The sequence below is a fragment of the Quercus suber genome, unplaced genomic scaffold (assembly GCF_002906115.3).
Source record: "Quercus suber isolate HL8 unplaced genomic scaffold, Cork oak 2.0 scaffold_38, whole genome shotgun sequence".
NCBI lineage: Eukaryota > Viridiplantae > Streptophyta > Magnoliopsida > Fagales > Fagaceae > Quercus > Quercus suber.
In genome coordinates, this window is record NW_027069503.1 from 837,255 (window position 1) to 909,343 (window position 72,089).

Sequence of the window (72,089 nt, forward strand, 5' to 3'; positions counted from 1 at the left end):
GGCAAATACACCAAAGTTGCTAACCTTGCTGTGAAAAAGATGAAAAAGGTTGAAGAAGAGCATAAATGTATACTTGTGCAACTTAAGGAATCAAAGTGTGAAGAAGAAAGGCTCAAGGGAGAGTTGGTTGAAGTTTACTCTAAGATCAAGTATCTTAAACTTGAAATTATTCAAGCAAATGTCAAGGTTGAGCGCATCTCCACCAAGAAACTTGACAATGTGCTGTCTTTTCAAAAATCATCACATGATAAGATCGAACAGCGAACCCAAGAAGGAAGTGAAGTTCGTTTTAGCCAAGAATGTTGAGAAACTTAAAGAAGTGAAGCCTGAGATTGAGACCCCTACTGTAAAAAGAATCGTTGGTGTAAAACCAAAGGAAAAAGGGAAGTCATTACCCAAAAATCAAAGGGGGCCTCAAGTGAAGCATGTGTGTCATCACTGTGGCATACAAGGGCATACAAGGCAGAATTGTTTCAAGCTTTATGCATTCAAGAAGGCTGATTCTCTGCATGGCCAAGAAAGTTCAAAGAGAAGACCAAAGGAAGCACAAGATAAGGGAGATAGTGAAGGACATCTCATTGGAGACGTTATGGAGATGCTGAAGAACATATCACTGTGCCTTGCTAGCTTCACTCTGAGGTTTGAAAGTTATGTTAGTCGTACCCCTCCATCTAAGGCTCTCACCCAAAACACTCGTAAAGTGTGAGTGCAGAAGGGTACTTATGCGTGATCACCTCCTATGTCCATGCATTAATACTTCCAATGTTTAGGGTCATAGGTTCATGCATCATGACATGCATAATTCAATTTGTGTCAACTGCTTCCAGTTTATGGCATGTTTCTTTTACAAGTTTTGTTTTGTACTTGTTTTTTGTTGATCTTACTTTACTTGTTCTGTTTTTTAGTGTGTTTAAAAATTCAAAAATCCATAAAAATTGAAAAATCTTCAAAAAGTTTGATCGCTTGTGTTATGTATATCACATGTGAGTTTGGCCTATAACTTTCGTATTAATGGCGTAGTGTATTTTCGAGCTTAGCTTGTTATGTATGCACATATATCTGTGTGGGAAAAATCTTGAAAACTATGTGTGATTGTTGTAAATCGATTTTCAAGCTTGTCATGAATGATTGGTCAATAGTCTTGATGGTCATGATACTTGCATAGACTTGTGCCTATATCTCTTCCCACCTTTATTTTTATGTTTTTGCTTAAAGAGCTCAACAAATGTAAATCTCAAAATGAAAAGAAATAATGAGCTGCAAAAGCGGTTGCACATACTAGTATTTTACTAGGAAAAAGGGAAAGCGACATTTTAAATTGAAATGTATGGTGCTCAAAAAGCCAAAGGCTAACTCTCAATGTTGAAATATAAAAAATTTCAAGCACCTATCTCAAAATGAGATGTATTGTTCAAAAATATCAAATGTTATGATTTGTGTAGAAGCCAAATGAAAAGCTTCTAAGATTTGTAATAATTTTCTTGTGGGAGCTCATATATGCTCATTTCTATAATTGTGATTGTTTACTTAACTTAGTACCAGTTGTGTATGACTTAATTGAATTAATCATTGAAACTTCACTTTGATCTAAGGACTTTTTCACATTTGATACTCACCCACAACACACAAGTTTTAGTTCAATTAATGCTTATTTCATTTGTGTGATTGTACATGTTCAAATGTGATGTGTATGCTCAATTGCTTGCCGATCAAACCCAAAAAGATTTTTGAGTTTTTTTTATTTTTTTGAAAGTGATTTTATACTTTCGTGTTTTTAGTTTTTTGTTCAAAATGCAAATTTTGTGTTGTTTTACAAAAACATGTTCAGAGGCATTTTTGCGAGAAGCTCGCGACTAAGAGCTTCCCGCGAAAAGTGGTTTAGGGAAATCTGAAAAACACAAGTTTTATACAGAGGCTATTGCGACTGTCTCGCGACTACTTCGCGACTAAAAGTTTCTCGCGAAAGCTTCTATACTTCAGTGGTGTTTACGACTGCCTAACCCGCGAAAAACGCATGTTTTCAGTTTTATAAGGCTGATGTGACAGTTTTTTCAAACACTCTCATTTCCCTCGCACTGCCTCTCTCCAACCACTCTCAACCCAAAACTAATTTTCTTTCAAAACCCTATCATTTTCAAGCTTGTTTTCTGTATTTTCAACTTCAAGGTATGTTTTCTTAAACATTCTTTTTCATTTGTGTCTTAGATTTTGTAGAAATTAACTTAGGTTTTTAAATTTTGGGAATTTTCGAAACAAGGGTTGGGTTCTTGATTTTAACCAAAATTTTTTCAAAATTTTGATTGGGCTGAGTCCCATTTGGTTTGTGTGTATCTGTGTTGGCTCTTGTGGCATTTTACACTTGTATTTAGGCAAATTTCTTTGTGTTCATGCATTGTCCATTCATGTAGTACAGTGTTGCATGCTAAGTGTTTGACAAAATGTACAAGTGACATTTTTGTGTTGTATTGGACTTAAATGAGCTCCAATGTTTGGGTTTACCCTTGATTGAACATGCTTGACATGTTTTGATCATTGGGTGTGTGTTTTACACATTTTGCCCAATTTGTGCCTCAATGCCACGCCATGCATCACCTAGGCATCTAATAGGCACACTCCTTGCATCACCTCATGCACACACATGCATAGTAGATGCACACATATGCTCAGTTCATATATGCTTGCATTTTGCTATTGTTTACATATCTTAGCATTTATAGCATGTTGTTTTAAGTTTGTTATGTTCTGGTTTAAGTATTTTTTTTTAGACTGACTTGAATCTAATCAAGTTTTGTGGTCTGTTTTGAGTTATTGCACTTGTTTTCCTCTTGCTTGGTAATTATGTGTGCAAATGTCTCCATTCAAGACCTCAGCCGTGTAAGGAGGCAGCAACAAAGGAAAAGTGCCTATAATTGATGTTGATGATCTTTCACCAAAGCCAAAAAGGACTCGATCATCAATAGGAGTTTTTGAACCTGACAAGTTCAGATCCTATGCTGCATTTCAGAATTATGCAACCTATTTTCAAGAGGCTCCATTGTTGGTTGAAAGGGCCGTTAATCAGCCATCTCTCCTTGACACCAATATTCCCAAATGGTTTGCCACCAAGGATTGGAACTTTCTCCTCTCCAATCTTGATGATGTATACGAGAACTTGGTGAAAGAGTTCTATGCCAATGCCATTGTTGAAGGAGAGGAGCTGAAATGTTGGGTTAGAGGAAAAAGTTTCTCAGTGACACCGGTTTATTTGGCAGAGATCCTACATATTAACCAGCCAATATTCTTTACACCACTGGTATATGATGAGCTGAATCCGGATGAGGAGGTTCTTCGAGAAGCTTTAGGAGATAATTTGGAGTTCGCATCCAATGGGAAGTCAATAAGTGTGGCATCTCTATCTCCCGAATTGAGGCTACTCACGATGATCATGTTTAGCAATCTCTATCCCTTATCAAGCACCGGGTACATGAATCTCAGTCGAGCATTATTCTTGCATGATTTAATTACTGACGAGGAGATTGATGTGTGTCCTCATATTTTTCACTTCTTGGCAAAAACGGCTGAACGGACTGCTTTAAGGAACTGTCTTCCTTTCTGCCGCCTTATCTTAAAGATTTTGAAGCTCAAAGGCGTGCATCCAGCGGAAGATGAGCATCCATATCCTCGACCAAGTCCTATTAACATCCGCACACTCCATGCTAGTATGAGTCACACCAAAAAGAGTACCAAGCAAGAAAGTCATGTTGCTCCAAGAAGTTCAAGCTCTACCTCCCATGCCTATGATGAACAGCTAGACAACATCATGGCTGCACTTCATGAGATTAATACCAAAATATCCAGATTAGCTACCATTATGCACTCCTAGCACATTCACTTCAACACAAAGTTCACATCTCTCCAGACTCAATTGGACCAAATTCAAAGGAAGCTAGAAGAACATGGACAATAGCTAGTCCATGACAAAAAAGGGGAGATGGTGTCATTGATAGGGGGAGTCTAGTGATAGGGGGAGGAGTAGCTAGTAGCTGCTATTTGTTTACAGTGTTTTTATTGCTTTCTTTTAAAGTTTAAGTACTATGTTTTATATTTCAGTTTAATATTCAGTACTTGTGTTTATCGCATTGCTTTTGTAGAAATTTTTTTTGTACTTTTAGATGTTGCAAAACTATCTTAAGTACCTCACACTTGTAACCTAGTAGGATCTTGTATCCTAGATGCAAATACTTAGTGTATTTTGCATTGGTTGTGTGTTGGACATGCAATTGATCCTAGTGATTGATCTTAGTTGCATTGCGTGTTTGGATGAGCATTTACTAGTTAAATGTTCATTGTAGTCATTCTTTAATGACTGACCTTGTTTGATCAAGATATGCTTACATGTTTTTTAGTGTTTACAAACTTGATCACACTTTACTTGCTCATGTACGTACCATGTATTCAACTTGTCATAAGCTTAATGAAAATTTTGTTTGTGTACAAGTGTTTTAGGTTACAGGTATATATGTGCAAGTGCTTCACAGCTTCTAGATTAGGTGTGAGTGAGTTTTGCCACTGTTCCCAAACTCACGTCTATGTCTAGAGTCTGTTTTTGGGGTTTTGTCACGGAATAGCTAAATGGGGAGATTGTAAAGTTGTAATTTACAACAATGTGTTTTGTTAGTTTTTATTTCATGTCAAATTTGATTGTAATTATGTTCAATCTTTTATACCCTATATTATTTGTAGGATTTCTTTATAAGGGTTGTGTGAGAGAGAAAGAGTGTGAAGACTCAAGGCAAATTGAAGACTGAAGTATTTTCACAGGCAGCTCGTGACTAAGCATCCTGCAAAGTGATGCATGTGCCGTACACATAACTAGAATGCAAAGAGTCATGACAAGATGGAGACAACTATGTTTCGTGAGTATCTCGCGGGCAAGACCTTCCCGCAAGATACTCGCGAAACATTCTGTTTTGCCAAATTGTCATATCTGATACACACTTTCTGTACCTATACTATATACATCCACATTACCCACAAATGTTGAGGAGTGCTTCTGAGAGAAAACCCTAGCCACAAACCTTGAAAGTAAGAGATTGTTATACCCATATTTCTCTACACAATTGCTTGTGGATTTTCCTCTACTCCTACCTTTCCATTTCCATACCATTGAGAGGTTGATAGCCCAAACACTTATCACACCTTTTTAGAGTGTTAAGTGAGGTTTTGGTGCTGCTGGGAAGTATTGGAAGAAGCCAGGCTTTGGCGGATGCAATTAGGCGTATTGCGGGATCCGGAGAGCTAGATAAGACACGGTTCTGAAAAGTCTTATTAGAGTAGAAGCTTGGAGGGCTTAGATGCATCGGGTAGATTAGGCTTGGAGGGTCTCTTGCTAAACCATGTATCCCAACTGATTGTCTAGTGGATCAATTATAGCTTGGAGGGCGACAGAGAGGTTTTTCACCGAGTTCTTCGATAACACATCAGCGTATTATCTTGTGTTTGCATTCTTCTTCCCTACTCTTTTACCTTTCATTTTACTGCTGTGTTATAATGATTATGAGTTAGAGTAGCTTGTTTGTCTATCTGCTCTTATTTACTCTATTCTGCACTTAGTATAAAGTTAGAATAAAATCAATTGAGCCATAAATTTAATTTGGGGGTCTAAATTGCTCTTGTATTTTCAGACTTTTTCGAGCTTTCAATGTAGAATCTTAAAATTTTAAAAATAAAAAAAATAAAAAAATAAAAACCACATTTTCTCCACAATTTCTCCCCCTTTTTGTCATGATTGACAAAGGGTATAAAAAGCTAGAAAGCTTCACCCGAGAAACATAAAGATGATCAAGGATGATCTGGGGGTACAAAGAATTCATATAAATGCATGAATGTAATGAAACAAGAAGCAATGGATGACAAGATAACAGAAAGATGCAAAACATGTGAAAAACAATGCATGCAAGAGGATCTCGACAAATTAAGAAGCTGTCGAACAGCTATCATCAAGCAGAAGCCAACCTCGATGGATCGAACAGCTATCAAGCATTTATCGAGAAGACAGAAGGTTTCTTGATGGATCGAGAATCTGTCGAGAAGCTATTGAGAATGCGATAAAAAGAAGATCAAAGGGCTCGATAGATAGACCAACTATTGAGAGGTATCGAGAAGCTGTCAAGGTTGCTTAAAACCAATTTTTCAAAGAAGAGAAAAACACAGATATGAATGCAATCAAACATGCAACTCAACTAAGGATCCAAACAACATTTTAAACTCTCAAAATCATCTCTCAACAAAAAAGTTAAGCACATAGATCCCAAAACACACACACACATACACTAAATTAGTCTAACTAATTTTATATTTCAAAAACAAGTCAAGACAGTTTAGTGAGCATACATTAACACATGTAAACTTTGTGATGGCCAAATCACATTGTACTTGCATATGTATCAAAAGTAGCAAAAAATATTACGTGTTATGTGTGAAAACATCGTAATATTGCATAATTGTATACATGTTATGACGATTTGAGATATGAGAAAATCACTTTAACTCACACACAAACATAACTGTTTGATGGGGGACTATCACCTTTGAGGTACATCATATAGCCCCCACATTTCCTAGAAGACACGCTTGTAATCATATATAAAGCATTTTATTCTTTTTGCTTTTTATTTTTCTTTGCATATTTTTCTTTTATTAAGTATATCATGCATAGGCATATAAGAGAGAGAAAAGAAATACTCAGTTATGTTAAGCTGAACATTACAATTTTGCTATGCCTAAGCATACAGATGTTATTCATGATTGACGGATAACAGTGGTGAGATGGTTATTTATGCCTTTCTCTTAGGATTTTCTAGTCCTTTCCGTCAAAAAGAGTGATGCGAGTGTTAAGTATAAGAGATTACTTAATCTTACTCATCACAAACAAGAGCCACAAAGCTCACTTACTTAGTTATGCATAAAGATGCTCATCTAAGTTACAAGAGATACAAAGTTTTCTTTGTTTCAATGGCCATCCAAGGTACACAAGTACCAATGTACACAAACACACTGTTTTTGTATTTTTTTTTAATTTTTCCTTTTTATTTTTATTTTGAAAAAAAAATAAAAATAAAAAAAATAAACAACCAAACAAAAATAGACAAACAACATGAAGGTGTGAAAGAAAAATGCATATGCATGAAGGCATGAAAGAGGGGTGTAGATGCATGAAAGCATGATTCCAAAAGCAGATAAGAAATCAAGCAAAGAAAGTCCTATTTTAGATAGAAAGAATTAAAATAGAGGACAAACAGAAAAGACAATTTAGTCTTAGGCTACTTTCTCACCCATACAGCACGAGTCTTTAGCTGTGAAGATGAAAAGGCACGTGTCCTAGTATATCTACTAAAGGATATAGAAGAATTATAATTCTCTTGAAATTGAATTAAAAAGCTCAAGACTTTTAATAACTCTCCAAACAAAGGTGTAGATCCTTGAGAAGAAACTTGTGACCGTTTAGACATATGCTTTTGAGGATACAACTTAAAGCAATTAGGACAACTGTGTCCATAAACACCACAATGATGACGAACATTAGGTCTAACAAAGGATTTAGAATTAGCCAAATTAGTTTTGGATTTCATACCTTTATCACCTTTCTCAGATTGGGGCACAAAGACAGTCCTTGATCTAGAAGCCGTGGAAGATAAGGGGTCGGAGGAAATAGCATATCCTAGACAAATCTTATCAGAACTAGGCTTTTGATCACTCAATACCTCATTAAGCTTTGCACTAGACATCCTCTTTATTTGAGTTCTAGCTTGACCAAGCTCTACCTCAAGATTCTTGACTTTCTCTTCTAATGAAGCGTTCTCCACAATAAGAGTCTCAACTAACCTTGTAGTCTCATCTAGTTTGACTAACAAATCAGTTTTTTTAGTTTTTACCTTATTAAGCTCTTTTCTGCAAAGATGAGAAGTCTTTTTAGATTTTATAAATTCAGTGCATAGCTTATCATAAGCTTCTTAAAGGGTCATCTTGTTGGATACTTCATCATTAGAAGAATCCTCATTGCCATTAGCACTCTCCACAATCACCTTATTGGTTGAGGCAACAAAGGCCATAACGTGACTACATTCATCCACATACTCATCAGAAGAGTTGTTCTCAGTATCACTTCAAGTAGCAACCAATCCTTTATCTTTTGACTCCTTAGTCTTTTCCTTCATAAGATAGTTTGGGCACTCTATCCTCATATAACCAAAACCTTTGCATTCATGGCATTAAATGAAGGGTTTCTCATTCTTGCATTTCCTCGAGAATTTAGATTTCCTAGTAGGTTTGCCCTTATCCTTTTTCCTAAATTGAAGAAGCTTGATAATCTCATCAATTATGAGGGTTAGATCCTTATCTTTATCATCATCTTCATCTTCATCTTCAGAGTCCTCAATCTCTTCTTCTGTACCCTTAAGAGCCAAGTTTTTACTCTTTCCACCTTTTCCCATTAAGCCTAATCCCATCTCATAAGTTTGAAGGTTCCCTACAAGCTCAGTCAAAGGAATTTGATCAATGTCCTTCACTTCTTCAATGGCAGTGATCTTCGTATGGAATCTTTCAAGTAAGGACCTAAGGATTTTTCTAACAATTTTAGATTTTGCAATACATTCTCTAGGCTTGAAGGCGGAATTCACAATATCCTTGAGTTTGGCATAGAACTCATCAAATGTCTTATCCTCCTCCATCCTTATTTCTTTAAAACTACTAGTGAGTCTTTGAAACTTCATAGTCTTTACTACCTTGGTACCTTCATAGGTGGTTTTAAGAATGGTCCATGCTTCTTTGACAACTTCTATGAATGATATTTTTTTGAATTCCTCATTGGTACCCCACAAAACAAAGCATTCAAGGCCCTACTGTTGAAATTTTCCGCAATGATTGTTGCACCATCCTAATCCACCGGTGCTTCCTTTGGCTTAATTCAGGCAACTTCAACAGCTTGCCATACTTGTTCACTTAGAGCCTGCAAAAAAACTTTCATACGAATTTTCCAGTACGCATAATTAGTGCCATTAAATAGAGGAGGAATCAAAAGAGATTGTCCACGATCTATGACAACAGGGGTCAAGGATCACACTCAAGAAATTAATCCAATCAGAGTGTACCCACTCTGATACCACTTGTTAGGAAATTTAGACCCAGGTTGAAAGAATTAACAAGTTTAAATCCAAGTTTTTAATTAGATTTATTATGAATAAAAAATTTAAAAACAAACAAACATCAATATCATGTCAAAATCATGTAGCGAAAAAATAAATAAGACAAGATATGATGACCTAAAAAAACCAATGAAACAAACTAGTTTCACAGTAAAAAACCTAAGGAGAAATATTCTTGAAAAACAATTCATTATAGTAAAGAGAAGTTTCAGATCTAGTACAAAACTATTGTCCCTAGATTCTACAATCCCCGTAGATGAACTTATAACAGAGACTTTCTACCGCTTCAAAACCTCTAAACTCTTCAATATATGAATGTCACCCTTTTGCATAAATCCCAGTACGTGACTAATCAATAATACACGACTCCTAGTACGTGACTATCATACCAACTTGAAGAAGATGTTCGCTGTAAAGTTCTTCACTTCATCAATAATGAAGATCAAAAAGCACTTAGTTATAAAACCCTAAGGCGCAAAGACATAATAGCTTCTCTCAGAGAGAATAAGGTATCAATCACTTTTTGCATGTGTTCTCCTTGTATTATCTTATGTGACGGCATCTAAAATAAGCCTTATATATGTCTAGGGTTGTGAGAAAAGAAACTTTACACAAATACATAAGCATAGGCCGAAAATCAGATTTGAAAACTAATTTTCGTAATTCTTGATAGATACCTTGATAGATAGTATCTGTTGAGCCTCATTAAACCTCAATAGATAGCTATTTGTTGAGCAGCTGTCGAATTATCTGTCCGCAGCTGTCGAGCTATCTGTCCAGCTTTAGTGAACAACTTTTCTTCACTTGTTTCTTGGTCCAATCTTCATGGGTTTAATACTAAACTTGAACAACATGTTTCTTGAAGTATTAAACACATCCTAAATCTACCCAATTACAAGTAAAGTGCATTTTGTCCAAAGATTAGCCAATTACATAAAATAGTGACATATGCTCCTAACAAATGAATCACATATGTCCTAACACATTGATCTCCAAGCTCGAGGAAACTCCATTGGTGTCTCACCACATAAGAAATCTTGGAAACTTAGAATTGTTCATGTGTAAAGAGAAGTTTCCAGCAGCAGGGCCATTCCATGTCTTTTCCTTAAATTACAATAAGTCTGTAGCATTAAATTAACTAACAAACGAAGTATTTTCCATAGAATTGTTGATGTGAAAAGGGAAGTTTTGAGGGCTTATCCATGTCTTTTGCTTCTGATTCTTCTTTCCATTTGTCAAGTAGGGCCACCATTTTATTACTTAACTTTTTTTTCCCCCTCAAATGAAAGACTCATTCAGAAACATCATGGAAACTATGGTGAAGTATGACACATTCAAAGCCATTTGGCCTCACTGTATTTTTGTCTCTGTTCACTTCTCCCACTCAGAGAATCACTTGCAAAAAGAAGATGGACTTCCTTGTATGTCTCAAGTAGAGCAACAGTCGTAGAAAAGCATGAATTTTGGGTTGGATGTATTTCAGATGTTAGATATGAAATAAATATGAGTCGGGATCATGTACTGACAGATATGAATGAGTTCTAATAATAGCCTATATTCTACTCCCAATCTGAAATTTGATTTTTTTTTTGTTCTACGTTGTGTACCCACGGTGTCCAAACTCTGAAGCCAGTTCTGCCATATTTGTACTAAAATACTATTACTGGTTTTTTTTTTTTTTTTTTTTAATTCAATAATTACAATGGAAGATGGAAACTTAGACTTTAGATGTTTTTATTTAAAATACCAAAAAATTCTAGTTGAGTGACAAGACTCTTGACACTTCTATTAATTATACAAAACTCTCTTATATTTGTCTATATAAAAAGTAATCAGTTGTACAGTGTTCAACACATCAGTATATAGAGAATTCATTCTAAACCTTAACAATAGTAATCAAATCTATATGAAATTTCCAAAACATTAATCTCAAACATCCCTAATTAATCCTCAACCCGTCATATGCCTTTCGACTTTTTTTGGACTCCAGATATTCTGCTGGCGGGCATGCCAGAGGCATGTCAATAAACATTGATCAAGATCCACCAAAACCAACTCTGGATTCAATGAAGATTTAAATTATAAGACAGACCATGAATTACGTTAAGCTCCAAAATGTTCAGCATACAAATCGCATATATATAATCTTATTTTTAAAATAATACTTACTTTTTTTTAGAATCTTAAAATAATACTTACAATTATCTTATTTCAAAACTTTAAAATATTGGGGAATAAACAGAATATGGGTTCAAAACCATTCAACTTTATTTTATTTTATTTTTTGTTTACAGGGAGATTTGAAACCAAGATTTCTATACGAGTCACGCCTTAGAAGCTACCTAATGTGGGGCCCCCGGTTAGGTAAAGTGATTGGTGGAAAGATATGTGAGACTTCATTCAACAATATGACTCTACCTCAATTCATGGTTTGTCAAGCCAGGATCAAAACGAAAAGAAGGGGATAAAAGAGTGCTACAACGAGTCTTGATGAAAACAACAGGTCCATTATAATATTCAAAAGATGATACAAAATTTTGTATCTTCCCAAGGTTCCCTTATACCATTTTATAGTAAAAGGCCACCTACTACTACAGTAGACTTGGAGAAAACAATATAATAACAATGATTTATGTTAAATAAAACTCTATAATATAACAACAATGATATTCGAATAATGTGTCTTCCTTATAAAATGTCCCTACATCATGTAGGCTTAATCTCATTGTTTTAGATGGTGTAATTTTTCTCATTTATAACGTCCATTCAAGTTTGGATGGAAGAACCCCCATCTAAGCTGATTCATCGAATTAATTTTTTCTTAAAAAATTAATAATAAAATACATAATAATAATAATAATACCAAATTTCAAGTTTCTCACTAATTCATTGGTACCCTTTTAAAAACTTAATAATAAAAAAGTAAAAAAGATTGGGTTCGGTATGTTACTTTGTTTCGTAGATAGTTACTTCTTAGCAGAAAATTATTTCAGTCAAAGGCTTCTTACTTTCTTACTTTTTCTTTTGAGAAAAATGAATTATTTTGATTGTGCGCGCATTCACTCAATAGCTTTTTATTTCTTTTTTTAAAAGCTATCGTCACGAAGCATGTTCAAATCTTTCATATCTATATAAAAGCAAACATATATGTACTAATATATTTTCCTTAGAATTGTTTGTGTGAAAAGGGAAGTTTCCAGTACGGCAGTTCCATGTCTTTTCCTTTTCTTTTCTCTCTCCTAATGCTGCTTTTTTTTCCTTGAAAATTATTAAAAGTAAGAACAAGTAGGACCTATGCTTGCATAATGGAGATGGGTAGAATAAGCTGGCCGCTAAAAATTGCAGAAAGAAGATGGATTTATTTCTATTTCTAAACTAGGAGGGCCACCACTCACCGAAAAACACCATTATTTAAAGTAGTAGGAGACGTGGCAAAATGGTTGGGTCAGGTTGGGTTGGGTCAATCGAGTTGTAGGTCGGGGCGGGTCAGGTCGGGTTGACCCGTATTTTTCAAACAATTTTTTTTTTCAATTACAAAAATAAATTAATGACAACCTATTTAGAGAGAATGAATAAAATCAATTAAACAAATGAATTGCATTTAATGCCACTTGTTAATATCTTCTAATTCTGACAGTTTTGACTTTTGAGCATAACAAAAATTATTTATAGTCATAAATTCATGATGGAAAAAGTTTTCAATGTTAATAGTTCATTATCAAAATGCATATAATTACAAGTTTACAATTTCAAAAAGAGATAAATCTTAAAACAAACAAAACAAGTAAGCCAACAAAGACTCAAAGTAGCAAGTTATCGGTCTTTTTAAGTGCACATGTTCATGTTGCTTTTAAAATAATAGTGAAGTTAGATTACTTAGAAAGATAAACTAAACAAAAAAAGATTTAAAACTAAACATAACATATTAAGTAAAGAAGAATAAGTAAATATTTTATAAGAATTACACCTCAATCTCAATCTACTTAACGTTGGTAACAAATTTAGCACTACAAATATTTGCATCTACAATACAATATTTTAATATAACTTAATGTGCCATGAAAGCAAGACTGGTCTAAAGATTTAAAGATTGAAAGAACTAAGAAGAGAAGATAAAAATAAATAAATAAATAAATAAAAAAAGAGTAGAGGCACAGTCACAAAGAGAAAAGAGTAGTGGGTAGAGGCGGAGAAAAGCTGAAAGTGTAGAGGTAGAGAGGCGCAAGCTTGAAACTGAAAAAGTGTGGAAGTGTGAAAAGAAAAGAATGACAAAAGAGGCTTTACCGCTTTGGCCCTTGTGGATGTGGTTGTCACGTTTTGTTTCACTCTTTCATGTTTGTGAATCACAATTTTGGCTTTGGACTGCAGCTAAGCTAGTCAATTGAATTAGATTTTTTTTTTCTTTTTTTTTAATGGTTGTGTTGTCTAAGTCTTGTCTCACTCTCATGTCATGTCTGTGGAGGCAGAGCTAAAGCTTTATTGGTTGTGATTCGTGAAGCCCTCATCAAATAGTCAAATTGCATGTGAAAAGCTATTGTCTTGTCTTGTAATTTACTAATTTATTGACTATTGCCTATTGGTTTGGTTTTGCCGTTCTGGTGCTTTGTGCTTTATGCACTTAGTATCATGATGTAGTTTAAATATTTTTGTAGGAAATTTTTTTTAACTAGTTGGGTTACTGGTTATTCAGGACGGGTCGGGTTGACCCGTAAAAAAATCGGGTCGGGTCACGGTTCAACCCGTTTTTGCTTTTTTGGGTCGGGTCAGAATTTTCTGACCTGTTTTGCCATGTCTAAGTAGGACCACCACGTAGCCAAAGAAGAATAAAAGATGGACTTCACACTGGACGTGTCGTGTTCTTTTTCTTTTTCTTTTTTTCTTTTCTTCCAATAAATTGGTTTTTAAAAAAAATGTCAATAATGGGTTCAAAAAAGATCTGGTAACAATTTGATACCTAGATTTTCTTGTGAAATTATTGGTCCTGTAGCACTATTCTTTTTCTTTTTTTTTTTTCTAAATAATACTTTTAGAAATATACATAGAAATGAGAACACAGGTCCTACCCAATTACAAAGACAGCCCACAAGACTAAAGTTTAGGCCATTCTATTCAACTCTCCTTAGAATTGATAGTGTCCAAAAGAAAGGAAAAAAAGGGGAAGAAATATCATCTAAGATCCAAGCCTTCTTAAAATCTCAGGTTCGGGTTACTGGTGACTCAACATGGGTTGTGCAGCTTTCAATGTCTAAATCTGTTGAGCAGGGCTATGGTATCATGATCGTGATTATCAACTATATTTTTAAGGCAGGGACAACCATTTATCACTCTTCAAATCAAACACATAACAGCTCATTCCGTCACAAACTAGAGAACAAAAGTTTTTTACCAAACGAGGTATTTTAAGTAGAATTTTTCATGTGAAGGGAAGTTTCGAGGGCTTATCTATGACTTTTCCTTCTGATTCTTCTTTCCATTTGTCAAGAAGGACCACCATTTTATTACTTAATTTTTTTTCCCTCAAATGAAAGACTCATTCAGAAGGATCATGGAAACCATGGTGAAGTATGACACATGCAAAGCCATTTGGTCTCACTGTATTTTTGTCTCTGTTCACCCACTCAGAGTAGCACTTTTTTTTTTTTTTTTTTGCTAAACGCCACTCAGAGTAGCACTTGCCAAAGAAGATGGACTTCCTTGTATGTCTCAAGTAGAGCAATAGTCGTAGAAAAGCATGAATTTTGGATTGGATGTATTTCAGATGTTAGATGTGAAATAAATATGAGTCGGGATTGTGTACTGACAGTTATGAATGAGTTCTGAATAATAGCCTATCTTCTATAGCCAATCTGATTTTTTTTTTTTTTTTTGGTTCTACTTAGTAAATGGTGATATTTTCTACCTCAAGAAATCTAGTACATTTTAGGAGTTTTTTATTTTGGAGTTCAACTTTTATTTATTTATATATTTATTTAGTGTACCCAAGGAGTCCAAACTCCGAAGCCAGTTCTACCATATTTGATTTGTACTAAACTCCTATTATTGTTTTTTTTTTTGTTGATAAATTCAACCATTACAATGGAGAACGGAACTTGAACTCTAGATATTTTTATTAAAAACACTAGAAGGTTCTAGTTGATCGACAAAGCTCTTGACACTCCTATTAATTATACAAAACACTCTTATATTTGTTTATATAAAAAATAATTAGTCGTACGGTGTTCAACACATTAGAATATAGAGAATTGATTCTCAATTTTAACAATAGTAATCAAATCTATATGAAATTTCCAAAACATTAATCTCAACATCCCTAATTAATCCTCACCCAGTCATATGCCTTTTGATTTTTTTGGACTCCAGATATTATGCTGGCGGCCATGCCTGAGGCATGTCAATAAACATTGATCAAGATCCACTAAAACCAACTCGATTCAATGAAGATTTAAATTATAAGACAGACCATGAATTACATTAAGCTCCAAAATGTTCAGCATACAAATGGCATATATATATATAACCTTATTTTTAAAATAATATTTACAATTATCTTATTTCAAAACTTTAAAATATTGAGGAATAAACGGAATATGGGTTCAACCATTCAACTTTATTTTATTTTATTTTTTGTTTATAGGAAGATTTGAAACTAAGAGTCACAACTTAAAAGCTACCTAATGTTGGGCAGGTAGGGCCCCCGGCTAAGCAAGAATGATTAGTGGAAGGACATGTGAGACTTCATTCAACAATATGATTCTGCCTCAATTCATGGTTTGTCAAGCCAGGATCAAAACGAAAAGAAGGGGATAAAAGAGTGCTACAACAAGTCTTGATGAAAACAACAGGTCCATTACAATATTCAAAAGATGATACAAAATTTTGTATCTTCCCAAGGTTCTCTTATACCCTTTTATAGTAAAAGACCACCAATTACTACTGTAGCCATGGAGAAAAAAAATATAATAACAATGATTTAAGTTAAATAAAACTCTCATAAAAACCCCCCATTTTCCATCCTCAAAAAAAAAAAAAGTTAAATAAAACTCTATAATATAACAGCCATGATATTCGAAGAATGCGTCTTCCTTATAAAATGTCCCCATATCATGTAGGCTCAATCTCATTATTTTAGATGGCATAACTTTTCTCATTTATAGCGTCCATTTAAGTTTGGATGGAAGAACTCCCATTTGAGCTAATTTATCGAATTACCTTCTTCTTAAAAAATTAATAATAATAATAATAATAATAATAATACCAAATTTCAAGGTTTTCACTAATTCATTGATACCCACTTAAAAACTTAATAATAAAAAAGTAAAAAAACATAATAATAATACCACCAAATTTCAAGGTTTTTGCTCGGCTTGATTTTGAAATTTTTGTATATTTGGTAAATCAATATACCACTAGAAATCTTAATTTTTAACATAAGAATTTAAATAAAATTCTATTAACCTACACTTTCACGGGGCCATGAACAAAAACAAGATAAGACTCAAGAGATAAGCATTTTTTATTCAAAAGCAACTAAGAAATTTTTTTATTGGCAACCTAAACCTAAAGTCGCACAATTAAAAGTTGGAAATAAGAATTGGACTTCCACTCCATTCGATGGTTTAACCCACTAGTGCTATATTATTTTTAAATCTTTTAATCCAACATATATTTAAATAATTATTAGGTTTAAAAGTGGGTGAAAGCAAAAGCCTCTTAATTTTTAAGGCACATGCTATCATAGATTGTCCTTGGTACAAACTAATCAGATTTAAAAAAAAAAAAAAAAAAAAAAAAAAAAAAAAAAAAAAAAAAGAAGGAATCACGAGAAAAAGGACAAATAGGAAAACACCGGTTTGCTTAATTAACAATATATCAGCTTATTAACAAATCTGCAAGTAGCAGAAAAAATATGTTCTTGATAAGGCTGGAAAAACATATTATTTTAAATAATTCTTTGTCTTCATTATTAGAAATCACAAAATTGATGACCATTAAGAAAGTCTTTGAAAAAAATTTATTGTTTGATATGAACAATGATTATTCAACCACCTAAATAAATAAATGGTATGACCTCTATCATCTATTCATCTTAAAATTATCAACTATTAATATGGTATCGGAATAGAATATTCTTTGAAAAATAAGTATTTTTTCCTGAATAAAGTTAGGTTATGTTTGTTTAATAGAAAGTTCCTTCGAAATAATAGAAAATGACTTCAATGAAAGACTTCTTTTGGTTTGTTTTTTGAAAATTACTTGTTTTTATTGATGGGCATAGTAGTATATAAACAAAAAAAATTCCACCTTTTTTTTGGATTGAAAATTTTCTGCTTTTTGAAAATTAAACATAAAAAATAAAAAAAATAAAAACCTACGTTTATAACATTTTCACAATAAATTCTAAATGGTAGGTTGTTACTAGTTTTAATTTAAACCCACCACTGAGATACTTTCTTGCCCACCAATTATAAGTATTACCTGCCGCCTACGATTTGTTGTGAAAATATTGTGGATATAGCAATTCTTTTTAAATATTGATTTTGCTAGTTAATATTGAAGAGGTGATCAATGAAGGAGACTGAATGTAAGTATCAACTAATAAGAGTAGACATCATAGAGTCATAATTGCCTGTGAATGTATATTTTCATGGTCCATACTAAACTAAATTAAGTGAGACTCAGCAAGAATCAGTCAGGTGTTTATCTACCAAAGAGTATGTCTAAATTCACCACTGGCCTATATATATAGACAAGTGGTTTTTCTCCGCCTTCCACAAGAAAATCTCTATATCACTCCTTTCTGCTTTCTTTGGTTTGAATCTTTGAATGTTTTAAATCAAACATTTGACAACTTATTCCATTGCACATAATAGATAGCACAATATTCATTTGCCCAAATTGGAGTAGCTCTTCTAATCTTCCTTATTACCAAAATCCATATTTATCTTACGTTAGAGCATCTCCAGCGGTAGAGGCATCCACATATATTAGCTAAATTTTGGAGAATATGTGCTATGTTAGTGCTCTAGCAGACTCGGCAAACTTAGTTTTTTGTTTTTTTTTTGGTTCATGAATAGTAGACCATCAAGTCTGATGGGCTACTGTTCATTCTTCAAATTCTTATTTTCTGTTATAATAATTAAGTGTTGGGTAAAAAAATGTTGGAAGATGTGTAGCCGTTAAAAAAGAATAAATAATAAATGAAGAAATAATATTTAAATGAGACAGAGAATGTGATAGAGAGTTTGTTGGAAAGTGTATTTGAAAAGTGGATAGGCAAAAACTAAATATCACTATTCATTAGTTAAACAGTACAAAAATTTGACTATTCTGCTGGAGATGCTCTTACAATGTAAATGGGGAGGTTCAAAAGTTCAGAAGTAAGCCGTGTCCTGGATGAGTCATCCGCAGGTGCAACACCATCACCTTCATGGGCTCAGCCCTGTGGTCCAACCCATTCCTCAAAATTCTCCTTCATGGGCTCATACAATAAGCCCACGAGCACGTGTTCTTTCAACGACTTAATGCCTTTTGTCAATATCGTAAGGTTAGAACTTAGAACTTATTATAAGTGGGAATTAGTACACTTCATAGGCTTGTCTATTTGACTAGAACCATATCTATGTAGTCCAATTTGCTTGTAAACAAACATAAGTTGAAATTATTCACCTCAGGAGGACCAAATCTCATGTGAGGCTCAGTTTTTTTTTTTTTTTTTACTGGTCTAGTTTGAATTCTTGCAACACTCTGTAGTGCTAACATTGGCAAAATCATCCTGATCTTAGTTCTGATTATTTTATGTGATCAATGTGGGCATCATTCATATATAATCATTTTAATTTTGAAGAGTTGATTAGTAGTGGTAACTAAAGATTAGCTATCAACTAGATTTAGGTTTGAGGGCAATTCGGGGGGGGGGGGGGGGGGGGTGGGGACTCAAATTCACCTATAATTAAAGATTCTCAAATCATTATTCCCAAGCCTTTAATGTAAAACCAAATGTGATTTCCAAAACCATTTTCCCTAAACCAAAATAATAATAATAATAATAATAATAATAATAATAACATTAAATTTCAAAATAAGAAAAAGGGCCCCCATCTTCTCACAAAAATATTTGCAGCAAGCTGAAGATTGGCTCCCAAACAACCATTTTGCTTTTCTTGGTGCAAGTAATATTTGAGTAAAAATTTAAGAACAGTGCAAAGTAGTTTTCTTGCAAACTAAAACCATCTCAACCAAATTCACACTAGTAGAGCACCCCCAGAAACAAAAGATGCCTCTAAAAGTTATGCATTGAGCTTCAATGTATAAATTTATCTGTTAAGAAGTGTCATCAATAACGGAAGCATTGAAACTTATTTGTTGTGTAACCAAATGATAGTGAGTTTATTCGAAATAGAAATAAAAATAATTAAAAAAAAAAAAAAGAGTAGAAAAGACAATTGCACAGGGAACACAATAATTTACGTGGTTCGGCCATAGGCCTACATCCACGAGCAACGTTGAGGAGAAAGTTTCACTAAAAAAATATGGAGATTACAAAGATAGTACAAAGACGCTATCACAAAACCCAAACACCAAAACACCCAAAGAGCACTCTCACCATAAGCACATGACAAAAGAAACCTAAAATTTCTCTCACAACAATTAGCAAGACCAATATATAATAGCTTAGGTTTGCTACATGAAGCAATAAGGTCCACTAATATTTGTGTGGAGCACAAGTGACAAGGTGCACACTATCCGAAACCAAGTACATGACAACATTGCTTAAACAATATCAAGCCAGCAACTCAACATTCATCATCATTGATTATACTGTTAAATCAATGAAACCATTCATCACAGTAGTAATAAGGCATCACTCTTTAAATCAAACATTTGATAGCTCATTCCATTAGAGAAGCTCTTCTAGTCCTCATTTCCTAAATCCACAATATCTTACATTAAAAGCATGACAGTAGATGATCTACATGACTTACGCTAATGTACAGAACTGTATCAAAAGAGATATCCCAATCATTGTCAGTCAAGTAAAATATAGTACGGACCAAAAAAATAAAGTTGAATGATAACAGTAAATAACAAGACAATTCTTAATTACCGTTATTTCTGCAAATGAAAGCATCACCATAGTTAACTTTCAACTGGCCTCTGACACTTTCTTAAATTTGAACCACTGCTATGTCCATATACCCATCCAGACATGTAAGAATACCTGCGCATAAAGATTAAGAGGCATCATAAACTCTTGTAAATATATGTTTTCATAGTCCATACCGAAAAAAATGTAGTGGGGTGCAGCAGATATCATTCAGATGCTTATCTAGAAAGAGTAATTCTAAAATTCACCACTCCTCTTTTATAGCCAAGTAGTATTTCTTGGCCTTCAAAAGATGAACTCTATCTTAAAAGACTGGCCAGAAATTCAGTTTCACCCTTTCCCCCTTCCTTTGGTTTGTATATTGACAGGAAGAAAAATTCAATGGAGAAAATATGAGAGGGAAAATGTCCCATATATAAATATCACCTATATCTAGATATCATGATTTTTGCCAAGTAATGTTGTCCAAAGTACTTGATCCACATTTAGGAATCTATTGAACTATATTAGCCGTCATGTCATTATTTTATTTCTATAATTTCTTTAAAAAATATGTATAGAAATATTAATGTTTTTTTTTATTTTTATTTTTTTGATGAAAAAGTATTAATGTTTACAATAATACATTATGCATTTACTTACTTTTCAATACCATAACTATACATATTCTTGAATTTAAATGTAATTTATAATAATAATAAAAAATACATGTAATACAAATACTTTGGGCAGAGACATCAATTATTTATTTTAGTTTATACTCGCCAAAAAAAAAAAAAAAAAATCTCATTCTTCCTCTATAATCATATCTGTATGCTAATGTAGTATTCAATGCCAGGTTGAAGGGTCTAGTTCCAGTCCTACTTAGAGAACTATATGTCATTTTCATCAACTTCTAGAGATATAGATAATAAAGCCCTTAACAAAGATTGTTATTTTCCTGTCTTTTTCTTTTTGTATAATATTACATGCAAGTGGTTTTTATGATGTGTTTTTTGTAGTGTAGCAACTTTCTCTACATGATACCAAATTCAACTTGAATAAAACCTTCAATGGACACATAGAATCACAAATGCATGCATAATAAGTAAGTTTAAAATATGAATTTGATAACAAATCTAATTGGTGTTAACTTCAACAACAAACCACTTCCATCATATTGTAATATATTACTTATCATAAATTATGAGGTTTGACATCACTTTATTATTATGATTATTATTAATTTTTTGAGTTATATTTACAAATTACAGTTCGGCATTCAGTCCAATTTAGTCCTCTTTGGTCAATTTCAGTCTACTTTGATCAACTTCAGTCCAATTTGGTCCATTCAGTCTATTTTGGTCACCTTTAGTATATTTACTTAGAATGGGAAAAAACAGGATTAGGTCAAGAGTACTATTAATTATTTGAGTAATATCAATTTTAATTATATGATAAGTTTTGATTATCATGATAATTTTTTTAAGATAATGAGAAATTTGAATAATAAATTTGAAATTTATAAATTTTAGTTGTACCAAAAGAAATTAGGAAAATATAATGTATAAAAACAATAGATAGAAGAACATGGATCACTTCAAAAAAGAATAATATCAATCCAAAATACCAAAAATTATAAAATTATATATTTGTAAAAATAGAGAGATAGAAATTGTTTAATTTTTAGGGAGAACAAATTATCTACAATAAAATTTTGTGAATAAATTATACATTATACCATAAATAACTATATATTTCCACATATCGCGCGAACCTACTACTAGTTGCTAATAAAATTTATCAAACAATGAGTAGTCAACATATGTACACTATATTGCAGGTTATGGAATTTAGATAAAAGGAAGAGAGCTCTATATATGCACTATGTAACCAATGATGGTTGTGTTAGAAAGAAAATTAATAACAGGGATATCCCATAAATTTAAATCAATCATGCATTAAAAATCATTCTTCTATTAAAGCTCAAAATTATTATCAGTTTGCAAAATGAAGGTCATACCAGTAATGGCAAAAAAATCATTTAGAAAAAGGCAGCCAATCCCTTTCCAAAGGACAGGAGCTGAACACAATTGAAATTTTTATGAGACAGCTAATGCTTATAACCATATCATTGGATCTTAACACAACTTGGCTTTTTGGAAGATATTTATGAAAAAAGAAGAGTAATATATAACTTGGACAAACCTATATGAACTCAAAATGGGAAATTGAAAGATCATTAGCATTTGTTGTTTTGTAAGGCAATGTGCCACTTCCACCATAGCTAGATTCTATAGCTTCTTGCATATGTATACCTCATGTAGAAATGAAAGTTTGCCAGTTACCACGTAAGATAGTTTATTTGATTCAATTATGCTCAAATATGTTCCTGTAGTGAGTTGAAAAAATGAAGCAAAGATTTGAGATTAAGCCATCCACGCGATAGCTATTTTTTTTCGTAATGACATGTTATTGACTAGAGAAAAGACCGATTCTTATACTTTTCCTTTTATATGACAAAAGATTTTCTCCCATGTGAGATATTTCAATTGTGTTGTTGGTAACAAACTGAAGTGTGGTGAAAGGGTTCAAGATGCATTAGGATTAACAAAATCAAAGCTCCAAGTACTACTAGGACCTTGGACAACCATTCTAAAGCTAGATCTATGATAAATAAGCAACTATTTTGAAAATGACAAAAAACTAAAAGTTTGATTGAAACTTTTTATCTGTACAAGATTTGTAAAATACCAGTCATGTGCTTGTAGTTGTATTATAATGTTTTTTTAGGAAAATGAAGCAAACATAAGTGTAAAGAATTATTAAAAAAAAACTGAGTTTCACATGCATTATGCCATGTTGAAGAGAATAAAGTCTCAGCAAAACAAAGTACCTGAACATGTTTCCCGCACCAATGAATTTCCACACTTCTCCAAAATGAAAAGTAACAATAGCCCTGCAGAGATAATATGCCCCAATGTGATGAATGACTTAGTAAGAATGATTATATTAGAAATGAAATCCATGATCGCTGATGAATAGTATATATTTATTAGACATCAAGTTTGGAGGGACTGATCACTTGCATTTTATGATATCTCTATCATTTGAATAAGAGCAATCCAGGGATACTAGGAAGCGTTTCCCTTGGCATATCCTTCTTTTAAATAAGGGAGAAAAAAAATCAGCAGCATATTGTAAGGGAGCAAATCAGCTTCTTGAAATCGTAAGTACTTTGTGCAGCAGTTGAAGAGAATTTTCCTTTTTCTTTTTCTTTTTCTGGGACAAAACATGAGGGCCTTCTGTTAAATATAAAACTTATTTAAATGTCAAAAATGCTAAAAAGATGTTTAACACTACTTAATTAACTTAGAAAGCCTTATACTACAACAACAATTACTCTAAATGATTTTCTAATTTCAGGAAAAATGCAAAACACATCATCCACTAACAAATATGAAAGATTTAGGAGAGCTTACTGCATCTAACATATATGGCCATATATTAATGAGCCAAAATTTTGGAAGTCAATAAAAAGTGTGATTTGGTTGATTCAAAGGTGTGCTCAAAACAATCATGAGAAGACCCAAATAGAGGCCTGTATCTTCAAGGCTCTTGTTATTTTTTGCTAGGGACTATGATTGACAGTTTCAGGAGCTATCAATGGTATGAAAGAGCTAGCATGATAGGTCATAGTAGCACAAAGTTGGAGTAATTAATTGTCTAATGTTTCAAAAAGTGTGACACAAGTTGGTCCATTCTCTGTTAACATCCTTAATAACCGAAGACATTGAGCTCATTGACAAGAATAAGAAGTTACCCATGCTTGGAGCATGTACTGCACCTTGCCTTTTTCTAAATCATGACAGAAGTCATCAGAATCTCTCAACACCATGGTAGTTCAACCTACATAAGTCAAAACTGATCATAGGTGAATAAACTTACAGAAATTTGGATTAAGAGTTACAAAACCAAATTGTACACAAAATATTGAATTGCCAATCATTTACAGTTGGAGACAGATCCATACCCTATATGCAAGCAATTAGGAACTACCTCTGAACATTTGCATCCATCATCTAGAGTATCCAGTATAATGCTCACCTATTTGGTAAGACAATAATATATAAATTACAAGAAGAAAATACCACTTTTTACCCATTATTGTTTCTGGCTATCTTTCCTAAAGAGAAAGTCATCAGCTTTTCCCCTATATTTCTCAAATTTGGTGAACAGTTTAGGATACTGAAATAAGATTTAGCTCTAAAATGGTAGATCTGTAAAATATCTTTGACACTGGAAAAGAATTTCTGTGAGATCTGAAACTACCAGTGGCCAGCTCTTGAATTGCCAGGTGCTGCATGTGGTTCACTTTGTGACAATCTTCAAATTTGTAGTCCTACATTCAGCATTTCTTCCATAAGTTCCAAATATACCCCAATGGTGAACCTTCAAGATTACTATAAATATTTTTTTTTATAAAGTATTAATGACAGAACAAGAGAATAAGAAATATGGCAATTGACAAAATAGGGAACAACTAGAACTAGTCTATTTCAAAGAAAAATATTAGAGAAATATCTATTTAGATTAATTTGAGCTTAGAAAAGGAATCAAAAGTTTATCTGGATATTTGGAACAGGGGCAACCTTGGTCCACTTTGTGCTTAAGTAAATCTCTAATTTGGAAATGTAGGATAGCTTACTTGCGGATGTACACCCCTAATTGAGAGTGAAGGATATCCAGCATCTGTAAATAGTATACAAACAACTAATTTAATAAAAAGGATACAAAAAAGTAAGTGGAACAAAGGAAGGAAGCTTAGTAGGTTCTTTTTGTTGGAAGAACAAAATGGGAAGAGAAGAAGAGATTGAGACAACTCACAAATTTTAATGAAATAATTGCATTGATTGAACTTTATTGTGATCCTTGCACTCAACCTATCTTCTACCACTGGAACACTCTTGCTCCTTCCAACTTCCCTTCAAATAAAAGTAAAAAAATCAAGCTTTGATTGTATTCTAAGCCTTTGCAAGGATATATGTGGAAATAAATCCTCAACTACTCTGGGAAAGTTCAACTTGGCTTTCCGTAGAAAGGGATTATACCTCTTGCTTTGCTAGTAGATGGTAGGACTTCTAACACCTGAACTTCAGTTCTTGAAGATATGAAAAGTTACCCACCACTATTGAAAGGTTCCAACTCCAACAAAACCAAATTTAAATCCTCCAACTAAAGACATACTGTTTCAAAGTTGGGTGAACAGTCCAGGATACAGAAAGAAGACTAGGCTCTAAAATGGGTGATTTGTAAAAATATCTTTGACATTGGAAAACAATCCTCTATGACATCAGAAACTAATATCGGCCAGCTCTGAATTGCCCAGCGGTACCTGAGGATTACAAACTTTTACAATAATGTTTGAATGAAATAATATCACCACTAGTAAACTACATATATTAGAATACCAAGGTTTAATAATCTTTTATTAAATAAAATTAAAAAAATCAAGGTTGAAAAAGCTGCAAAGATATCTAAACATACAAATTCAACTTAAAATTTTGCAGGTCATGGAATCTTATATCAGTTTGGGGAAAGAAAAGGAAAAATTTTCCCATCCTTATTAAGTTCAGAAGGAGGTATCATATTCATTTTTTCCCTTTTGGATTTCATCAAGAACATGTTATGGTCAATTCCTATCCCTCTACACTTTTTAGGAAATATACTAAATGTTGATTTGGGAGATTCCACGTGTGTGACTTGAGAGTGGATTATTTAATTGATTTTTCCTCCATCTGAACACAATAGATATGCCATCCCCATGCCTAAACATCAAAGTAAAAGTAAGGGGAAAACTAAGAGTGAAAGTAAGAATTTGGGGAAATTATAATCCTAGGTTAATAGGTTGATTTAAATTAAATGAGATATCAGAGAAAAGAAGAGGAGAGGATATTAGGTACCGTATTGAATACACTTAACTGCTCCTCCGTCCTGGACCAATCTACGCTGCTACTCTTTGATAAATTTCTTGGGAATGGATTGAAATTCCATAAGTTTTCCAGCACTTGCGAACTTCCGTTAGCTTCAAAAACAAAAGTAAGAAAAGGAAGGAATTGGGGGAATTAGGAATATAATTAATCATGGGCTGATTTAAATGAAAGCGTTAGAGAAAAAAAGAGACGAGGATTTGAGGTATGACTGTATGAGTAAACTTACCGCTCATCTCTTTCCATAATAATTTATAGCATCTTCAAATATCATTACCGTCGATGGTGATTAATGGAATATGGGCAATGTTTGACCACTCTGCACCAGTGCCCTTCGCACATCTTTCCTTTAATTTGGGGCAATTAGAAATCTGTAGAATCGTTAATTTGGTGAGGCGTTGGATTGTGGCCATATACATTAAGTTCTCGCAGCAAAAAATATCCAGGTTTTGAAGAGAAAAAAGGTTGCCCAACCACTCAGGTAGAGCTTCCATTCTATCAAATTTAGCTATCCACAGAGTTCTAAGTGCAGTGAAGCATTGAATATCATCTGGGAGAGATTGGAGTTTATCCCACCCATACAAGTATAGTTTTTCAAGGGATGCGTACAAGTGTTGGATGGAAGTTGAACTGAGACTGGGGAAAGCATCCAGCTCCTCACAAAACCCACCGATCTCCAAAGACTCTAAGCACGTGAGGCAGTCTAACTCCTCTGGCAGATGGGTCAAATTTTGGCAACGCATAATTCTTAATTCGGTAAGAGAATGCAGTTGTCGTAGATTTGGAATTGATTTCAAATTAGAACAATCGCTGATTTCTAATCCGGTAAGAGAATGTAATTCACCTAGATCTGGAATTGATATCAGATTAGGACAGTATTTTATATGCAACTCTGAAAGAGATGTACAGGATTGCAGCCCCGTTGGTAGAACTTCATCAACACACGATATCCCCAGATTTCGAAGAAGAGACCCCACGCCTTGTAGACTTGGAAAGGACCTCAAATTTGGACAACCAATTACTTCAAATTTCTCAAGAGAACGAAGGGTGTGTAGTGCGATTGGTAAATCACTCAATTTATGACATCCAATTATTCTGATTGATCGAAGATAGGTACAAAAGACCCAGACATTTTGATGTGATGAGATGGACACCAATTCATCACAACCCCATATTGTTAGATACGTGAGACCAGAATTATTTTGTGGTAACTGATCTGACAGACAAGCAAGTTCTGATACGCTTGTTATATTAAGGGTTGTGAGTGTGGTAAGCCTGCTGGTAATGTTTTCGAATACCGTGCTCCTAATACGAGAAATAACTAATTTCTGAAGAGACGGAAAATGACATGGAGCACTTATTAGTTTCTTGCAATCCAAGAGGGTCAACTCCTCAAGGCAAGGAAACACTGTTCTTCTTGTTGTTGTTGGCTCCATTGGGTCCTTCCATTCCATTAGATTGGGCATCCTCTCCAAAACAAGTCTTTTCAAAGCTGGGAAGACCACATTGCTGCCAACTCCACTATTACTTGATCCCTCAGCACTGTAACTGCTGTAAAATTCTGCTCCTATACATTTCAAGTTATCCATTCCATTTATCTTAAGAACCTTGAGACAAGGTAGTTGCCCAAGTGAAGGAATTCTTTTGCACTTGTTACAATTTTCTAAGCGGATTTCCAACAAATGGTCAAAAAGTAACAAATCACCACTACTGTTTTCACGCATTAATAACCATGAAGGGAACTTCTCACTCCCAAAGTTTACAATCTCTAAGCTTTTCAAATTTGGGTGAGGCTGAAGGCCTTCCAATACATCCTCATCATTGTTGCTTTCTCTTTCACTACTCCAATGAAATCCTAACTTGTGTACTCTTATCTTTCTTGCTAAATTTGCAATTTTGGCTTCTTTTTTATCTTTCACATGCTCTAGATTATCAATTCTTAATTCTCCTTGGAGTTGGCTTAAGCATCCTAGTTCTTCAATTCGATAACCAGTGTCTTGATTGATGACAAAAAAAGGCAATGTTTGAAGGCAAGTCAATCGCCCCATATTAATTGGCAATTGCTCTATGTATTGACGATCAATATCAAGATGTCTCAAGCTAATCAAATTTTGTAGATCTTTTGGAAGCTCTTTAAGACAAGGGCAATAGTCAATTCTTAGAGTTTGCAAGTTATAGAGCTTGGTGAGAGATTTGGGTAATGCTTTGACACTGGTCCTCCTAATGCGAAGAAGTCTTAAATGTATCAAATTACAAATTGACTCAGGCAACTCTTTTATACATGGCCCAGAAAACGATAGACCACGTAGGCATTTAAAGTCCAATAACTTGTCACCAAGATTAGCACCAATCAAAAAAATTGTGCGTAATCTACCCATGCCATCTTTAGATAATGGGATTGCATGTGTCGTATGACCATCGGATATAAGAGATAAATGGCGAATATAAGAGACATCAATGTCATCCCGCAAATTGCCCTCCAAATGCAAGGTTTCCCCTTCTAAAATTGAGAGCGCAAGATCATGCACAAGATCATGCATCTTGCACCTTGTAATATCACCACAAAAATTCTTTTCTGGATCTTGAAATAATGAATTTGCCAGTAAGAAATCAAAATACTTATTACCAATATCCTCTATCACCGAAAAACTTCTTTTAGATGTTTGAAGGAACCCTTCAGCCATCCAGTGTTGAACTATTAGTTTCTTTTGAATAACAAAATTCTTGGGAAAAATTGAACAATATGCAAAACATTGTTTTATAGATGGTGTTGGAAGATGATCAAAGCTTAATTTTAATATTGGAAAGATTCCATTATTGTCATCCATTGAATCCCAAGTTTTACTATTTTGAATCAATAACCATTCACTTTTATCCTCTTTAAAGCGCATCATTCCTCCTAGAACTCTTGCAGCCAATGGATTCCCTCCACATCTTTTAGCAATCTTTCTTCCAATATCCTCCAAATCTGGAGTTACTGGAATTCTTTCATTTGCAAATGCCTTTTCTTTAAATATTAACCAACATTCATTTTCTGATAGTTTTTCCAATTTATGTCTAGGACTTGTCTCCATGATTTGTGCCACATTGTCACTACGAGTAGTTACAATAATTTTATTTCCATTATTTTGATTAATTCCCAACAAACTACTCCTTAAATTATCCCATTTCTCACTATCTTCATTCCACACATCATCAAGTATGAGAAGATATCTTTTTCCCTCCAACTTCTTTTGAAGATGGTGAAGTATAGCATTTTTATTTTCTAACCCACCACAATTATTGTCAAGGATTTCAAGAATCTCTCTTAAAATCCTTTTAACATCAAAATTATCAGATACACATACCCACATCTTCACATCAAAATGTTTCTTTACTAGTTCATGATTGTAAACTAGTTTTGCTATAGTTGTCTTTCCAAGACCAGCCATACCTACAATAGGAATGACAGAGATAACTTGTTGATTGTTTGCACCAATCAACAAATTGACAATTTTTAAGACATCATCTCTTCGTCCTACAACTTCTGAATCATCAATAAAAGAGTCTGTCTCCCGGTCCAGACCAGTCTGGGGGATTGGGTTCAAAGACCCTCGAAGGCCAAGGAGAGGCACATCATTCTTAATTTCATCCAACGATTGGTTGATGGTCTTTATTCTTTTTGCCATCTTGAAGGGGAATACCATGGGATTAGTGGAGAGTGAAAAGAAGCTGCGTACCTTCATTTTGTTTTGAGTCTCTACCTTTTGTCGAAGAATCTCGTAGTCATACTCATCTAGCACATCGTCAGCTTCATAAGCTACATCTTTAAGCTGCCGTAGCCAGATCTTCACAGACTCATCATGTAGTTGTCTTCTCTCAGCATCATGTAGCAAAGCTTGAATCTTGGTGAATGAGACTTGAAGCTTTCCTAGCTCCTCCTTGAAACCCCACACAGAACCGATATGCTCACTAGCTAGTGACATCGCCTTGGCTAAGATTCCCTCTGCAACAACACTGAGGACAAATTCAGCCATATTTTCTTCCTTGCTCAGTACAAGAGAAAATTGTTATGAAAGGATTAGCTGGTATAAAGTATGTTTCTGCTACAAATAAGCGACTACTTAATGATAATGGTGGCGCTTGATAAACACCTTCATGTCAATTTTTTACTACTTAATTTCGGACAAGGTGATTCAGGGCGGCTTCAATGAATCAGGAGCCTTTGACCACTTCAAGTGGAGCCTATCCCTATTTTAATAATCAAATATAAATTAAATCATTTTTATTTAAATTTTAATATCAATTTTTTTTATTTAAAGCCTAATTTTCTTATTTTTGAGATGCAACATTATTAATCAAATGCATTCAAGTTCCACAAACATTTCCATTTTAAATGATAATATGGTTAATCCATTTTTTTTTTTTTTTTTAATAAAATGAATGACATAATCAATCTTAAATAAATTTTTATCAATAAATATAAGCTATCAATATTGTGGGGCCANAAAAAAAGTAAAAGAACTATCAAATGTGAGAAAAGAACTGTCACATGTGATATTAGAACTGCACAATGTGAGAATGGAACCGTCAAATGTGAGAAAAAAGTAAAGGAACTACTAAATGTGAGAAGAGAACTGTCAAATGTGATATTGGAACTGCACAATATGAGAATGGAACCGTCAAATGTGAGAAAAAAGTAACCTGGTGTAGCAGGTTACCTAGTAGTGGGTACCGTACCCCCCCTTTTTTGAGGGGGGTACTGTAGAATTACTCTTGATTAATATGCCTTCAAATAATGTTGTAAAATTTAAGTTGCATCTTAAATTTTGATGACTTGACTTGTATTGACTTTTTATATGAAAGAAGCAACTACGGTATTACCATGTATTGACAAGTAAGACCAACATTTCTCAATTGATAGAACGAGGCCCACTCACCGAAAGACTCCATTATTAGAACAAGAAGGACAACCACTCAGCCGAATGAAGCTTGAATGAAATGGGGTGCAGTTTTCAAAATTTTATATGTGAACATGAGAATTGAGAACTTACTGGATGCCATGCCCATGAACGTTTTTTTTTTTTGAAGCACATGCCCATGAACGTTGATGCTACCATTGAAGTTGCTTTCAATTTTGAATAGGCCTGACAAGTTTGACTCAGTAAATTAATGCGGTAATGACTCATATTTTTGGTAGAATTATTCAATGTGAAAAGGGAAGTAAACCTCCACTTCATTTGTTACCTTCTTCCTTTTAAATTGATTTCGAAAAAATAATAATATTTTTTTTTTTTCCTTTTGAGTTATCTGTCAACTCAAAAGTTATGTTTAAAACCCGTTTAGATACAATTTATTTTTATTAAAATTGAAAATTGAAAACTAAAAATATTGTAGCAAAATAATTTTTAAAGGTGTGAATAGTACCGTATAACCTATTTTTAATATTTTTTTTTTAATAAAGTAACTGTGGGTCCTATAAACAGCACCAAAACAGTGCGTAAACAGTGAAATTTGTCTAATAAATAGTAATTTTTGTCTCCCTAAAAAAAAAAAAAAAAACTTAAGAGAAAAAGAGAAAAAATGTAACGCAGGATTCAACAAAAACGCTGAATCTAAACCCACACTTAGTTAACTTAGTTATTTTAATGATAAATAAGGCTAAAATGTAAATTATATTTCTAAAGTTTTGTATTTTTTAATTTTACAACTAAATTTTGTTTTGATAAATAGTTCATCTGTCTATATTTTTCGTTAAGTGCCACATAAGCTGTCATGCATGTTTAATTTGTCTAATAAAACGATATCATGTCATTTTTGTAGCCTAAATTTTTTAAAATAACTAAAAAAAATTAAAACTAAAGTAAATTACAATAAAACCCAAACAAAAAAAAAAAATCTGAAAATGATATGACATCATTTTATTAAACGAACAAAATATGCATGACAAATTTATGTGACACTAAATGGAAAATATGTATCAATGAACTACTGAAGTAAAAAAAATAAAACTTTAGAATGTAAAATTCAAATAAACTTCTAGTGTAAAATCCAAAAAGTCTCAAATTTTTAAAAATGTAGTTTAAACTTTAGTCTATAAAATATAAATAAACATGTTAGTTGTCAATTTATGATATTTAACTTTTAAGAACTACTTTCTCCCAAAAAAAAAATCTTTTAAGAACTATAAAAAGTTTAAGGACAATATTTTTCATCAATTACAAGTTATGTTCAGAATAATTGACAAATGTGCTGAGTAAATCCAATAAAAAATTGACAATTGTGCTATTTATCAGCAATAATCAACAAACTTTAGGGAATTCTAGCATTTTGCCCTTTTTCTAAAAAAAATTAGCAATATGTTCATGTTTTGAAACTATTTAAGTCCATGTCCCTGTTTTGAAACTCGATTTTGAGAAAATTGAGTTTCAATGTAAAACTCGATTGGTTTAAAATCGAGTTATGCCAAATGAAACTTAAAAAAATAATAAAATAAAATAATTTGTGGAGCTCGAGTTCATGGAGCTCAAGTTCCATTCAAAGAACTAGAGTTCCATGAACTCGAGTTCTTTTCAAAGAACTCGAGTTACAATTTTTTTTTTTTTTTTTTTTAAGTTTGATCGCCCCATACTCAATTTTTTACAAATCGAATTGTACATTGAAACTCAATTTTGAGAAAATCGAGTTTCAAAACATGGACATAAACCTATATAGTTTCAAAACAAAGACATATTACTAAATTTTTTTTAAAATAAGGCAAAATGCTAGAATCTCCCAAACCTTAAGAGCCCATTTGGTACGTATATTTAAATAACAGTTTTCAATTTTTTTGAAAATACATGTGAGTGAAAAATTATATGAAAATGTGTATATTATTGTTTAAAAACTGAAAACATGTGTTTAAACACATATACCAAACTGCCCTAAGTTTTCTTTTTTTTTTTTGAAATAACTGCTACCCTAAGTTACGTGTACTTGGTTTGTTATTCTTTTCTTTATAGGCTTCTGAGAGCATCCACAGCAAATGTTCTAAATGTGTTAAATGCCAAATATTTGGCACACCAAACACCAAAAAACACCTCACAGCAGATGTTTTAAATGTTGCAAATATTTGGCATTTATGTCTGTACCATTGCAAATTGCAACGATACCGACACAAATGCTAAAACCAAAATAATGTTTTTTATTCGACTTTCTCTCTCCTCTCACTTCTTTAATTTATTTTTTCTCTCTCTTCTCACATCAGATTCCCAGCTTCTCCCTCAACAGAGAAAGAACAAAATGACACACTCCACATCTTCAAACAATAAGCTCCAAGGCAAGGTGGCCATTATCACCGGAGGTGCAAGCGGCATGGGCGAGGACACGGCTCGCGAGTTTGCCACTCACGGCGTACGAGCCATCGTTATCGCCAATGTCCAAGACGAGAAGGGCTAAAACGCCGCCGTGTCTCGTCGTCCAGGTCTCTCTGATCTCGCTTGCCACCATCTCGTCGTGATTTGGGATTTTGGGATGGTTCTGTGGATTTGAGATTTAGGATGGTGCCGATGGGTTTGAGATTTTGTTGTTGTGCCAATCTCCCTAGTTGTGTTTTTTTTTTTTTTTTTTTTTTTTTTTTAAGGTGGCGTTAGTGGATATGGGTTTGTGTCGGTGGTGGCTGGCCGGTGTTATTGCTGTTGGTGGCCGTTGTTGCGGCAGTGGTGGATGTTCCATTGTTGTTGATGGTGATAATAGGGAGGAGATAATATATTATTTTAATGTGTAATAAATATTATTTTAATGTATAGAATTGAATGATAAAATATCTGATAAATGGGATGTTGTAAAATAATGTGATAAAATAATAAAGTAGGCTTTTAATGTGTCAAAATGACTTTTTTTTTCAACATCTACTACGGATACTCTGAAGAAGATATATGGCTTGTCGATGTCATGTCTCTTTCATCCTTGTGTGAACCGAAGGAAAAGGAAAAACAAAAAATTTCAGGCAGTATGTCAGTTTGANGCATGGGCGAGGACACGGCTCGCGAGTTTGCCACTCACGGCGTACGAGCCATCGTTATCGCCAATGTCCAAGACGAGAAAGGGCTAAAACGCCGCCGTGTCTCGTCGTCCAGGTCTCTCTGATCTCGCTTGCCACCATCTCGTCGTGATTTGGGATTTTGGGATGGTTCTGTGGATTTGAGATTTAGGATGGTGCCGATGGGTTTGAGATTTGTGGTTGTGCCAATCTCCCTAGTTGTGTTTTTTTTTTTTTTTTTTTTTTTTTTAAGGTGGCGTTAGTGGATATGGGTTTGTGTCGGTGGTGGCTGGCCGGTGTTATTGCTGTTGGTGGCCGTTGTTGCGGCAGTGGTGGATGTTCCATTGTTGTTGATGGTGATAATAGGGAGGAGATAATATATTATTTTAATGTGTAATAAATATTATTTTAATGTATAGAATTGAATGATAAAATATCTGATAAATGGGATGTTGTAAAATAATGTGATAAAATAATAAAGTAGGCTTTTAATGTGTCAAAATGACTTTTTTTTTCAACATCTACTACGGATACTCTGAAGAAGATATATGGCTTGTCGATGTCATGTCTCTTTCATCCTTGTGTGAACCGAAGGAAAAGGAAAAACAAAAATTTCAGGCAGTATGTCAGTTTGACTCAAAACATATTCACATGAATGTCATTTGTTAAAAACTTGAATATTGTTGTAAAAATTCTCATCAACAAGTGTATAAAACCACCCTAAAAAAAAAAAAAAAAAAAAAAAAAAAACCAAGTGTATAAAAACATATTTCAATAATAAAAAGAAAAAGAGGAAAAAAAATTCTTTTATTGTTTATTGATTTAGAGCATCTCCAGCAGTGTATGTATCCAGGTTTGTTAGCTAAAATTTGGAGAATCTGTGCACTGTTTATGCTCCAATAGATTTGGTATACCTGATTTTTTTTTTTTGCAAATGAACAATAGGCCATCAAGTTTGATGGGCTACTGTACATTAGCAATCGAATTTATTGGATTAAAAAATTATACCAGCTAATATCAATTCTTTCTCTCTCCTCCGGATTTCTTTTTTTCTCTCATTCTCTCCGTTTCTCACATAATCCAAACACAAAAACACAAAACGAAATCCAATTCTTAAAATAAAGTTGAACCAGAACAAGCAAATATGAAAAAAAAAAAAAAAAAAAAAAAAAAAAAAAAAAAAAAAAAAAAAAAAAAAAAAAAAAAAAAAAAGAAGAAGAAGAAAGAAGAAGAATAAGCCGATTTGACCTCATTTCTCACATAATCCAAACATAGAACACAAAAAAAAAAAAAATCTAATTCTTATAAAATAAAGTTGAATCAGAACAGCAAATATGAAAAAAAAAAAAAACAAAAAAAAAAAAAAAAAAAAAAAAAAAGAAGAAGAAGAAGAAAGAAAGAAGAACAAGCCGATCTGACCTAACCTGGTAGTGGGAAGGAGGACGAGCTGCGGCAGATGTGGTAGTGCTGCATGGTTAACGCTGATCTCCACCGGTTTTATCCTTTCGACGACCTCAATCTCCACCGGCGGACGTGTCACTCTCTCTCTCTCTCTCTCTGATGTGAAGAGCAAATGATGTTGCTGGAAGGTTCTTATGAGGAGAAAAAGAAATAAAAGAAGGGGGATGGAGGACACGTGTGGGGAGGAGAATGAAATGAAAGAATAAAAAATAATATAAGGAATAAAAAATCCTAATTGAGAAATTTTACTACAATATTTTCACAATAAATTTTTAGTAACAAATTGTTATTAGTTAATGTTGGCGAGAAAAAAAATAATTTCAATGGTGAGTTCAAATTAGAACTACTAACAACTTTCCACATAAATTTTGTTGTGAAAGTATTGCGTAAAATGTTGTGAAGGTAACACTTCTCATTTAAAAATATAGTTGTTAAAAAAAATGATGATAAAAAAAGAATAAAGAATAAATGAAAAAATAATATTTAAATAAGATAAAGAATGAGATAGAGAATTTATTAGAAGTATATTTCAAAAAAATAGATAGATAAAAGTTAAATATTATTGTTCATTCTCCGAATAGTAAAAAATTTAGAGAAGCTGTTGAAATGCTCCTATAAAGGAACCGTGAAAATCGAATAGTAAAAAATAGGCGTAAATGCACTTTTAGTCCCTACATTTTGAAGTTTTTCCATTTTAGTCCCTAAATTTTATTTTTTCCACATTTAGTCCCTAAAACCAATTTACGCTTTTTATTTTAGTCCTTCGAGCCCTATTCCGTCACCAATTAACGGGGGAACAGACGGGAGCTATAAAATATTATTATTTTTTAACCCTGGTGAATAAAATAAGGAAGAAATCAGATTCAAGCTCACGTGATAAATCACATGAAGCATTTTAATGCACTTACCACCTACCTTTGGCGCGCTGGTCTTCCCCAAATCAGACTGAAATCCCTAGCTCTCTTCCTCTGCCTCACAACCAACAGCCACCATCATCAACCTAAAGAAAATCCCACTTCTCTCTCTAACCACCACCATCATCATCAACATCTCAAGATCCTCAACCATTTCGAAGCCCCTGATTAGATGGAAGCAAGCTCTTCAACCAGTTCAAGCTTGTAAAAAAAAAAAAAAAAAAAAAAAAAAAAAAAAAAAAAAAAAAAAAAGAAAGAAAGAAGAACAAGCCGATCTGACCTAGCCTGGTGGTGGGAAGGAGGACGAGCAGCGGTAGATGTGGTAGTGCTGCATGGTTAACGCTGATCTCCACCAGCTTTATCCTTTCGACGACCTCAATCTCCACCGGCGGACGTGTCACTCTCTCTCTCTCTCTCTCTCTCTCTCTCTCTCTCTCTGATGTGAAGAGCAAATGATGTTGCTGGAAGGTTCTTATGAGGAGAAAAAGAAATAAAAGAAGGGGGATGGAGGACACGTGTGGGGAGGAGAATGAAATGAAAGAATCAAAAATAATATAAGGAATAAAAAATCCTAATTGAGAAAATTTACTACAATATTTTCACAATAAATTTTCAGTAACAAATTGTTATTAGTTAATATTGGCGAGAAAAAAAATAATTTCAGTGGTGAGTTTAAATTAGAACTACTAACAACTTTCCACATAAATTTTGTTGTGAAAGTATTGCGTAAAATGTTGTGAATGTAACACTTCTCATTTAAAAATATAGTTGTTAAAAAAGAATAAATGATGATAAAAAAAGAATAAAGAATGAATGAAAAAATAATATTTAAATAAGATAAAGAATGAGATAGAGAATTTATTAGAAGTATATTTGAAAAAATAAATAGATAAAAGTTAAATATTATTGTTCATTCTCCGAATAATAAAAAATTTAGAGAAACTATTGAAATGCTCCTATAAAGAAACCGTGAAAATCGAATACTAAAAAATTTAGAGAAGCTGTTGAAATGGTCCTACAAAGGAACCGTGAAAATAGGAAAAGGAAAGAGACAAACGTTGCATTTAAGTTGGCCCCACCCTCTTGCAGTTGTAGGCTTGCAGTGTGGAGGAAAACGAAGAAATTGCATTCTGCATTCATAGGTGACACCATAATTGAATGGGTAGTTGATCTGGTTGTAAAGCATTTATCAAAAGGCGTACAACACAATAATGTGATGTGATCTAGCCGGAAATCAATAAATGTTTGGCTGGGAGTTGGAACCGTTTCGTATTGAAATGAAGTTTCAACAGTAAGTTTAACAGACTTGTCTTTATTTAATGATAAAAATTAATTATTAAGAGCTATATTAAAATTATTTTTTAAAAGATTTTGTTTATGTGTGTTTTAAGAATACACAATAATTTTTATTTTAAAAAAAATAAATTGAAAAAATTGAAAAAAGATTAATAACTTTTTTAATTCTCGAAAATATATTTTTAAAAATAGATGGTTTAATGTGTGCCTTAGAGCACATATTAACCGAACATTTTAAAAAAAATATTTTTAAAAATAAATGATTTAATGTGTGCTCTTAAAACACGTATTAACCAGACTTTTTTTAAAAAAAGAATTTTTATGATAAAGAATTTAAAATTTTTTTTTTTTTGGGTATAAAGAATTTTAACTTAATAGTATAATAAGTTAAAATTCTAGAGTTTATAGGTGATGTACTTTTAAGTCTTGCAATCAAATTCAAGCGTACAACTGTATTGACCCGTACAAATACAAATAAAGATACTTTTTTTTCAAAGAGAACTAAAGTTAATACTGTGAATTTAAATTTAATTAAATAAAAAAACCTAAGGAATTGTACTGGCATGTCAAGTGATTAGAAATGTCGTCCTTTATTGAGTGTCCTGTTAGTAATGGCTTATTTGAGTTTGTCTTGAGAGCAAAGTGATGCGGTAGTTTGATGTCCCAATAGAATGTGCTGAAACTTTGAGAGTCTGTTTGATGAGAGATTTTTAATAATGTTGTTTAAATGTTATGAAAATATGTGTGAGTAAAAAATGTTATAAAAATACGTGTTGTGGTATTTAAATAATGAAAACCGTTGTTTAAACAACGTTACCAAACAGATCTTGAGTTTCTCATTTGCCCAACTAGTGTTTTGCCTTAATCTGAGGTGAGCTTTGAGTAAGTACCCCCCCCCAAAAAAAAAAAAACAACCACGGCCATCAGCCCATCACACGATGCCCCCTTGAGAATTACAACTATGATTTAGATCCCAAGTTTTAACAATTAATGTTGGTTTTAAGCTAATTGCACAATTTAGAGTTCATTTGTTTAAGTGATTAGCCAATTAACTCTACCTTTGTATTTCCCAACTCCAACATTTGAAACCTCAACCCAATTATGAATAGACCCACAAAATACAAATTTATAAACAATCAAGTGTTTAATTACATTTCTCCAAAAAAAAAAAAAAAAAGTGTTTAATTACATGAAAACTTTGGCGTGGAATATGTTAACACATTAAGATCCTAACACCCTCATTTTGAAAAATCCACCTACCTATCACAAAGAGAGTTTGATTTGAGGAAGTCATCATCAGTGAAAGATAGACCTTGTTGAGTTGTGAGAAAAAAGAGAGAGAAGTGTTATCAGCTAAGTATGGCAACACTATCGCTCCTATTATTGACACATAAAAAGCCAAATTTGAAAGGGAGAGGAGAGTGAACAATTTGAGTGGATGGATGAATTGGAAAATCAATTAATAATATTAATTTTTTTTCATTATTTTTAATGTTAGTTTGCAAGTGATAATATTAGTTCCTTACTTCCTTAACAGTAACAAAATCTTAACTTATTAATAATAGGTTTGCTAGTGTCAACATAATTTATTTATTCCATTTAATTTTTTTTTTATGAAGTGAAATTTTAAAAACCTAAAAAATTGAAGATTTTTTGAGAAGTTCTTTAACAATCTTATGTACTCAAGTACCAAAATAAATAAATTGTACACTTATCTTGCAATTTAATGTGAATGACATTGTTCAGGTGGGAATTCATCAATAGATGGAGAAATTAACCAAATCTACTTAAGGTCTTGATATTATATAAGTCCTTTAAATCTGGAGAGTGATTTTTTTTTTTTAAGAAATTAGCATACGTTTTATTAGAACTCTACTTAAATTATATACTTTTGGATTAAGTTTTCAACCATTGGAGGGTCTCTTCTAGTTTTAGCCAATAATGAAAATCATCTACCTGTCGTGCATATCTTGCTAAAACATGTGCTATCTCATTCCCTTTTTTTCTAACATTGCTACCTCACTCGAATTTCTGTGAGAAATAGACGACTTGGTGGGGCTAGATAAACATCTGAATGACAATAATTTCTTTCTTAACTTTCGCTATAGTGATTATTAATTTTTGCTCTTCAAATATTAGTTTGTCTTCACATTATTTGTGTCAACTGACTAATGCAATATTTGATTAATATGCCTTAAAATATTGTCGTAAAATTTAAGTTCCATTTTAAATTTTGATGACTTGACTTGTATTTACTTTTAAATTAATGAAGCAACCACGGTATTTCCATGTATTGACTAATATTTTCTGTGGAATTGTTCATATGAAAAGTGAAGTTTGGAGGGCGTTTCCATGTCTTTTCCTTTTTCTCTCTCCTAATTGTTCTTTCTTTACCTCAAAATGATTAGGACCAATAATTATCAATTGATAGAACAAGCAGGTCCACAACTCACCGAAAGAAGCTTGGATTACTAAATATTAAAAAAAAATTGTTTTCAAATATTTTTTTTAAGACCCCAGGTCTTTAAGAAGATCAACCATGCTTCTTTTATTCCTAGTAAAGAGTTTTTTTTTTTTTTAATAACAAAACAAGTCCATTTATTTTATGCTTTGTTTCCCTGCTTGTAATTTATACAAGTCCACAACTTGGTTCCCAAATCTATATTGGTATCAATTTAGTCTTTTAGTTTAAATTAAACAATTTCAACATTATAGTTTCACATTCTTTTAAGTTTGATCCTTTGTAACATTATGGAGGATTCATTTAAACAATGTGTTATAATCTTAAGTGAAGAGTCTGGTTTGAGTGGATTGTGAACTTTCCTAATTGATTGCTTATGGTTTCCTGGTATTGATTTTTACAGGCATGGATGAAATCTTTAACCTCAAAGCAAGAAATTTTTTTAGTTTTCTACAAGTCATAAAGGACTTCTGCAATTCATTTTTGTCCTGTTTGGGAGTCTAGCGTGTATGTTTTGAATATGTGTCAAGTGGTCATTTAAAGTATTTTTTTACCATTATCAATGGTGGTTTTTTGTGTAAATAATGAAATCCAATCACAAATGACAAATATGCAAGTTGTGGTGAAATGTTTGTTCATGGAAGAAGTAATTGTTTATTCATGGCCCAGCTTCAATCGCTCTAATTTGTGCTTCAATCCTAGCCCTTTCTAGTTTCTACAAGTAAAATTCATATTGACAAAGTGCTTCTTGCACGTAACTCTCAAAGCTAGAATTTTTTTTTTTTTTTTTTTTTTTTGAGAAACAAATCAAATGAGGAGTTTTCAAAATATGTAACATTAATTCATTGAATTCAAAAACAATATGGTGAATTTTACTTTTGGATGATTATGGTGGACCGGTGGTTCTTTTTAAAAAAAAAATTATAAGCAAAGAGGTGTCCAATAGGTGAATTTATCTTGATATTCACATGGGTTGCATAGCAGTATCTCAGCTCATAAAGAAATCTCAAGTGGCAGACTGGCAGGCATCTTAAATAGGTTCTTGGAGTGGCTTCGAGGGTATCTTTGAAAAGAATACTTGTCTTCATTAGAAAATTGATGATTTAAAAGAAAATTATTTGAAATATTTTTCCACCTTAAAAGGAATAATGAATATTTAAGAACCCAATTAGATGATATCATAAATGGATATTCTTTGCTGTAAAAGATGAATTGTTTTGATTGTGGCGCATACACACGACAGCTTTGTTCTCTTTTCTAAAAAGCAATCATCACGAAGCATGTTCAAATCTTTCATATCTATAAAAGCAAACATATATAGACTAATAATATATTTTTCCTTAGAATGTTCATGTGAAAAGGGAAGTTTCCATGTCTTTTCCTTTTCTTTCTCTCTCCTAATGCTGCTGTTTTTCTTAAAAATTACTAAAAGTTAGAACAAGTAGGACAACGCCTGGAAAGAAGATGGGTTTTTTGTATTTTCTAAAGTAGGAGTCCACCACTAGCCGAAAGACTCCGATTATTAGAAGCAGCAGGACACCTACCACCACATAATTTAAGAATAAAAAAATAAAAGTAGGACCAACATGAAGAAGATGGATTTTGGACTGGATATGGACGTGTCATTTTTATCCCCTAATAATACTTCTAGAAAGATATATAGAGATGAAAACAGGTCCAATCCAATTACAAAACCAGCCCGCTAGACTAAATTATAGGCCATTCTATCCCAACACTCTTTTACAATTGATAGTGTCTCAAATCTTGGGTTTGGGTACGGCATGGGGTTGCGCACCCTTCAAATCTAAATCTAGTAAGCAAGGCTATGATATCATGATCATTAATGATTATCAATTATATTTTTTAGGCAATGACAACCATTCATCACTCTTCAAATCAAACATCTAACACCTCATTCCATCACAAAATAGATAACAAAAGTTTCGTTTTCCAAGTTGGAGTATCTCTTTCATCCTCATTTCCAAAATGCAAATTATATTATGACTGCTAATGATCTACATGAATTGGTAAACATCAAACTAAGCCCGATCTGCCAATGTCCTCTTCGATGGACTAACATAGAGAACTGCATGAAAGGAGATAACCCAATCATTGATACGGGGCAAAAAAAAGAAAGTTGAATAATAACAGTAAAATAACAAGTCATCCTTTAAAGTACCATCGTTTCCAAGGATGAAGGCAATACCATACTTATTTTTCAATGCCCATTGACGTATTCTTCTGTTTGCTCCATTGCTATATTCATATACCCATCTAGACATGCAAGAATAGCTACACACGAACATTTAAAAGCATCATAATAGCCTATGAGTGCATCTTTTCATGGCGCATGCAGAACTAAACAAAGTAGGGCACACCAACCATCACTAGAGGTCTGATTCAACCCATTAGCATATATTCTATCATTCGACAGAAATTATTATTATTATTATTATTATTATTATTATTATTGAGAAGCAAAAGTGGGTTAGACACGAATCAATGAATAAAATTTAATTACTTATCACCACTGTATAACCTAGCCTCCACCTTGATGCAGGAATATATCGTGTAACATGGATGATGATGACATGCAAGGTGACGAGGCACGAGTAAGTGACATAGCACAAGGCCAGCCATGCCTAATGGCCGAATTTCAAGTGTCATGTCATGTCACAAGCCAAGCCAAGCCTCGCCACACTTCAATATGCCATGTCATCATCATCCATGTAATGTATACTCCTTCCAATAACCCAATTTCATTTGCCTACCATGGAGATCTTAAAGAGAGGTATCATATATACCAAAAGACTAGCCAAAAAATTCCTTTTACAAATTTGTGGATATCTGATAAACAATCTTTAAATAATGTACCTAATAAAATCAGTAATCAATATATTGTGTATATTTGATAAACAATAAGGACCAAGTTATGCGTATATATAGGGAAGGATACCTCCTCTATATGTAAACTATGTGATAGATGGTAATTGTGTCAATAGTGGAAATTGATAAATTTAAAATCAACCATGCATTCAAAGCTGTAAAAATTCAAATAATTACAGCTTGCAAAATGAAGGAAGACCAGTCAATACCTAAGAAAAAGTACTTAAGAAAAGGCAGCAATTTCTTTCCAAAGAAAAAGAAATATTGAAGGAGATACCAGTCAGAGAGAAAATAATTGAAATATTAAAAAAGATGGTCATTATAACTACATAAGAAAAATAAAACATGAACACCTCTCTCAAATGAGAAAAGTGACCAAACTCTTTCATTTTTATGTAGAAAATTTTAAAATATTAACTGGCCAGTCTGTATAAAAAAAGAAAAAAAAAAAAATTCCTGTAGAGAATTCGAGTTATCAAGAATCCCTCAATGGAAGAATGTTTGCTACAAGGCAAATTGCGCTTCCATCAAGAACTAGCCACACATACACAAACAGAGATTAGAAGCACTACTTCACAAGTAAGAAATAGGAGACTGACCTCGATAATCTACTCCAGAATTTAGTAGTTAACAACAACAGGTCGCCCACAAATTGATTTGAGGAAATCTCAGGGTTTCCTAGTTGCTGATCCTTTTCTCTCCACCTCCACTCATTTGCCTATCTAAAATCTGATCTCTCTCCCTGATGATAGAACAATAACATAGAAAAAGTTAAATTAACTAATTATTAATAAACTTCACAAATAAACTCCAATTGGTCTAAGCAAATATCATCTCATAAAAGGTAAAAAAATATGATGTACTAAAATAAATGGACTAGCCATCAAATAAGACTAAGAGAATTACTCCAACTTAGTTTTAAAACTCCAAGTAAACAACTTCTCTCAGAGAGGCATGCAAAACCTAGACCATAGTTCAAGCACAACTTTCTTCTCTGCTCAACATGCCAAAATACAGTATACTAATAGTTATAATTTATTTGCAGCGTAAGATGTCACTCACTTAATGTCAATAATATACTTGACTCCAAACGTTGAAGTCTTCACTCTATAGAAAGCATAATAGAAAACTTCAACCAATGAAAAGAAATTACAAAACTCATTTTCCAAGCACAAAAGTTTTACAACTGTAAGACTAATACCTCGTCTAGTTTCAGGAATAACAAAATACCGAATATCAATTAAAAGGCACTCACATTAGTACTAACTAGTTAAAATTCTATCCCATATTGAATGGTAGACACAAGTGTTTAATTTGGTTACAACATGATTGATTATGTTAATTTTGTGAATGACCGTATATCAGCAGGTGATTTTGTAAAAGTGGAGAAAAAAATTATATATTATTGATTAGTGAATATATCTGATATATATTATCAAAACATTAAGATAATACAATTAAAAATATAACTTCAAATTAATTATAAAATAATAACATTACTATAACATATGAGTTCAAATCTACTCTCTCTATAATAGTTATATTTTTTATAAGTCTCGATGAGTTACTCTTTCTCTCTCTCTCNAATAGTGTGGGTATCAAGTGATAGAGATTGACGAAGTGGGGATTTTTCTTTAGGTTGTGTTCTTATGGCTGTTCGGCAGAGGCAGAGAGCTTCACTGGGGATTAAGTCTGATTTGGGAAAGGTCACTACCTGCGCGCCAGAGGTAGGCGAGGATCTTGAGATGTTGATGATGATGGTGGTGGTTAGAGAGAGAAGTGGGATTTTCTTTAGGTTGATGATGGTGGCTGTTGGTTGTGAGGCAGAGGAAGAGAGCTAGGGATTTCAGTCTGATTTGGGGAAGACCAGCGCGCCAAAGGTAGGTGGTAAGTGCATTAAAATGCTTCACGTGATTTATCATGTGAGCTTGAATCTGATTTCTTCCTTATTTTATTCACCAGGGTTAAAAAATAATAATATTTTATAGCTCCCGTCTGTTCCCCCGTTAATTGGTGACGGAATGGGGCTCGAAGGACTAAAATAAAAAGCGTAAATTGGTTTTAGGGACTAAATGTGGAAAAAATAAAATTTATGGACTAAAATGGAAAAACTTCAAAATGTAGGGACTAAAAGTGCATTTATGCCTAAAAAATATAGAGAAGCTGTTGAAATGCTCCTACAAAGGAACCGTGAAAATAGGAAAAGGAAAGAGACAAACGTTGCATTTAAGTTGGCCCCACCCTCTTGCAGTTGCAGGCTTGCAGCGTGGAGGAAAACGAAGAAATTGCATTCTGCATTCATAGGTGACACCATAATTGAATGGGTAGTTGATCTGGTTGTAAAGCATTTAGCAAAAGGCGTACAACACAATAATGTGATGTGATCTAGCCGGAAATCAATAAATGTTTGGCTGGGAGTTGGAACCGTTTCGTATTGAAATGAAGTTTCAACAGTAAGTTTAACAGACTTGTCTTTATTTAATGATAAAAATTAATTATTAAGAGCCATATTAAAACTATTTTTCAAAAGATTTTGTTTATGTATGTTTTAAGAATACACAATAATTTTTATTTTAAAAAAAAATAAATTGAAAAAATTGAAAAAAGATTAATAACTTTTTTAATTCTCGAAAATATATTTTTAAAAATAGATAGTTTAATGTGTGCCTTAGAGCACATATTAACCGGACATTAAAAAAAAAACATATTTTTAAAAATAGATGGTTTAATGTGTGTCCTTAGAACACGCATTAACCGGACTTTTTTCAAAAAAAGAATTTTTATGATAAAGAATTTTAACTTTTTTTTTTTTTTTTTTTGGGTATAAAGAATTTTAACTTAATAGTATAAAAGTTAAAATTCTAGAGTTTATAGGTGATTAACTTTTAAGTCCTGCAATCAAATTCAAGCGTACAACTGTATTGACACGTACAAATACAAATAAAGATACTTTTTTTCCAAAGAGAACTAAAGTTAATACTGTGAATTTAAATTTAATTAAAAAAAACCTAAGGAATTGTACTGGCATGTCAAGTGATTAGAAATGTCGTCCTTTATTGAGTGTCCTGTTAGTAATGGCTTATTTGAGTTTGTCTTGAGAGGAAAGTGATGCGTAGTTTGATGTCCAGTAGAATGTGCTGAAACTTTGAGAGTCTGTTTGACGAGAGATTTTTAATAATGTTGTTTAAATGTTATGAAATATGTGTGAGTAAAAAATGTTATAAAAATACGTGTTGTGGTATTTAAATAATGAAAACTGTTGTTTAAACAACGTTATCAAACAGATCTTGAGTTTCTCATTTGCCCAACTAGTGTTTTGCCTTCATTTGAGGTGAGCTTTGAGTAAGTACCCCACCCCCCCCCCCCCCACCCAAAAAAAAAAAAAAAAAAAAACCCACTGCCATCAGCCCATCACACGATGCCCCCTTGAGAATTACAACTATGATTTAGATCCCAAGTTTTAACAATTAATGTTGGTTTTAAGCTAATTGCACAATTTAGAGTTCATTTGTTTAAGTGATTAGCCAATTAACTCTACCTTTGTATTTCCCGACTCCAACATTTGAAACCTCAACCCAATTACGAATAGACCCACAAAATACAAATTTATAGACAATTAAGTGTTTAATTACATGAAAACTTTGGCGTGGAATATGTTAACACATTAAGATCCTAACACCCTCATTTTGAAAAAATCCACCTACCTAGCACAAAGAGAGTTTGATTTGAGGAAGTCATCATTAGTGAAAGATAGACCTTGTTGAGTTGTGAGAAAAAAGAGAGAGAATTGTTATCAGCTAAGTATGGCAACACTATCGCTCCTATGATTGACACATAAAAAGCCAAATTTGAAAGGGAGAGGAGAGTGAACAATTTGAGTGGATGGATGAATTGGAAAATCAATTAATAATATTAATTTTTTTTTCATTATTTTTAATGTTAGTTTGCAAGTGATAATATTAGTTCCTTACTTCCTTAACAGTAACAAAATCTTAACTTATTAATAATAGGTTTGCTAGTGTCAACATAATTTATTTATTCCATTTAATTTTTTTTTTTATGAAGTGAAATTTTAAAAACCTAAAAAATTGAAGATTTTTTGAGAAGTTCTTTAACAATCTTATGTACTCAAGTACCAAAATAAATAAATTGTACACTTATCTTGCAATTTAATGTGAATGACATTGTTCAGGTGGGAATTCATCAATAGATGGAGAAATTAACCAAAATCTACTTAAGGTCTTGATATTATATAAGTCCTTTAAATCTGGAGAGTGATTTTTTTTTTTAGAAGAAAATTAGCATACGTTTTATTAGAACTCTACTTAAATTATATACTTTTGGATTAAGTTTTCAACCATTGGAGGGTCTCTTCTAGTTTTAGCCAATAATGAAAATCATCTACCTGTCGTGCATATCTTGCTAAAAACATGTGCTATCTCATTCCCTTTTTTTCTAACATTGCTACCTCACTCGAATTTCTGTGAGAAATAGACGACTTGGTGGGGCTAGATAAACATCTGAATGACAATAATTTCTTTCTTAACTTTCGCTATAGTGATTATTAATTTTTGCTCTTCAAATATTAGTTTGTCTTCACATTATTTGTGTCAACTGACTAATGCAATATTTGATTAATATGCCTTAAAATATTGTCGTAAAATTTAAGTTCCATTTTAAATTTTGATGACTTGACTTGTATTTACTTTTTAAATTAATGAAGCAACCACGGTATTTCCATGTATTGACTAATATTTTCTGTGGAATTGTTCATATGAAAAGTGAAGTTTGGAGGGCGTTTCCATGTCTTTTCCTTTTTCTCTCTCCTAATTGTTCTTTCTTTACCTCAAAATGATTAGGACCAATAATTATCAATTGATAGAACAAGCAGGTCCACAACTCACCGAAAGAAGCTTGGATTACTAAATATTAAAAAAAAATTGTTTTCAAATATTTTTTTTAAGACCCCAGGTCTTTAAGAAGATCAACCATGCTTCTTTTATTCCTAGTAAAGAGTTTTTTTTTTTTTTTAATAACAAAACAAGTCCATTTATTTTATGCTTTGTTTCCCTGCTTGTAATTTATACAAGTCCACAACTTGGTTCCCAAATCTATATTGGTATCAATTTAGTCTTTTAGTTTAAATTAAACAATTTCAACATTATAGTTTCACATTCTTTTAAGTTTGATCCTTTGTAACATTATGGAGGATTCATTTAAACAATGTGTTATAATCTTAAGTGAAGAGTCTGGTTTGAGTGGATTGTGAACTTTCCTAATTGATTGCTTATGGTTTCCTGGTATTGATTTTTACAGGCATGGATGAAATCTTTAACCTCAAAGCAAAGAAATTTTTTTAGTTTTCTACAAGTCATAAAGGACTTCTGCAATTCATTTTTGTCCTGTTTGGGAGTCTAGCGTGTATGTTTTGAACATGTGTCAAGTGGTCATTTAAAGTATTTTTTTTACCATTATCAATGGTGGCTTTTTGTGTAAATAATGAAATCCAATCACAAATTGACAAATATGCAAGTTGTGGTGAAATGTTTGTTCATGGAAGAAGTAATTGTTTATTCATGGGCCAGCTTCAATCGCTCTAATTTGTGCTTCAATCCTAGCCCTTTCTAGTTTCTACAAGTAAAATTCATATTGACAAAGTGCTTCTTGCACGTAACTCTCAAAGCTAGAATTTTTTTTTTTTTTTGAGAAACAAATCAAATGAGGAGTTTTCNGAAATTTTTTTAGTTTCTACAAGTCATAAAGGACTTCTGCAATTCATTTTTGTCCTGTTTGGGAGTCTAGCGTGTATGTTTTGAATATGTGTCAAGTGGTCATTTAAAGTATTTTTTTACCATTATCAATGGTGGTTTTTTGTGTAAATAATGAAATCCAATCACAAATTGACAAATATGCAAGTTGTGGTGAAATGTTTGTTCATGGAAGAAGTAATTGTTTATTCATGGCCCAGCTTCAATCGCTCTAATTTGTGCTTCAATCCTAGCCCTTTCTAGTTTCTACAAGTAAAATTCATATTGACAAAGTGCTTCTTGCACGTAACTCTCAAAGCTAGAATTTTTTTTTTTTTTTTTTTTTTTTGAGAAACAAATCAAATGAGGAGTTTTCAAAATATGTAACATTAATTCATTGAATTCAAAAACAATATGGTGAATTTTACTTTTGGATGATTATGGTGGACCGGTGGTTCTTTTTAAAAAAAAAATTATAAGCAAAGAGGTGTCCAATAGGTGAATTTATCTTGATATTCACATGGGTTGCATAGCAGTATCTCAGCTCATAAAGAAATCTCAAGTGGCAGACTGGCAGGCATCTTAAATAGGTTCTTGGAGTGGCTTCGAGGGTATCTTTGAAAAGAATACTTGTCTTCATTAGAAAATTGATGATTTAAAAGAGAAATTATTTGAAATATTTTTCCACCTTAAAAGGAATAATGAATATTTAAGAACCCAATTAGATGATATCATAAATGGATATTCTTTGCTGTAAAAGATGAATTGTTTTGATTGTGGCGCATACACACGACAGCTTTGTTCTCTTTTCTAAAAAGCAATCATCACGAAGCATGTTCAAATCTTTCATATCTATAAAAGCAAACATATATAGACTAATAATATATTTTTCCTTAGAATGTTCATGTGAAAAGGGAAGTTTCCATGTCTTTTCCTTTTCTTTCTCTCTCCTAATGCTGCTGTTTTCTTAAAAATTACTAAAAGTTAGAACAAGTAGGACCAACGCCTGGAGAAGAAGATGGGTTTTTTGTATTTTCTAAAGTAGGAGGTCCACCACTAGCCGAAAGACTCCGATTATTAGAAGCAGCAGGACACCTACCACCACATAATTTAAGAATAAAAAATAAAAAGTAGGACCAACATGAAGAAGATGGATTTTGGACTGGATATGGACGTGTCATTTTTTATCCCCTAATAATACTTCTAGAAAGATATATAGAGATGAAAACAGGTCCAATCCAATTACAAAACCAGCCCGCTAGACTAAATTATAGGCCATTCTATCCCAACACTCTTTTTACAATTGATAGTGTCTCAAATCTTGGGTTTGGGTTACGGCATGGGTTGCGCACCCTTCAAGATCTAAATCTAGTAAGCAAGGCTATGATATCATGATCATTAATGATTATCAATTATATTTTTTAGGCAATGACAACCATTCATCACTCTTCAAATCAAACATCTAACACCTCATTCCATCACAAAATAGATAACAAAAGTTTCGTTTTCCAAGTTGGAGTATCTCTTTCATCCTCATTTCCAAAATGCAAATTATATTATGACTGCTAATGATCTACATGAATTGGTAAACATCAAAACTAAGCCCGATCTGCCAATGTCCTCTTCGATGGACTAACATAGAGAACTGCATGAAAGGAGATAACCCAATCATTGATACGGGGCAAAAAAAAGAAAGTTGAATAATAACAGTAAAATAACAAGTCATCCTTTAAAGTACCATCGTTTCCAAGGATGAAGGCAATACCATACTTATTTTTCAAATGCCCATTGACGTATTCTTCTGTTTGCTCCATTGCTATATTCATATACCCATCTAGACATGCAAGAATAGCTACACACGAACATTTAAAAGCATCATAATAGCCTATGAGTGCATCTTTTCATGGCGCATGCAGAACTAAACAAAGTAGGGCACACCAACCATCACTAGAGGTCTGATTCAACCCATTAGCAGTATATTCTATCATTCGACAGAAATTATTATATTATTATTATTATTATTATTATTATTATTGAGAAGCAAAAGTGGGGTTAGACACGAATCAATGAATAAAATTTAATTACTTATCACCACTGTATAAACCTAGCCTCCACCTTGATGCAGGAATATATCGTGTAACATGGATGATGATGACATGGCAAGGTGACGAGGCACGAGTAAGTGACATAGCACAAGGCCAGCCATGCCTAATGGCCGAATTTCAAGTGTCATGTCATGTCACAAGCCAAGCCAAGCCTCGTGCCACTTCAATATGCCATGTCATCATCATCCATGTAATGTATACTCCTTCCAATAACCCAATTTCATTTGCCTACCATGGAGATCTTAAAGAGAGGTATCATATACCAAAAGACTAGCCAAAAATTTCCTTTTACAAATTTGTGGATATCTGATAAACAATCTTTAAATAATGTACCTAATAAAATCAGTAATCAATATATTGTGTATATTTGATAAACAATAAGGACCAAGTTATGCAGTATATATAAGGGAAGGATACCTCCTCTATATGTAAACTATGTGATAGATGGTAATTGTGTCAATAGTGGGGAAATTGATAAATTTAAAATCAACCATGCATTCAAAGCTGTAAAAATTCAAAAAATTACAGCTTGCAAAATGAAGGAGGTACCAGTCAATACCTAAGAAAAAGTACTTAAGAAAAAGGCAGCAATTTCTTTCCAAAGAAAAGAAATATTGAAGGAGATACCAGTCAGAGAGAAAATAATTGAAATATTTAAAAAAGATGGTCATTATAACTACATAAGAAAAATAAAACATGAACACCTCTCTCAAATGAGAAAAGTGACCAAACTCTTTCATTTTTATGTAGAAAATTTTAAAATATTAACTGGCCAGTCTGTATAAAAAAGAAAAAAAAAAAAATTTCCTGTAGAATTCGAGTTATCAAGAATCCCTCAATGGGAAGAATGTTTGCTACAAGGCAAATTGCGCTTCCATCAAGAACTAGCCACACATACACAAACAGAGATTAGAAGCACTACTTCACAAGTAAGAAATAGGGAGACTGACCTCGATAATCTACTCCAGAATTTAGTTTAACAACAACAGGTCGCCCACAAATTGATTTGAGGAAATCTCCAGGGGTTTCCTAGTTGCTGATCCTTTCTCTCCACCTCCACTCATTTTGCCTATCTAAAATCTGATCTCTCTCCCTGATGATAGAACAATAACATAGAAAAAGTTAAATTAACTAATTATTAATAAACTTCACAAATAAACTCCAATTGGTCTAAGCAATATCATCTCATAAAAGGTTAAAAAAATATGATGTACTAAAATAAATGGACTAGCCATCAAATAAGACTAAGAGAATTTACTCCAACTTAGTTTTAAACTCCAAGTAAACAACTCTCTCAGAGAGGCATGCAAAACCTAGACCATAGTTCAAGCACAACTTTCTTCTCTGCTCAACATGCCAAAATACAGTATACTAATAGTTATAATTTATTTGCAGCGTAAGATGTTTCACTCACTTAATGTCAATAATATACTTGACTCCAAACGTTGAAGTCTTCACTCTATAGAAAGCATAATAGAAAACTTCAACCAATGAAAAGAAATTACAAAACTCATTTTCCAAGCACAAAAGTTTTACAACTGTAAGACGCTAATACCTCGTCTAGTTTCAGGAATAACAAAATACCGAATATCAATTAAAAGGCACTCACATTAGTACTAACTAGTAAGAATTCTATCCCATATTGAATGGTAGCACAAGTGTTTAATTTGGTTACAACATGATTGATTATGTTAAATTTTGTGGAAGTGACCTATATCAGCAGGTGATTTTTGTAAAGTGGAGAAAATAAATTTATATATTATTAGTGAATATATCTGATATATATTCACAATACAATTAAAATAATAACAATTACATACATATATGAGTTCAAATTATACCTGATATAATAGTATATATATTTTTAAGTCATTGATGAGTTTTACTCTCTCTCTCTCTCTCTTTTATAGTTTTTTTTTTTTTTGGGGACATACACTTAAGTTTACTTTTTCTTCTTACTTTCTTTGTTTACTGGGGATTTGGTGGTTTGTTTATGTTAAATTTTTAGTCTTTTGTACAGTAAAAAAAAAAAAAAAAAAAAAAAACCTAAGGAATTGTACTGGCATGTCAAGTGATTCGAAATGTCCTCCTTTATTAAGTGTCCTGTTAGCATTTGCAATGGCTTATTTGAGTTCGTCTTTAGAGGGAAGTGATGGGGTAGTCTAATGTCTCCAGTGTAATGTGCTGAAACTTTGAGGGCCTGTTTGGAAATTTAATTATAAAAAAAAACTAAGGAATTGTACTGGCATGTCGAGTGATTAGAAATGTCCTCCTTTATTGAGTGTCTTGTTAGTAATGGCTTATTTGAGTTTGTCTTGAGAGGAAAGTGATGTGGTATTCTGATGTCCCCAGTGTAATGTGCTCAAACTTTGAGGGCCGTTTGGTAAGAAATTTTTAATAATGTTGTTTAAGTGTTGTGAAAATATGTGTAGGTGAAAAAATATTATGGAAATATATGTTGTGGTGTTTAAACAATAAAAACTGTTGTTTAAACAGTGTTACCAAACAAACCTTGAGTTTCTCATTTGCCAAACTAGTGTTTTGCCTTTACTGAGGTGGGCTTTGAGTAAGTACCCCCCCCCCTCCCAAAAAAAAACCCATGCCATCAGCCCATCACACAATGCCCCCTTGAGAATTACAACTATGATTTAGATCCCAAGTTTTAACTATTAATGTTGGTTTTAAGCTAATTGCACAATTTAGAGTGCATTTGTTTATTAACACTAGCATGCATGGATTACCACAAAAAATCTACCTTTGTATTTCCCGAATCCAGCATTTGAAACCTCAACCCAATTACGAATAGACCCACAAAATACAAATTTAAAGACAATTAAGTGTTTAATTACATGAAAACTTTGGCGCAGAATATGTTAACACATTAAAATCCTAACACTCTCATTTTGAAAAATCCACCTACCTATCACAAAGAGAGTTTGATTTGAGGAAGCCATCATCAGTGAAAGATAAATCTTGCTAAGTGTTGAGAAAAAAGAGAGAGAATTGTTATCAGCTAATCATCAGTTTGACAACACTATCGCTCCTATGATTGACACGAACAAGTCAAATTTGAAAGGGAGAGGAGAGTGAACAATTTGAGTGGATGGATGAATTGGAAAATCAATTAATAATATTTAATTTTTTCATTATTTTTAATGTTAGTTTGCAAGTGATAATATTAGTTCCTTACTTCCTTAAGAGTAACAAAATCTTAACTTATTAGTAATAGGTTTGCAAGTGTCAACATAATTTATTTATTCTATATAATTTTTTTTTTATGAAGTGAAAATTTAAAAACCTAAAAAATTGAAGATTTTTTGAGAAATTCTTTAGAACAATCTTATGTACTCAAGTACCAAAATAAATAAATTGTACACTTATCTTGCAATTTAATGTGAATGACATTGTTCAGGTGGGAATTCATCAACAGATGGAGAAATTAACCAAAATCTACCTAAGGTCTTGATATTATATAAGTCCTTTAAAAGAAATATCTAATCTAGAGAGTGAATTTTTTTTTTCTTTTTTTAAGAAGAAAATCAGCATATGTTTTATTAGAATTCTACTTAAATATATACTTTTGGATTAGGTTTTCAACCATTGGAGGGTCTCTTCTAGTTTTAGCCAATAATGAAAATCATCTACCTCTCGTGCATATCTTGCTAAAAATATGTGCTATCTCATTCCCTTTCCTTCTAACATTGTTACCTCGCCCCAATTTCTTCCGCAGAGCTTTCGGCTTTGGGCTGAACAAACCACCTTCTTTCATTTCATATGGGCTTTAGGCCACTAATACTAAAGCCCCGTGGGTCCAAACCCTTCCACTAAATTCTACTTCATGGGCTCATACCATACCTTCAATGTAAAACTAAAAACAAAGAGGTTTTTAAAAACCATTTCTCCAAAATCAAAGAGAAAAAAAAAAATTATACTCAAGTAAAATTTGAGTATAATATAAGTACAATGCAAAATAGTTTACTTGTAATCAAAAGTTATCTCCAAACAAACAATACCAAAAAGGAAAAATGCTTCTAAAAGCTAAACAACGTGCTTCAATGAATAAATTTATCTATTAACAACAGTATTTGCAATGTAAGTAAAGAAAATGGTCACCAATCACTATGCTCCTCTTGTTTCTTTAGCAAAATTTGAGTAAAACTAAAGTTTGTTGCAAAGTATTTTCTTACAATCCTAGGTAATCTCAAAAATAATATGGTGTCTCCCTCGCAACAATTTTTTCTAAGCTTTTAAGTTTATTTACTTGTGTACAACTTTTATAATGTCGCTCTTTTGTAGGTACAAAAATAATTTAACCTACTTTCAATGAATAAATTACAATACAACCATAAAAATAATAATTGCAAATGATTTAAACGATTTTATAAAATTAAAAGACCGAGAAAAAAAAAAAACCCAATAAAAAGGAAATATATTTTATTTTAAGTTGCAATATATCAAGTATAATAATATCATAACCATTTGCTCAAAAAAAAAATCATAACCAAAACTGCGAGACTTTTTATACATAGGGCCTAACGTAATTACCTAAACGGCAATTTGGTAGTAGCTGCTCCAGCCCCATTGTTGTAGGCTTGTAGCATGTCAATTTCTGACCAATGTATCCCACGTCGATGAGCAGTGCACAGTCCTCCAAAGCTTCTGAATTTGGGCTGCGCAGCCCAAATTCTTACATTTCATATGTACTTTTGGTTCATTGGGTTGTTCTTTTTATTTTTACTTTTTTGTGAATAATGGGTCATGCATGTAGTTGACCTCAAAAAAGGCCCATTATCACTAAAGCACTGTGGATCCAACTCCCTTCCACACAATTCTCCTTCATGGGCTTGTAACATAAGTCCACCATTTCTTTTTTCTAACATAGTTGAAATTATTCACTTCAAGAGGACCAAATCTCATGTGGGGCTCAGTTTGTTTTCTTGCAGGTATACTTCAGATTTTGAACATTGAGTAGCGCTAACATTCTCATAATCCTAATCTTAGTTTGTTTATTTTGAGTGTTAAGACGTGGGCAATATTCATATATGATAATTATTTTTTTGATATACACATATGATAATTTTTATGATTTTATTAATAAATTGTCTTTGATTTATTGGGGGAAAAAGAGAGTAAGCCTGCGAACCCTTTTTTTGGGACTAAATTTAAAAAATAATAATAATAGTAAAAAAATTTAACAAATCAAATTCAGTTATAGGTTGTGAACCTTTGACAAACAAGCTTTTGAAATGCATGGAATGGTAACACTAGGGTATGATTTGGTTACAACATTATTAATCAAATGCATTCAAGTTCCACTAGCATTTCCATTTTAAAATGATAATATGGTTAATCCATTTTTTTTATAGAATGAATGACATAATCGATCTTAGATAAAAATTTATCAATAAATATAAGCCATCAATATTATAATAGATATCATGTTCGAAATAAAATTCAAGATATTATAAACAATACTTTTCAAACTATTATCACTGTTTAGTAGTTTTAATTTTTTAAAATTAAATAAAAACAAAAAAAATTTCATATTTTTTAAACTGTTCAAAGCCACTATAAATTGAAAATATAGCTTGATCTATTTATATATAAGAAATAATTGATTATATATTAATTTGATTTTTTTTCACAAAAGTAAATTATTTTTGAACAACTATAATATTTATATACTAAGAAAATCAAAGAAGTATATATAAAAGTTTGGAGATAAACCACCTGTGTAGGAGTGTATATAACTATATAATGAAGTATAGTAATAATAAAGAAATTGAAGCTAAAATTTTAATTAAAAATAAATAAAACCTATGCTACCCAATAGGGCCAATACCCACGTGCCCACCCGTTTCTTATCAAAATGTATGGATCACAAGTGTGTCCTATCTAGTATCTACCACTAACAACCAAGAATAAAAGAAGGCAAACTAAAGGGAATACCCAACAGAGAAGGAGGTACGAAGGTCTAAAGTCGACTAGAAAGAAGTGTTCAAAAACCACTTTTCTTATAAAATGGAAAGAGCAGCGAAATTTCTCAATAATTAGTAAAAAAAAAAATTGAGGTTTAAGATTGAATTTTGTTTTGGGTCTTTTGCTTTTAGTTTGCTTTGGAGAGAGAGAGAGAGATTTTTTAGCTTAGGAAATTAATGAGTTTTACACTCTACTCACAGAGAAAATGAACTATATAGTACATCCAATGAATTTTTTTTTTTTTTCCAAATTGATTCTTTGATTCTATATATATATATATATACACACTCTCATAAGCTAAAAACATAGATATATTTATTGGTTAAAATTTGGGAGCATTTTTCCATTTGGGGCCTTAGGTGATTGCCTAATTGCCTATATGCTTGTGTCGGGATAATTATTAATTTCTAAACTAGCTAGGTACGAAAGCTATGTATTTTTTTTTTTTAATAAATACAATAAAACTTCAACCGCTCTATAACTGTGGGGGTAAAAGCCCAACATTGTGTATTGGGTCTGGGGCCTCATTTTTGGGTTAAGTTATGTCCGAAGAGAATAAAATAATTGGGAAGGATTCCACATGGGAAATATACCTGGAAATGATTGTGGAGTATAGTCCGAAGAGATTATCAGCCGACCGAAGAGATTATTCTCCTCGGATACAGAGCGTCTCAATCAAACAAGTACCTAAGAGATTCAAGTGATCTTCCTAACAACTCCAATGATAAAGATAAGCTCTGGGCATATCTAGAGATGATAAGAATAAAGAAATATCTAAAGGAAAAAACTGCTATCATCGTGTTTAATGCACTGCAGCAACTTTTCTGACCGTATTTATGTGGAGAAGACTCCTGAACAGTGCAACTTCAACTACCAACACTCTTGAAGAACTAAAGAAGATATCTGATGTGACATATACTCAAGTGATTGCTTAGATGAAGAAAAATTGTACGATGAAAATGGTTTAGAAGAAAGCTATATAAACGAGAAAGGTCTCTAAAGAAGGGGATTTTTTTTTTTTTTTTTTTTTTTTTCTTCTCCCCCTCTTTCTGAAATGTGTAGCTCCAAGAACTATAACCGCTGTTCAATCAATAATATACCTTTTCGGACGTCAATTTTTTTTGCTTTTACATGTGTTTTTACGTTGGTTCATACATGGATATCATAGTTAACCGTTGCTAAATTCACAATTAACCTAGCTCTTTCACCCACTCTCTACAAATTCATTGTTTTGGGCGTGGGCTACAAATTCTGACCCTACAATAACAATTACTCTTTATTATTTAAGCTTAATACATTAATTAGTTTTGGTTTAGACACAATTTGAACCCATTAGTTTCAAGATACCGATTACTTTTTTTACCTAGGTAGTATTTGAATTTAATTTTTTTTTTTTTTCAATGACAAAAAACTTCATTACTCAAGTAAATTGAAACCATAGTATGACAACTATATTATAGGATTAGAAGGAAACAATTTTTTGATCCAATATCATGAAATGAAAAATGAAGTTGCATTACTAGAGACTTAGAGGATATTAAGGGGGGAAAAGAAGGCATAGCTAAAATTCAATACCTAAATTTATTAAAGTTGCATTCAATTTTGAATAAGGCTTGACAAGTTTGACTCGTTAAATTAACGCGATATTGACTCATTTTTTTGTAAAACTATTCATGTGAAAAATCGAAGTTTCCAAGGCTGAAACTTTAAGAACTATTTAAAAAAAAAAAAAAAAACTTTTAAGAACTTTTAAAAGTTTAGGGACAAAATATTTTTTATCAATTACAAGTTATGTTTAGAATAATTGACAAACTTTAATTAAGTTACGTGAACTTGGTTAGCTATTCTTTATAAAAGCTATATATAGCCCGTTGATGTCATGTCCCTTTCATCCTTGTGTGAACCAAAGGAAAAACAATTACAGTGCGTGAATCTGAAAGTTTTAATTATAGCCTTGTGTGTCCCTTTCATCCTTTTGATTTCCCTTTTTTTGATTTTCACTCGTTTTCTGATAAACAATATAATTCACCATTTTGCCAAATGTATTTACTATTTTTTTTATATAAGATGAAAATTATACTCTAGACTAATTTAAGTGTATGTGTGTGACACTCCCTCTTACAAACTTAAACTTCCGCCCTTACCCCTTATACTCCACAAACACTTATACTTGTAGAGTAACCAATGTGCCAAGAGTGCACAGTGATTCAAATAAAATCATCCTAGTAATTTGGGTAAATTTCACAAACCTCCCCTAAGGTTTGTGATAATACAAACTAGGTCCAAAACATTCTAAATCCTACCAATTTAGTCCTAGACAATTTTGTCCCTAACTTTCTTTCACTTTCTCTACTCTATCTCTAATCCTCTCCCTCTCTCTTCTCTAAGTTATCCCTCTCTAACTGGCAAAACCCACTGCCGAACAAACCCATATCACCCACAGTCGCTAGAAAACCCACCACCAAACAAACTTATATCACCCACACCCACTACCACCTAGAAAACCCACTGCCCAACAAACCTATATCACCTACACCCACATCTGGCTAGGAAAACCACCTCCTAACAAACCCATATCACCCACAGGTCCCACACCCACAACCATTAGACTTGAACCACCCAAAGAGCTTTAGCACCATCGTAGCCTTTCTTTCCAATCACCTCTGGTGCCATATAACCCAGTGTGCCACACGTTGTGTGTAGCAACCCATCTTGTTTTAAATGCTCAGTGAAAGAGTTGAGACTGAAATCAATGACTTTCGAATTACCTTCTTTGTCTAAGAGCAAGTTCTCTGGCTTGAGATCTCGGTGGTAGGCTCCACGGCTGTGGTAGAACCAATGGCAGAAATGAGTTTTTGGAAATAGACTCTCGCCACTTCTTCTCCAGAACAGCTTGCTTCCACAGACGAGTTCCATGGCGAAGTAGATCTTGAATTTGCTCGCCATAACATCGTGGAGCTCGACTATGTTTGGATGTTGTACCATCTTCACACCGAGATTTCTCTCTTGATCTGCTCCATCATACCCATTTTACAACCTTTATCGCCCCGCCCTTCCCTAATTGTAAGTTTCTGGCATGGTGATATGAGTCTGCTGGGTGGTGGCTTTCTAGCGACAGTTTTCTTTGGTGGTGGGTTTTGCCGATTAGAGTGAGATCAGAGAAAGAGAACTCAGAGAAGAGAGAGGGGAGAGGAACAGAGACAGAATAAAATAGAGAAAGAGAAAGAAAGTTAAGTGCAAAATTGTTTTTAGGGACTAAATTGGTGGGTTTTAGAATTTTTTGAACCTAGTTGGTAGTATCACAAGCCTCAAGGGAGGTTCGTGAAATTTATCTAGTAATTTATACACAATGTAAGCTTCGAGGAATACAGCTATGATTTATGTCCCAAGTTTTAACGAATAAAACGTTGGTTTTTTTAAGCTAATTGAACAATTTAAAGCCCATTTGTTTAAGTGATTAGTCAATTAACACTAGCATGCATGGACTACCATAAACTTGAACACAATCACAGGAAATCAAAACAATCACAATACATCGAAGTATTTACAAAGAGGAAAACTAGGGTATCAGGTGTAAAAACCACTAATATATACTGTGGATAAAGGCTGAAACAACAGGATAATTCCAACTTTCATTTTTTACATTTTTGCTCAAGCCAATAGCTTTTCAAGACTGAATCATGTGCCATTTCATTGAACACATCTCCATTTTCGCTAGACCAAAATCTTCCTTGCATAATTCCAACTTCAACACTTGAAACCTCAACCCAATTACAAATAGTCCCACAACATAAAAATTAAAAGACAATTAAGTGTTTAATTACATGAAAATTTTGGTGCAGAATATGCTAACACACTAAGATCCTAACACCCTAATTTTGAAAAATTCACCTACCTATCACAAATAGAGTTGTTGATTTAAGGAAGCCATCATCAATGAGAAAGAGATCTTACCAAGTTATGAGAAAAAGTGTGAGAGTTGTTATCGGTTAATCATCAACCAAGTCAAATTTGAAAGGAAGAGAGGAGTGAACTGTTTGAGTAGATCGGTGAATTAGGAAATCAATTAATATTAATATTAAGTGGGGATGAGCATGAGCTTAAGTCGAGAGCCAAGGGCTCAACAAATCATTTCTTAAAAGATGGGCCAGGCCCAAAGGTGTGGATATGAGTAAAGAGGCCTATGGAATGAAAGATAACTCCCTAGGGTGGATCTCGTGGAGGTTTGGACCAACCACCATTACTAGGGTACAATACCAAGGTAATAAGCAAAACCTTTCCCATATCAGATAAAGAACCACGGGCGACCAGTTCCCCTCTGGACCAAGATGCCACCTTTCATCAAGCTCACCTCGGAAAATGCCATGAAGAGATAAGAACCATTGGGGCAGTCACCTCCGCATTATTAAGATGTTTTCACCTAATCTCTTCCATATTTAATGCTAATTGACTAGCTTAAACAGTGAAACACCCCCAAAGTCCTATTTCATAATGAAAGAATGGTAGAACTGAGGGGGTGATGAGACAAGTATCCCCTAAATCAAGATGGGAACAGGATAACTAGGGAGAGAGGAAAGGGGAAATTTTTTATAAAATGAGCAGAGGTGGAATAAGAAAAGGGATTTAGGAAAATTGAGAAAGAAAGACTTAGATAAGAACAAGAGAGAGAGAGAGAGATGTAATAGCAGAATAGGTCCAAGAGTTCTTAGTTCTCAGTCTTTCCCGTTGTACCTCGGGAAAGCTATTGTTACATCAATAATTGTCTTTTTTGTTCCTTATCATCTTGCAATCTATTATTTAGATCTCCCATTGCGGAATTCTCACCCTTTTATTCTTATAAATTAATTGTGTAAGTCATCTACTTTGTCACTATCTTCATAGTGGTTGTTTTTGACCCCCACAGATATTATTATTATTATTATGGGTACCTAGGCATGCTCGGAATGTCTTAGGCCGTCTTCGGATGGTTTTTGCAACGTCCTAGGCATGCATGGCAATGTCCTAGGCATGCTTGAAACGTCCTCGGACGGTGTCCTAGGAGTCCCACATCGAAGGAAAACTCTCCCACTTGCTGCCTTATAAGCCTTGAAACGAAGGAAGTAGTGTATCATTAGTTTAGTTATTCGAATAACTATAAACTAATGGTACACTACTTCCTTCGCTTCAAGGCTTATAAGGCAGCAAGTGGGGGGGTTTCCTTTGATGTGGGACTCCTAGGACACCATCCAAGGACGTTTCAAGCATGCTTAGGACATTGTCATGCATGTCTAGGATGTTGCAAAAGCCGTCCGAGGACAGCCTAGGTGGTTGCATGCATGCCTAGGACATTCCAAGCATGCCTAGGTACCCACAATAAAAGGGCCATGAGGGGGTTTTCCTTCGATGTGGGACTCCTAGGACACCGTCCAAGGGCGTTTCAAGCATGTCTAGGACATTGCCATGCATGCCTAAGACGTTGCAAAAACCGTCCGAGGACGACCTAGGTGGTTGCATGCATGCCTGCCTAGGACATTCCGAGCATGCCTAGGTACCCACAATTATTATTATATCATTATTTTTAAGATCAATATTAAAATTATTATTATTATTTAAATAAAAAGATTGAATAAACATTATCCATTTAGAGAATTAACTGGATTCAAGCATGAATATATAAATCTTTATCATTATGTCATATTTTGTCAAATTCCCGCATTTATAAGCTCTTTGGCAATTGGCTACCATACAATTTTAACATTTAAAGCAATTTAGCATTATAAATTCAAATTGCCAAATCTCCTAAGCATTTTCCCCAAATGCTCTAAACAGCAAAGCTCTTTTCAATTAAAGCTTTTTTTTATCACATTATCTCCACAAATAAAGTTCTACTTTCTAGTTCCTACAACAATACTAAAGGGATACTATGACAATTTTAATTAAAAAGTTTTAACCTCATCAAAGCTTTTTTTTTTTTTTTGACAAGTCGAAAAGCAAAACTAGACATTCCTGCCAAACTTATATATAGTAAAAGCTCTACTTTCTTAAGAGCTTTTAAGTTGTACGCTTTAATTATTACATACAAATTTTTTAAAATAATATTTCTTCAATCAAGATTTTATTTTAAAACATCATTACAACAAACTTTGATTTCAATCTCAAAATTAGTTTTAGAAAACATTTTAAAAATCACTCTAGAGAACACCCTATGCTGGTACTTAACTTGGCCCTTATAGAAGCAAAACCACGGGTTCCTTACCTCCTCTCTCTCTCTCTTTAATTTTTTTTTTAAATTTTTTAATTTTTTAATTTTTTAAATTTTAAAAGTTGAAAGAAAAATCATACTCTAGTCTAATTTAACCTTTTAAGTGTATGTTTATAAAATTTACTCTTGAAAACTTGAATTGGCTTTTGCCTCTCCAACTATACAAGAACTAATTGAGGAACGACTATCATGTCAAAAGTGTAAAGAAATGTTCGTTATTTTCTTAATAGTAACAAAATCTTAGCTCATTAATAGGATTGCAAGTGTTAGCATAATTTATTTTATTTTATTCTTTTAAGAAGTGAATTTTAAAAAACTAAAAAATTGATGATTGAGAAATTCTTTGAAACAATCTTGTGTACTCAAGTACCAAAATAAATAAATTGTACGCTTCTCTAGCAATTTAATGTGAATGGCATTTTTCAGTGGGGAATTCACCAACAGATGGAGAAATTAACCAAAAACTACCTAAGTTCTTGATATTATAAGTCCTTTAAAAGAAATATCTAATCTGAAGAGTGATACATTTTTTTTTTTTTTTGAGAAGAAAATCAGTATATGTTTTATTATCAAAAAAACTTGAATATATACTTTTGGATTAGGTTTTCAACCATTGGAGGGTCTGTTCTAGTTCTAGACAATAATGAAAATTATCAAAGTGCTGTTGACCAATTTGCTCAATGCTGGCCATATCCTCATGTCGTTCACCTATGTCATTCTTTAACCCATTTATTGTGTTGCAAAGCTTCCTTCGTGTGGCTTTCACATGAAAGAATTTGGTGTTCCTATTGACCATGTTGAAGCCATGAATGATAGTCACTTATTCTTGCTTCATCATAATCTCCTCCCTATTCAATGGTTAGTTCAATTCCATTATGGCGTCCTTCCATAAGAATAAACTCACTCCCATAGTCCCATATGAATCCCACATCGATGACTGGCACAGTCATCCAAAGCTTTCGGCTTTGATCTGTACGAACCACCTTCTTTCATTTCATATGGACTTTAGGCCCATTAATACTAAAACTCCTGGGTCCAACCCCTTCCACACAATTCTACTTCATGGGTTCGTACCATACCTTCAATGTAAAACTAAAAACAAAGCGGTTTTTAAAAACCATTTCTCCAAAATCAAATAGAGAGCAATAATTTGAAGCGTAAAGTTTGACTAAACTGAAGACCAGTCACCAACAATAATGCTTCTCTTGGTTCAAGTAAAATTTGAGTATAATATAAGTACAATGCAAAATAGTTTACTTGTAATTAAAAGTTATTTCTAAACAGACAATACCCAAAAAAGAAAAATGCTTCTAAAAGCTGTACAACAAGCTTCAATGAATAAATTTATCTATTAAACCCCAAAACAAATAAAGAAAAATAAAATTTAAAAGTGAAAAGAGAGGTCATCCATCATCTCACAACAATATTTGCAACTGTAAGTGAAGACAATGGTCACCAATCATTATGCTTCTCTTGCTTCTTTAGCAATATTTCAGTAAAACTAAAGTTCGTTGTAAAGTATTTTCTTATACTCCTAGGTAATCTCAAAAATTATATGGTAGCAACAATTATTTCTAAGTTTTAAAGTTTATTTACTTATGTACAACTTTTATAACCTCACTTTTTTTTAGGTACACAGATAATTTAACCAACTTTCAACGAATAAATTAGAATGCAACCATAAAAATCATAATTGCAAATGATTTACACAATTTTATAAAATTAAAAGGTTGAGAAAGAAAAAACCCTAGAAAGGAAATATATTTTATTTTAAGTTGCAATATATAAAAGTATAATACTATCATAATAAAAACTGTGAGACCTTTTCATAATTAGGGCCTAAGGTAACTACCTTTTTTTGTTTATAACCCTTAAGGTAACTACCTAAATGGCCTATATGGTAGCTAAACCTGCATACTCTATCAAAGCTTCTGAGTTTGTGCTGCACGATACTTTTGGCCCATTGGGTTTTTCTTTCTTCATGGATGATGGGTCGTGCATGTGGGTGACCTCAAAAAAGGCCCATTACAACTAAAGCCCTAAGGGTCCAACTCCCTTCCACACAATTCTCCTTCATGGGCTCGTAACATAAGCCCACCATTTTTTTTTTTTTTTAACATAGTTGAAATTAATCACTTCAGGAGGACCAAATCTCGTGTGGGGCTCCATTTGTATTCTTGCTGGTATACTTCGGATGTTGCAACATTGTGCAGTGCTACATTCTCATAATCCTCATCTTAGTTTGCTTGTTTTGAGTGATAAGACGTGGGCAACATTCATATATAATAATTATTTTTTTTATATACATATATGATAATTTTGATGATTTTATTAATAAATTTTCTTTGATTTAATTGTCTTTGATGATTTTATTAAATAATCCGTGATTTTAAGTTGTTTGAGACTTAGGGTCTGTTTGAAGTCCGCTTATTTTGTTGAAACTGAAAACTTTTTTATGAAAGTATTGTAAATAAAGGTAAAAGTTAGCTAAAATAATATAGTGGGACTCATGAATAGTATCAAAAAGTGCGGGAGGACTCATAAATAGTAACAAAAATAAGCTGAATAATTAAATAAGCTGACAAAATTAAGTCATGCCAAACACACACTTATCCGATTAATTTAATTGGGATCTTAAATATTCATTATTCATTTCAAAATTCAAAGCATAAGGTGGAAAATGTTTCAAATAATTCCTTTTAAGTCATCAATTTTCTAATGAACACCAAGTATTCTGTTTAAGACATGATTTGTCATTATTTGTTGCTGTACTCGACAATTTTACCATAATTTAATGAAGTCGTCAAAAGTGAGTAATGTATAATTATTTTCATATGAATCCATTACTTTTTTCTTCACTAACCACAAGTGACCACTTCAAAGTTGTGTTCAAATGCTTTCTAAAAACAAAATCCATAAAAAAAAAAAAAATCAACTAAAATTATCTTGGTTTCTTCCATAAACCTTCAAATATACCAATTAACTTCCTACATATCTCCCTTGAGAGCTCCCATCACATTCAAGGCATATCTCCCTCTAAAATAACATAGTTAAGGACACTTTATTGATGTTTATTTTTTTCTAATTAACATTAATGCTTGAGATTAATAGGGATATATTAGTTAATTATGTATTTTTTTGTTTTTTTGTTTGTTTGTTTATTTATTTGTTTATATGTGTGTGTGTATATTTATATACATATTTATAAAGATATATTTTAGTACATCTTAGCGGCATTAACGTATTGGTAATACAGTAATACACACCTGTTTTTTCCAAGCACATACCTGGACTGTACAAGTGCAGTCAGTTACACCTTGCATAACTGTTCCTCATCAGCTGGCAAAATGGTTTTCCAAGGAGAATATGACATTTATTTTTTTAAGAACTTATGGTTGTGGCTGGCTGGCAGATGGGGCAGGTTTTGCACTTAACCCTCAAGTACATTGTCTCTGGTCCTTTTGAAGTATTTTAATGCAGTTATATTGGTTAAGAAGAAGTAGAAGAAGAAGACGAAGAAGAGCACCTTAAAGGAATAGTGGGGTTGCCATTTAGAAAAAAAAAAATTGTATAAAATTTTGTCAAATGCATTTTAAGCGATTTGATTCAAATGACTGGGAACTCTTTCCTCAAAACACCCATTAATAGGTGGTCTACAGACAACAATGTACTTCACCATTCGATAATTAAATCTTCATATCACTCCACCCAGTGTAAGAGTAAACGTCATACTTCCCATCAAGCTTCAATAATAGAACTTAATCTAACCCTACTGCAAAATGAAATAAACAAGCTTAGTATCACACAAAAACTTTAAAATATTTTTCCCATTGTCCACAAAACGTTTAAGAATACATAATGAAATATATCACGCCATGGTGTACTAACAATCTAAAAGCAAATACATTAAAAAAAACAAAACGAGGCATGCAAGCTTTAAAAAGTTGATGCCTTCTCGAAACAACAACACAACAATCAACTCCCTTCAGTTAGGCAATTGATTTTGGCATGCCTTTTTCAAGGACAGAGGTCCAAAATAAAAGGTTGAGAGAAACCCCTGTTTGAAACTCTATGAGAACTTTCCTCAAGCACTTGGCATGCCTTTTTTTTAAAGCCATGATTGAGTTGTCGTTACAAAGAGCATGCCAACTCATTAAAACAACCAAGGCAAAAAAGAGAGAGAGAGAGAGAGTGAACTTTTTGACGGCCTTAATGGTGTAGGTTAATACCGTCGTCGGAGCAGAGAGCGGCTGGAATTAAAATACCATGCTTCTTATAATGTGGGTCTTGCTTAGAGTCTTGTTTAGTAGTGGTGGCTCTGGTCTTGTAGCTGGTTTGGAAGAGAAAGAAGTCGAGAGAGAAGAAGCTTACAGATAGAAGCGTAGAGAGAGTTCTAAAGTCTAGAAAAAAAGTGTTTTTTTTTCTTTGTTCCAATACATGACCTGCTTTACCAGTAACAAGTATTCCCTTAAATTATACAAATTAAAGTGAAGATCAAAACAATACTAATTTAATAGTTCAGATTTAGGTAGTACCATACTCCTAAAAGAAATGGGAGGGTATGGTAGAATGACCGAATTTTGTAATATCATGAGTTATCATAACTTTATGATTATAATATTAATATTAATATTTTTTTTATTTATATTACTATTTAAAAGGCTTTCTCTAATACAATACTAACTCTAATTTATTCACTTATAAATTAGATTTTCAAAATAAAAATTATATATATATATATATATATAAATATAGGTTTTTTTTTTAACAAAATAGAATCAATAAAAAAAAAAAAAAAAAAAAAAAAACCTCATCAAACGTGCTTCTAGTGAAATATAATTTGTGAAAATAGATGAATTTGTGAAAATATAATAGTTAACTAAATAAAATAAATAAATATCTTTTTAGCTACGATTTTATAAATAGTAAATTAGAGCAACATACTCAATCCAACATCATTGCATACTCACCTCGCAAGCCCAACTTCACTTCAGCGAACCTAGCTTCATTTTAGCGAACCTAGTTCGTAAAACCCAACCACTTCGAGCAGTGAACCACCATTTTAGTGGGTGAATGGAAATCACTGCAAGTAAGATGTTTGGGTGTGGGTTTCCGTGAACTTTTCGGATTAGGAACAAATTGGGTTTTGGTCTGATTTGGGTGTGGGTTTCTTTCAAAATGTTTCTGAAGATTTTTTGTTTTTTGTTTTTTTTTTTTTGTTTTAGTTGCAGGATTGAGTTATTCCCTCCTGAACTTGAGTTTCTTGACAATATTTTTTTTCAAAGCCACATGCAATAAATTATTTAAAAAATACTATCAGTTAGTCACACCACATAAGTGTAAAATTGTTTGGAACTTAAGTTTGATGAGGTCGAGTTGTGATTGAAACTCGATTTTCACAAAGTTGAGTTTCAAAAATGAAGTTATATAACTAAATAACTTGCAAAAGAAATTCTTTAATAATATAATTGGCAAAAACTAATATTTAACAAAAAAATGCCTGAAAAATTATATGGATGTATGGAGTGATTAAGAACTTTCTTGGGATAATGGAAAATGATTACATAAATAAAAACCTAACGCTTTTTCTTATAATAATGTAAACTTTTGGAGTCACAGAACTATGCCTTTGTTTAAAAAACATAATTGTTAGAGTTAATATTGTGTTGGCAAATTCAATGGCAAAAGTTTGAAAATTAATTGTAAACATTCCCATGCATTCATTTATGTTGAATTGAACTTGTAACAACTCAATGAGGTTGAAGATCCAGTTAAATAAATAAAAAATGAGGTTGAAGAGCTAAATGAAAAATTCAAAGTGCTGCATTTAAAATCTAGATCGAGAAAGATTGACTACTTCGAGTGAGAGCGTCAAAATTCGAATTTCAATTATAAAGAGAGGTTCGCCTAAAATTAACCTGCTACTCAATCATGCGAGATTTCTTAGAATTCGCCATATTTGATTTTCCTAATTATTTATGTAGTCAACCAACCCTTAATTGCGCTCAGATTTTATTTGGATATTCTATGAGATATTACCATATGAACAAAGTTTCTCTCCAAACTAATTTGGAGAGAAACCCTACAAACTCATCATATGTATTTATATTGAGTGTAAATTTTGAAAATCTAACCGTTAGATTGCATGTTCTTATTACATACTTAATGCTTACAAAATTTCAAGAAAATCAAAAATCAATTGCTATGTCATCAAATAAATGTTATAATTTCAAGTTTTTGTAATCTAAAGTTGTATATAAAAAATAAGTTAATTGATCAAATAGTAAATAATATCCGGTTTGAACGAAATTTGATATGCATGTTAAGAACATAAAGAATATGAAATTCAACGGTTAGATTTTTAAAATTCACACCCAAAAAAGAAATATATGAGAAGTTTGAAGAGTTTCTCTCCAAACTAGTTTGGAGAGAAACTTTATTCTTACCATATATAATGTTGGCTATTTATTTCAAGAATAATAGTTTTGTAATGTACCAAATTTTATAATAGTTTTGTAATATCATGAGATACCATAATTTCAGGATTATAATATATTTTTATTTTTTATAGAAATATTGAGGCTATTTTTATAAGAATTAAAATGTTGGAGAGAAATCATAGAATCACATTAATTCTTTTCGTCTCGCTTTCTCTTTCTACACATCAACATGTGTTCTCAATCTAAGATACCAATTTTATTACAGTGTTCGATTAGAATACAAATCTTTTGTACCACATTTTATATATCTTTATTAGATTGTATGTAAGTGTATTACATCAATGGTTCTGACTTCATACTCTAATATTTATTTTTATTCAATTTACTTCTTACTTCCTTTATTTTACTTTTCTTCTGTAGTATATTTAAATTGAATGTAACTACTAAAAGTAATCTCTTTTGCAAATGGGCTTATATTTTCAAGAATTATCTCCGATGGAAATTGGAAGGTCTTAGCTCAAAAAACATTAGTAACTCAAATTTCTTGAATAAACAAGCCTAAATTTTTTCGATTCACTAAGTTGGAGTTTGCTTAGGTCAAATTGGACTGAATTTGTAGTACTGTTCAACTCAATCCAATCCGTGTTATCTTTAATTAAAAGCATCCTACCTCGTGGGAATTGGGTTGGCACCATTTGGGAGACCTAATAAAAATAATTAGGTTTTATTCAACAATTCAAATCTTTTAATTAATTAATAATTACAATTAACATAATTGAATCCAATATATTTCAATTTCTTCAAAACTAAGGCTCAAAATACGAAAATAAGTTAAACTATGACATTCATAAAGTGCTTGGAGGTTTAGGGGGAAAATGATTCAAGTTGCGGGGTTAGCAGCATATTGTAATTAATTTTAAAAAAAAAACTAAATCCCAAAATCCAAAATAAATCAAACTAATAAATTAAAGAATATAACGTATTTTTTAAAGTATAAAAAGTATTGGTTGGCATTCCAAAGATGAACATTCATAAAGTTTAAACTAAACCCCAACAAGTATTACTTGTCTATTAATTTATTTTTCAAACTACTAAATTAATAGACAAGTAGTACTTGTTGTCTTGTTGGCATTCCAAATATAGACTATATCTTCGTGTCTAATGGGTTGAGCATGTTGAAAGAGTGGCCCATTACCACCAAAGCCCAGTGGTCTAACCCCTTCCATACAATTATTGTTTATGGGCTCATTTAATAAGCCCACCACCATAGGTCCTTCTCCTTCATATTTATTTTTCATCACAACCTATGTAATAGATATGATTATGACAAAAATAGAAAAATAATGGAGAAATCCATATATTTAAAGCCAATCATGCATTAAATTTTTTTTTTTTTTTAGTTCAGATTGATTATCAGTTTACAAAACAAAGGAAATACCAGAAAATTTTAGAGAAAAATTACTTTAAAAAATGGCAGTCAATCCCTTAATGACACAGCTGATGATTATATCCATATGTTTGCATGATGACCACAACATGGATTTCAAGGAAAAAAAATGTAAAAAGGAGAACAAAAAATAATTGTAACAACTACATGAATGACTAAGACCATTCTACGTTAAACTACATGACCACTAATTGGGACAGTGAAAGATCACTAGCATTTGTAGATAGATATTGCAGCTTCTTGCAAATTTATTGCTCATGTAGAAATAAAAGGTTCCCCATTTACTATGGAAAATATAACACTTTATTTGATTCGATGATTTTTAAAAAATGTTAGTGTAGTGTTGAAATGAATGAAGCAGAGACTTATGAGTAGGCCATCCACATAATAGCCTGTTTGTGTAATAATTTCTTCAGGATAACTAAGCAAAGATAAGTGTAAAGTACAAGTAAAGATAAATAGTTTCTAATGTATTGTGCCATGTTGAAAAGAAAAACACCCCAGCAAAGAGGAGGGATGAAGTACTTGAATTTGTTTCCTGTTCTAATGAATTTTAGCTCCCAGTTGAAAAATAGCTATAGAATAGCCCTTGGAGACATAATGACCAAATGTTACGAATAGCTTGATGAAAACAAGTAAAATAAGAAAGAAATACAAGATCACTTACGAACAAACATATTTGGTATTTGGATTTAAAAGAAAACATAATTAGAGAAGAGAGTAGGAGTAATAGGAGTTCAAGTTCAGAGGTACTTCCTACTTACATTTTAAGATATCTATTGCTTGAAAATGGGAAATCTTGGGACACCAGTCATCATTCCCCTTGGCATATCCTTCCATAAAATGAGGGCAACAAAT

The 72,089-nt window shown here is 32.6% G+C and overlaps 2 protein-coding genes and 1 pseudogene across 4 annotated transcripts; all 3 read right to left on the minus strand.

Moving 5' to 3' along the window:
* Positions 1-24,088: 24,088 nt before the first annotated feature.
* Positions 24,089-30,377, minus strand: LOC111989280 (putative disease resistance protein RGA4). 3 transcript variants are annotated; one of them, XM_065770956.1, is made up of 8 exons: positions 26,485-30,377; positions 26,248-26,350; positions 25,377-25,660; positions 25,153-25,245; positions 24,974-25,017; positions 24,598-24,667; positions 24,299-24,372; positions 24,089-24,174 (listed from the first exon to the last, which is right to left on the minus strand). In XM_065770956.1, exon 1 carries the CDS (start codon positions 30,269-30,271, stop codon positions 26,519-26,521), a length of 3,753 nt encoding a protein of 1,250 aa, XP_065627028.1. In that variant the 5' UTR covers positions 30,272-30,377; the 3' UTR covers positions 24,089-24,174; positions 24,299-24,372; positions 24,598-24,667; positions 24,974-25,017; positions 25,153-25,245; positions 25,377-25,660; positions 26,248-26,350; positions 26,485-26,518. The 3 variants fall into 3 exon arrangements, with proteins under 3 accessions (XP_065627028.1, XP_023876835.1, XP_065627029.1); XM_024021067.2 differs by having other exon boundaries at positions 25,153-25,250; XM_065770957.1 differs by having other exon boundaries at positions 24,918-25,017; positions 25,153-25,250.
* A 19,860-nt stretch (positions 30,378-50,237) lies between these two features.
* Positions 50,238-52,357, minus strand: LOC136066539 (uncharacterized; annotated as a pseudogene).
* Positions 52,358-59,707: 7,350 nt separating this feature from the next.
* On the minus strand, positions 59,708-60,088 carry LOC112020005 (CBL-interacting serine/threonine-protein kinase 6). Its single transcript, XM_024052556.1, has one exon. The coding sequence runs from the start codon at positions 60,086-60,088 to the stop codon at positions 59,708-59,710; it is 381 nt and encodes a 126-aa protein (XP_023908324.1).
* Between the last annotated feature and the right edge of the window lie 12,001 nt (positions 60,089-72,089).

Excerpts from the sequence above, each read along its gene's own strand:
- LOC112020005 (XM_024052556.1), bottom strand. The coding sequence starts at position 60,088 with ATGGTACAACATCCAAACATAGTCGAGCTCCACGATGTTATGGCGAGC.
- LOC111989280 (XM_065770956.1), bottom strand. The coding sequence starts at position 30,271 with ATGGCTGAATTTGTCCTCAGTGTTGTTGCAGAGGGAATCTTAGCCAAG.